The sequence below is a fragment of the Chenopodium album genome, chromosome 6, assembly GCF_948465745.1.
Source record: "Chenopodium album chromosome 6, dcCheAlbu1.1, whole genome shotgun sequence".
In the NCBI taxonomy this organism is placed as follows: domain Eukaryota; kingdom Viridiplantae; phylum Streptophyta; class Magnoliopsida; order Caryophyllales; family Amaranthaceae; genus Chenopodium; species Chenopodium album.
In genome coordinates, this window is record NC_137839.1 from 34041185 (window position 1) to 34113273 (window position 72089).

The window sequence follows — 72089 nt, forward strand, 5'->3', positions numbered from 1 at the left end:
AACGGATAACTTATATATAATTTGTTATTATTATGTTGCATGATATTTATTTATTGTTATTCCTTGATCACGTCTTTTATGCATGTTTAAAGGGAATTGGTACTTGAATTCACGCTTAATAAGATAATTAATAATTTTGTTTAGGTTAATATGATTATAATTCAAGTGATCGCCAATAATAGTTTTATTTGTGCATTAATATTCAACCAACATAGATTAAACGAGTTTAGGGTAATCCTAATGATTGCATGTTAGTCAGAGAGCGTACTTGAATACGAAATGAATAAAATAGAGGCGTATTATTAGGACAGGTTCTTTCTTTTTAGTTTGGATTTGTAACTTCATCCTCGAGCTTCCAGTCTTGGTTCCAGACCTATTGGAGTTAACGATCTCTTGGATCGTTTAGGGGTGTAACCTTCACCCTGTGAACGGTTTACAAATTCCTAAAACTTGTTGGCAACTCTTTTGTTCTAGCTTCCTTCCCTTTGAATGCCACCATACTTAAGTGTATGATCACAGTGGGGTTCAAATTTGGGGTAATGCTTGAAATATTCCCTACAGTTTTTGGCGACTCCATTGGGGAGGATTTCTATTTTAATTCCTAAAATTTATTTCTGCTATGATTTAGAATGAGTGGAAGAGACTCGAAAAGTTCTAAGTATTTCATGTGCGTAATTTTGATTAACATTATTGTCATATGCATAAAAAAGGTTCTCATTGGAAAGATCATTCGTAATGAGTGAAAAACATAGGATTTTTACACGTAGGAAATTTGAGAAATATATTTCACAACTAGAATCGAAATAATATTGCGAAAACTGAAAAATTCTAAGAACACATAAAGCTGTTGAGGCATGTAGGAACTAGCGTCGAGAAAGCGGCGTTCGTCGCCTGAAAAATGGTTGTGTCGCCTGGCGACAATTTTGTCGTCTGGCGACAGAGCTATTTCTCTGGCGACAGACTCTGTTGTCTGGCGCCGTGTTCTTCCAATATGAGCTAGAAATTTACCTTCTTGTTTTGACTACTTCTCGCATTGTTGGCTCGATTCTACTTCCTGATTGAGTTTTTCTCTCTTTTCTGAAACTCATATGTGTTTTACATATGGACATAACCCTCAGGGAATTCATGCTCCATCAACCCGATTGAACGCTCTTAGCAACAAAGGGTACATCCGAGAATGTTGAATTCACCAAACCATGGAAGCGAGTTTAACTCGCGGGGTACCATCCACACGCGCCAACCCTTCCAAAGGTAAGGCTTCCGCGCGGTGCATCCGGACTCATAACCATGGACCCTCTTTGACTGACCCATATCCTGAACTTTAGAGAACTAGATCCATGGTTAGGTTGCAAAGTCATTGCATCATGTTGTGACTACTTGTGCATTATTTGTTTGGGCATACATACATGTGATTAAACTAACCGTTTGGTTTGACTTGTAATTATGAATATGTTTAAATAAACTAACCAAGGACTAAAGGACTTTGCTTAATTAATTGATTAGTTAATTTGAGCTAATAAATATGTCTAAAATCGAGTCATAATTCCTTTAAGTCAACCCGGATTTTAATTCCCGTATATTGCACAAGTGTCAACTTGTTTTGGTCATAGCCGAAGTTCTAGAAAGAGTTAGGAGTCGTAAAACGTATGGATCAGTAGCCCCGAGTTTTATCTTTAATTTGGCGTTAGTTTCATCCCAATAAGAGTCGCAGATCAAAAGTTATGACTAAAATACCAGTCTGTCCAGTTTAATTCATATACATGAAGTCTTAACTTAGTCTAGTCACATAGTCTAGCCACATGGTCACGACACGAGTCTTAACATGTCACCTACACTCACTAGTCTTAGCACACACTTTTTATATGTCACCATGACCATGTCTTAGGTTCATGCATGAGTCGTTTTTCCGTCATTTGAGTTGAGGGTCCATTCCATTTCTATTCTCTTCCATATACTCTTTCAATCTATTGCATGTTCAATTGAGCTTGAGCCAAAAATAATAAAAAGCTTATCCCTAATTTCCCTTTCCATAATACTTGGTCAAGAAGAGAAGGGAGATTAATCAAAGACAACACCTTTATTCAAGTTCAACTTTTTGATAAACCGATTTGTCAAAAGAGAAAAGCTAAGAAGACAATGGCAAGTCAAGAAGAAGTCAATGAGCTTAAGAAGAAAATGGCAGACGTGACTGAGGTGTTGAAGGCTTTAACCCTTCAAATCAATGACCCTTTGAAGCAACAACAAATGGAGCTCATGCAAGAAATCTTGAGTAAAATATCCAATGACTATAGATTCCAGGGCATAAGCTCACAAGGGGTCTCAGTGGACAAGGAGCTTCTTCCGCAGAAGTTCAATGCCAATGACATCCCTAAGTTTAAGCCAACTGACAATCCTTACTTTCATTTAAGGTCCTTTGAAACTGTAATGAACAATAAAGGGATTGATAAGAATATTTCTCACTCTTTATTCTCGCTATCTCTTGAAACCATTTGTCAACATTGGTTCTTCTCCCTTGATAAAGAGAAGACCTCTACCTGGGATGGAATAAAAAAAAATGCTTTCATTGATAGATATAAGTGTAATATTCAAATTGAAACCGACCATAGACAACTTGAGATGCTAAAACAAAAAGAAAATGAAGGGTTCATCTCCTTCTTCAACAAGTGGAGGGAAACTTCCACTAACATGATCGAAGTCCCTACTGAAAAAGAATCCGTGAGGATGTTCATCAAAAATTTACAAGAAAAGTATCTAAGCACTAAAAATATCAACACAACTTGAATACTTTCAAGGCTGTATATGACATAGGCATCGAGATCGAAGATGACCTCGCAAAGAAAAAAGCTACTAACAATAGTAACCATAGTGCCTGGAAAGGAAAGAAGAACGACAATCCTTCTTCTTCCGAAAATGCCCACTCTAGTAACAATGTTAGTACCTTTGATCTCAGTGAAGTTTTAGCCATGGATAACCAAGGATCTAAGAAGTGACTAAGGAAATACTTCACCCCCATTGGGATGAGCTACGATGCTGCCTTCGATCAACTCCATACTAAGGGACTCATTATTCCCATTGGACCTATTCAAGATCCCGCACCTGAAAAGAGATTGCCTAGTTGGAATCCAAATGCACATTGCAAGTACCATCAAGGTAGGGGTCATACTACTGAGAGCTGTTGCAAGCTAAAAGAGTTTATCCAACATTTGATCGATAATAACAGGCTTCCCATACCTCCAGCTAGCAAGAAGAGCGAGTGATGAAAAAGCAAACAACACAAGGCGAGCTTCAACGACAAGATTTCGTGACTTCTTTTTTTCTATTTCTTTTATTTATCCCTTCCCAAATAAGTCTAGCATAGGCACCTATTTATTCCCCTTAGTTTTATTTTGTAGGATCATTCTTTCTTTTCCTTTGATAAAAATGAGCATTTATTTTCTAGCATATGATCATTTCATTACGTCGCATAAAAAAAAAATTCATGCCGAACTAAGCGCAAGGCATACCAATGATTTGAGGCACCCCTTGTAGCCACATCATATCATATTTTACCCTTCAAATATGCAATCCTTTCTTGATAAACCACTTTGAGCCTCATCTGACGATTGACTTTTCTTTCTTCAACCCACATCTACCTAGCCTTGGGGTGGGATGGTGTGTAACTTATGCAATTTCAAAAGCTTGATGATTTCAAAAAAAAATTAAAATAGCAAAAAAAAATATAATAAAATTGTACAAAAGGGCAAGTGTTCTAATGTCTTTGATATGAAAATGTCTTTGATATGAACACGTCTCAGATTGCGTTTCTTATCGAGTGCTCGGTACTGTGCCTGTGAAACATGAATGCCAAGTGAGTGATAGACCGCATGATCGGGATTGCCCACACTTATAAAAATTAAAAAAAAAATGAAAAGGGAAAAAAAAAAAAAAAAAAAAAAAAAAAAAAAAAAAAAAAAAAAAAAAACAGAGAGAGAGCTAAAAAAAAGAGTTAAAAGCCTCAAGCAAAAGATATAGAGATTCAAATGCAAGGTTGCACACCTTGGGGGCTTATCTAGGGTCTTGAGCCTTTATCCCCTTCTTCTTCAAACCTTTAGCCTAACCATGTTACAACCTTTAAAAGACTTCTTTGAGGTATACACACACTTGTGCGAGGTTTGTCTAGAGCTACGTTCGGCCTGATTCCTAACGTATACGTAGGCAACCTAACATCGAGGTGCAGCCGTAATAAAAATGCATTCATATTTACGTTCATAATTGATCATATCTAGGAATTTCCAATGATCATCCTTTTTCATTTAGAGCTAGACTTGGGGGCTTGATCCTTACATTATTTGCCTACCCAACCTAAGAGTCACCACCATCTGACTCTTTTCAATATATTTTTCCACACACTTATCCCTTGCGGCCTAACTTTAGTGTCACTATCACACACTGCACAGATACATGACCAAATAGTTTTCCCCTTAGGAACCCTTTGTCATGAAATCTTAACACAATATTGAAGCATACTTTGTCATAACAAAATCACTCATCACTCATCACTCATCATTGCATAACAAAGTATGAAGTGCTTAGCCTCCGTGCCTAAGTTACCCAAATACTTTCATCATTGAGTCAACAATTGAGATATCCTAGGATGATTTAATCCTTGCACAACATTTGACTAAGTAATTCAACATGCACCATCAAAAAACTTCTTCCTTTTTGTGTCTTTCTTTTTCGGGAGAAAGTCGGTACCCTCCACAAAAAATGACGGAAAGTTTTTGCTTTTTTGCATTTTTTTAGTCGTGCAATCGCACTATAATGCACACACGAGTCATGTACAATGAGTCATGTCGTGTCATATCATCTTGAATTTAGTCTAACACATGTGTCAAGCACTTTGAGTCGAGTCATGACAAGTTATGTGTGATAAAGATACATTAAGTCTTCAATGAGCCTTAGTTCAACCCTAAGATAATTACAAAAGATAAGCAAAGTCCTATAGTCCAAAATATAAATGCAGGTGCATCCTAGCATGCAAGAACATTCCCAGATTTTTTCGAAAAACCGCGAATATGACACATGAGATTCTTCCAAGATGAGAGGAGTTACATAGATCAGTAAATTAGAGATGAAGAGCTTTAATTTACAAAAGATTTGAGCGGATTTGGTTGAAAGGAAACGACCAAGTTCAAAGTTCGGAGCGAAATCGAGCAACGAACAGCAGCAGCAAGGGCAAAATAGGGAAGTCCTGACTCCAGCGCTAGACGACAAGGCTGTCGCCTGGCGACATAAGCAAAATGCGGCGACACATTTTCCAGCGGACGCTGGTGCAGCGACACAATGCGGGCCCCCATATTAGATTTTGCGAACCTAGTGCAGAAAATTACGGGTTCCTTGGTACGCCAATTAGCCCCTCTGAGTAATTTCACATGATTTAGTAATTGGCTCGATTACAATCACATAAAGTGATCGACCTGATAAAAGATCGTCTCACTTAGCTTAAACCGCCTAAACATTGGCTCATAACAAAGGCACTGACATAATGGTTCACAAGCAGTAAAAGCACCGACATAAAGGTTCACAAGAAGTAAAAAGCACCGACGTAATGGTTCACAAACAGCAAAAATGCGCCGACGTATTGGCACTGCGGAAATTACAGCAAAAAAAAATTGCAACAGCAAAGTTCAAGCGAGCTTTAAAGATCGACAAGCGTTGGTCTTTGGTAATTTTCTTTGGAACATTATCGTAACAGCTGAGGATGACTTCAAGCGAAGTTATATTCGACAACGTTCCCTAGGATAGGGAAGGTTGTCAGAAAGATGAGGATGGCTTCAAAAGAAGTTATCTTCGACAACGTTCACTAAGATTGTGGAGGTTGTCATTAAGATTTGAGAAGATAGCACGAGATGGGCGGTCTTCGACGATGTTTGCTAAGATTGTGGAGGTTGTCATTAAGATTTGAGAAGATAGCACGAGATGGGCGGTCTTCGACAGCGTTCGCTAAGATTGTGGAGGTTGTCATTAAGATTTGAGAAGATAGTACGAGATGGGCGGTCTTCGACGGCGTTCGCTAAGATTGTGGAGGTTATCATTAAGATTTCAGAAGATAGCACGAGATGGGCGGTCTTCGACGGCGTTCGCTAAGATTGTGGAGGTTGTCACCAAGATTTGAGAAGATAGCACGAGATGGGCAGTCTTCGACGACATTTGCTAAGATTATGGAGGTTGTCACCAAGATTTGAGAAGAGTGGTTCGCGATGAGGCGGTCTCTGACGACTTTTTCTATGATTGGGAAGGTTGTCACTACATTTCAAGAAAAAGGCTCGAGATGTAGCAACATTGATCGACGGCGTTCCCTGGCTTGTTGAGGGTTGTCACAAACAACTGGAGGTGATTTCAAGCGAAGTTATCTTCGATCATATTCCCTAGCTTGTAGAAGATGGTCACAAGGCAGTAGAAGATCGTTTCAAGCGAAGCAATCTTCGATAGTAATCTTTGGCTTGTAGAACACTATCACAGCGGAAATTGGAGGCAGTTACAAGCGTAGCAGTCTTCAAGAGGTATCCCCTAACTTGAGAAAGATCGTCACAACAAATCGGTTACCCCTAGAGACGTCTGCTCGACGGTGCAAGATACACGTTTCTTAATTCTCTTATTTGTTTTAACTAACGCTAGTTTGCAGGTATCGGCGTTTCAAGAATGATTTGGGATCGTAAAAAGTTCTGAATCATTCTCTGTCCCTTACAATACTTTGACTTTTGTTTTCGAAACTTGCGTTTCTCCAAACTCAGTCAAAGTGGGGGCTTCTATAGACACCCAAATGTGTCTCCCCAAAACCAAACCCGGTGATGAATACCTTTCATGTCATTTGATTATCGAACGAGGTGAAAGTGTGAAAAGTCTAGTGATGAGGATGTTTTTATTAAAATATCTCTTCTTTCTGTTTTTGAAAATATTTCTTTTCTTACCCTATTTATGAAAAACGTGCATTCCATTTTAGTTTTGTCCATGATAATGGTCCAATAATAGTGTAGTTGTATGGGGCTTGAAAAGATCTTTCCAACGATATATTATAAGCCCAATTCCGATGAATAATGAGGAAGTTATGGCCAAAATACTACACTGGGTCCGGTTTGGATTTTACATACGGGCCAATGGTCTAGAGGAGGGCCTATTATTAATTACCATTCCTAAAGCAATTAGGATTTATTATAATCTTCTAGAATAATCTTGAAGGTTCTCTTAAATCCTAATGGAGTTAGGATTGATAATTATGTTTCAAAGAGTTTGGAATTGAATAAAACTACTACTTTTGAGAATCCTTGTTTTATACGAAATGGAATATATTCGGATATTATTTTGTGCCTCATAATTTTTATCCAAATATTATATGGTTGGATAGATTTTGCAATTATATTTCCAATGATACATTATAATATTAATTCCGAGCTATAACGAAAAAGATATGAATGAGATACGAAACTCTATCAAAACCTGACACCCTTCCACTATTTCGGCCATATCTTTTTATCTACAAAATATTTTAATCTGATTCCAATTGAGTTGGAAATTAAACTTCAAGAGTTTTCCAACGACATATTCTATGACTTATTTGGACTTTTAGATCAAAAGATATGATGAAAACAAAATCCACAAAAACTATCTTGCAGCGCCGGACGACAGGTTTGTCGTCTGGCGACAGGTCCTGTTGCTGGCGACAAAGGCGTGTTTTATTCCTTTTCAAACTCTGATTTTTTTTTATCGATTTCGGACTATTTTATTATAAATAGGGTCTCTGGACCTCCGTTTTCAATCATCAATTCTCAACTAGAATTCTCTAATTATCTTCTCTCTCTAAGCTAAAGCTTATTCTCTCCCTCCCTCTTTCTAGCCTAGCCTTTTACAAACACAATTCCTCATACATTAGCACTAGACACACCTAGCCAAATTCGAAGTTTCCTTCGCCCTATACGTGAAAGGTTTGATAATTCTGAGGGTTTGGTCCCTAATCTCTATTTCAATTATTTAATTTAATTGTTTGTTTTTATTATTTTCCTTGAAGTTACTAACATGTGTATTTTGTTATTAGAAAGAGATACGAGGCATCCAAGTAAGTATTTTAATTGCTTTATTGATATTATGATGTAGATTCATGCTTAGATTGATATTAAGATATAGAAATCATGGTTAGGTTGTTATTTTGATTCCTAGTATCATGTTAGGATGTTTTATTTCTTCCTAGTATCATGTTTAGGGTAACAACTAAAAATTCCTAATATCAAGTATGCTTATTATGATGCTTCCTATTTTTTTTCCTAATAGCATGTTAGAATCATGTTAGGGCTAATTGATCTTTAATGTAGGGTTTGTTATTAATCTTGTTAGTATCATGTCTAGGATCTTGCGATTAATATTATGCTTTAACATGATTGTGATAATTATAATTATGATTATTGTTGTGTCGAATTATATAATTTAACGTAATTTGTTAATTAGCAAATTGTTTCACGTAATTTATTAATTTACGAATTATTTCATGTTATCTGTTAATTGACGGATGACTTATATATAACTTGTTATTATTATGTTGCTTGATATTTATTTATTGTTATTCCTTGATCACGTCTTTTATGCATGTTTAAAGGGAATTGGTTCTTGTAATCACGCTTAATAAGATAATTAATAATTTTGTTTAGGTTAATATGATTATAATTCAAGTGATCGCCAATAATAGTTTTATTTGTGCATTAATATTCAACCAACATTGATTAAACGGGTTTAGGGTAAATCTATTGATTGCATGTTAGTCAGAAAGCGCACATGTGTACGAGAAGAATAAAGTAGAGGTCTATTATTAGGGCAAGTTCTTTCTCTTTTAGATTGAATTTGTACCTTCATCCCCGAACTTCCAGTCTTGGTTCCAGACCTATTGGAGTTAACGATCTCTAGGATCGTTAAGGGGTGTAACCTTCACCCTGTGAACGGTTTACAAGTTCCTAAAACTTCTTGGCGACTCTTTTGCTCTAGCTTCCTTCCCTTTGGACGCCACCATACTTAAGTGTATTATCACTGTGGGGTTTAAGTTTGGGGTAATGCTTGAAATATTCCTTACATATACACAATTTCCAGCAACTTTATACACAATTTCCAGCAACTTAAGTTTACTTTAGACTACTTAAAATAATCTGAAAATTATTTGAAAACCCCTAATTAAACTCCTTTTTAATGGGTAATCACACCCTTTTATTAAAATCACAATTATACTACTTTAAATAAAATTCCAGCATTTTAAACTAATCAAAAACCCTGTAAAACTTCATCAAAATACATCTTTATACTTAAATTATCCATAGAAACATTAAATTATCTCTTACCCTTTAAACTCGAGGATAAAATTTAAAGCATAAAAAAAAAAACTTCGTTAAAAATCATAAACTACCTAAAAATCATATTTAGAGGCTGAATTTGGCCACGAGAGGGTGGTGCTCACTACTAATAGTAGTGAGTCTTTCTTAAAACGTTGTTTCCACATGGAAAACACTACTTTTTTTATCAAAGTCGGATGAGTTCAAAACCTGACCGGGATTAAAACGGGATTAATATTAACGAACGGAAATCTAAAAATTAAAACACGAATTTACGTGTTCAAAATAATCTGGAATTAAGTTAAACTAATCAGTAGTTATAATTACCAAAATTTCAAAGCATCATTACTATAAAACCCTAAATCAATTGTTCATAAAAACCCTAAAATCATAATTTTCAATAATTAAAAACCCCAAATCTAAAAGATTATGACATTTATAAAATCTGAAATTATAAAGTTTAATCAGCAAAATACAATTTGATACTAATTAAATTAATTTCAAACAATAAAATCAAAACCCATAAATTAATAATTATAATTACACAAATTAATAAAACAAAGGAGAAAGAAAATAAGACTAAACTTTTTGTGTGGGAAATTTTTGGGGATTCATGGGGTATTTATAGAGTAGAGAGTGTAGGGTTAAATTTGGGCTTATGAAAATGTGGGCTTAAGTTATGGGATAGGGCTTACGTTATGGGTTTTGGAATGGGTTATTCCAATAAGAGTGTGTAGGAATAATTTACATTGCCCAATAATTGATAAACGTTTGGCCCAAAATATATTTTACTTTTATAAAACCTTATATTTAAAATACTTTAACCCTTTAAAATATTTAATTAAAATACTTGAGCCCTTAACAATACATTTTATTAATACTTAAATACTTTATAAAAATACATAAAAAAAAATACGGGGTATTACTGTCGGTGACTCCACTAATACGAACTCCAATCACTCAGTTTATAAAGGCTATGGTGATGTTTCGCAATAACACGATGGCAATGTCTGCCGTTTTCGGATAATAGACCCTGGTGGTCGACAGAAGAGGGAGGGGTAAAACAAACCCTAAAAAGAGAGATTTCAGATATCCGTCGATGACTCCATGAGTACGTACTCCATGTTCTCCTTTTATAAAGGATAAGGTGATGTTCAGCACGACCATTTCTGGGAAGCAGTCGGTAGGTTAATATAAGATTCCAGTGACCATGAAGACAGTTTCAGAGGAGAGAGAAATGGTGTTAAGAAAACCCTAAGAGAGAGAATAATTTGTATTACTACCTTAATTTACTTAACTAGTATGTAACAATTTTTAATCAATCTATTTTTTTTTTTTCAGGAAATAATATAATCTGATTTTTTTAAATTATAAAATTTAATTTACAAATTTTCTAAAATGATTTAAATGATTTTAGGGAAAAAAAAGGGGTGGACCCACATTTTTTTAATGCATGACTCATATGAAGCCATGTCATATGGCTTAAGATGATAAAAAACTATTTGATTACCTTAGAATTTTCACATCTAGAGTTATGACAGATGAGTTTTAGCAACTTCGTCTCTTTCATGTGGAAGCCTTAACATGGATTGATCAGTTGACCGCTTTTCCAATTTTAGGGTTTATCAGATCTCAAGAAAATAAGCAAACCATTACATACTAGTCTAGTTTAGGCACACTAGTTGCACAATTTAATCGTTACTTACACAAGTCTTATTTTTTTAAAGTTATGTCCCCGTAGTCATTGAGTTTTTAAGGTGTGTTCATGTTTTTTTAAAAAATTTTAAGATGTTCCCTCCAACTTAAAGTTTTTATTCAGCACCCTCTAATGTTAAACAAACATTAGTAGTTGTGTTAACTGTTATTTACCATACTTAGGATAAAATTTTCACGCCCAAATTGAGTTAGAGTTATATAAAGGGATTAACATTAAACATTTTCTCATCTAATTTTCTTCATTCTTCTAAAAGCAACCACTGATATATGTCAAACTTTTTATGTATTTCTTCTACTTTTTTCTCATCTGCTTCTTATTACTTTTTTTTGTTTTTGCAATTACTAACATCGAGTTAACGCCAGAAGGCATAGTTCATCAAACACCTTAAGTTGGAGGGACAACTTGTAATTTTGAAAAAAACATGGACACACTTTAGAAATTCAATAACATTAAGGGCATAGCTTAGAAAAACTCTTCTTTGGAAAAATTTTAAATTACCGCCAAAAAATGTAACCATTTTCGAACTAACTAGCTGTTTAATTTTTAATTTTAAATTACCACCCCTTAAATTAAATAAATGCTCAGATTACCACCCATTTCAAAAAACCAGTGGATTTTCCGTCTGTGGATACCACCTAACGCTCAATTTGACCCTTTTGACTAATTTTTTCCCCGATTTTTCTCTTTAAAAACGCTTTCCTAACTTCAATTCACATTTCCATCACCAAATTCTACCAAATTTCACTATAATTTGGGTAAATAGGTAGATTTGGGAGTTATGGTTCATGGAATCTTGGGATTTCAGAGCGCTATAAACATTCTTCCTCTTAGATTAAATTGGATGAAAATTGGAGCGATCGCATATTAATTAGGGAGCGCTCGCTTTGAATTCAAATTGAATTGGAGCTGAAATTGAAAGTTACGACGACTGCGATTATTCACTCTTGCTGGCGCTTATTACTGTTGCAATTAGCTCCTTTTTGTGGGCTGCTATTACGTTTGGATAAGGGGATGTGAGTCGTTGCACGGTTGTTTGCAGCTGCAGATGAAGTGGGGTCGGAGGTGGGAATTAGAGAGGTTCGATGTTGTAGAGTTGTTGGTGTGTTAGGTTGTTGTAATGGGTTTAGAGGTTCGATGCTGCAAAAGAAGAAGGTTTTTGGTAGTGATGGGAGGAAAGAGAAAATGAATGAAAAGGGTGACACTGTAATGGTGGTGATATATTGGTTTTTTTTTTTCTGAAATTGTAAAATTTGGAGGTTTAGAAATGAAATTAAATTGCCTGTGTTGAATTCAATGAAGGAAATGATGATAGGTTGAGTGAAATATATCAGTAAGAGGATTAAATCGAGAGGAAAAAAAAATAGGAGGGAAGTTAGTTAGGTTGGGCCCACGGACGAAAACTCCACCGTATTTTTAAAATGGTTGGTAATCTATGCATTTTTTTAATTGAAGGGGTGATAACTTAAAATAAAAAATTAAACGGGTGGTTAGTTCAAAATTTTACAATTTTGGATGGTAATTTTAATTTTTTTTTTTTTTTTTTTTTTTTTTAAAAAAAAAAAATTTCTGTTAAAGGACTCGGTCTATATATATTTTCAATTGGTTTAGCAAGAGTCTACTTTATAAAATTTGTACTAATTTGTACCGCTTCCAATTTTCATCAATTTAGTCAATAATCTCAGTCTTTATAAGTTCACCTTTTTCTTATCAATCTACCCCATTTTACCTGCAATCGAAATGTACCGACATTTAAAAGGGAAATTTAAGATCATAGAACAACTTAGATTTTCCATGTCAATAATTTGACTTTCACCTTTTCTTAAGCCTTGGTCAAACAACCCTAACAAGACCATTATGTGTACTTTTTCTTTCAAAAGAAATTCTTCATAAAAAAATGGAAAAATATTGATTCCGTGATGAACAAAATTATTTAAATTAAGGATAATTATAGTTTGAATTAGCAACAAGCTAAATTATCGTTTACTGATTGCTAATCAAGGAGGTTAATATTCTTAATTTTCAACATATAGAAATTCCCCCGATTGCAATAGAGGATCTATGCTTTGGAGCTACAAAAATGCAGTATTACAGTATCATTGTCAAACCTGTCTATTTCGTAGTTAGTAGACTCGATAAAAAGCAAAAGGTCACAAATTTTATAAATAATTATACATACAATCAACTCATGAATTTTCTCAATTTTCGACATGATCCCAGTCAATAGACTTGTCTTCAAAATTGTAATGAGGGTGATGAAGCCTACTTCGACCCAATCTACTCATCACTGCAAGACCTGCAAAGAAGAAAAAATTGCTAAATTCAGTTTATAAAGAATTCGATAGTAGAAATAGAATTATATTCACATAGCATAAAATTTATTAATTATTTTTTATTTAGTAAGTTTGACACTCTTAATGATAAATAAGTGTGTCAATAACAGTACAGACATAAAAACTACCGAGCAAATATATTTCCTCCATCCAAACTTGTTATTCGTAATACATTATCTTATTTAGTCATGCATAGCCACACTAACAAGTTCACATACAACTGAGATGTAGTGATGTCATGGACTGGTTCACGCACCGAGGTCAAGCTGGTCAAACACCTCTTTTGGTGTACTCAAGGAGTAGTAAGAAAGGGAAAGGGGAAGAAGAAGTCAACAACATTCAAGGTCAAGTCAGCAGCAAAGGAGCATAGGGAAGCATTACTTTACTAGTTGACAAAGTTAATTAAGAGGAATGAAGGGAAAGCAGGCAATTAGCTTTAGCTCTGTTATTTTAATGTGTTTCCATATTAGTGTAATATTTTCACATGTTCTTCCTAAGGTCAATTGAGATCACTAGTGATTCTTAGTATAAGAATTGTATTAGGAGTAGAGAGGAGGCATCCAGAAAAATTGCTTAGGAACCTTTGAGATTAGCAGCCTCAAGTTGCTAGAGAGATTGGCAACCTCAAGTGGCCATTGTATCCCCTGCTGTGTTAATTAATCAAATCCCCAAATTCCCTTCTATTATTGCCTTGCAAGTTACAGTAGATTATTAGTCTATTACATGTTATTATTATGAATCTTGATGTGTGAGACCAAGATATACTTTGTAAGTTCATATACTAATTGATCTTAACGCTTTTTGAATGTAAGAGTCTCTAAATAATTGAAAGAAAAAAAAAATACTTAGTTTTATTCATGCATTGCATGGGATTTGAGCTAGTTAAGAGAAGGAAGAAAAATTACACGTGTTGAATATGAAAACTACACAATGTAAATCAGTTCAATGAACTTGCTCTATTAATACTATGGTTAACAGAAGACAGTGCAAACGGGCAACTAATCCCATCTTTGGCTATGACCCTCAAAAAAAAAAAAAAAAAAAAAAAAGTAATCAAATTAAATGACATGATCAGAGCAAGTTAGACATATCTCTCAAGTTCCTAAAATCTCGACATCTATGTTAACCTAGTTACCTTGTCAAGGTCGGTATAGATTGATAAAGGGAGGTCAAAAGAGGATCGCATTATATTGGGCCAATGCGAATCACAGGTCAATAGCAAGTCAATAATGGGTAGGCCAATAATTGAGCAAGAAATAATAATGGAGAGAGATAAAGTTAAGTATATGTGAAAACAAGACTATACATAAATTTTTTTGTAAAGAATTTACATTTTTCTATTTAATTTTTCAATTTAATTGGACTAACATTTTGGCCCAATCCATTAAAAGTCAAGTTCGATTAAAACCCTTAACCTTGATCAAAATCATATATTCATTGGAATAGCCAGAGTTACATCTGCATAAGCGATTTCATAGATAATGTTATAAGGCAAAATTATTCAACTCATTTAGTATTAATTACATTCCCTCAGTACCATAACTCCGCTAATTTAATTAGTGGTTTACCCAATATACAACTGCTTTGAGTTTGTGGTTTTACAAAGCATGAAAATAGTTTCATATTTTTCCACCAAATAGGGGAATTTGTATTCACCCACAATTGCTAACTCAGTTAGCTGTGAGTCACCAGTCTGTTTATTACACCTGAATTAGTGGTTTATTATTTAGCATTTATCATAAACATGTTAAAAAAATATATATATATAAAGTTAAGTATATTAAAAAATAAAAATAAAAAAAAAGGTCAGTTAACCAAGAGTTTCATAAAAAAAAAAGACAATACGTAGAGAGTTTTTCTGTAAAACAAGTGAATTTAAGGAATTTAGTAATGTTTTAGGCTTTTAGCACATTCTTGTGAAGTCATTAATTCTACGTAGAAATTAACTATATTATATTGGAAAATGAAATACAAAAAAAATTACCTTCAACAACTTTATATAGAGACGACCACCATCTATCTCTAGGAACTTGGTATTGCTCGAGAGTCTCCTCAATAGCTCTGTCATGCTTTCCTTCCAAGACACCCTGTAGCGTAATGACTGCATCCTTTGTCCTCCTCAGAATGTTATCCTCATCTTCAATCTCCAACTGTTGAAGGTCATTCTGCGATGATGTTAAGCTAACACCAAGGGCAAACTGAGCTGCTGCTGCCCATCTTGAAGATGCCAACCACCTCCTTTGCCCATCTAGCCCATAATCATCTCTAGTTGTTGACCTATTTTCAACTACATCTTTGCGTACAAGGCTGCGCAAATATTGAGCATTTGCAGCTCCAGTACTTTGAACCATCTTGGAGAAGGCACTTTCTTCACTTAAGAGAAGCTTCTCTGGGGTATCATATTCAAGAACCTGAAAAAAGATTATGATATAAACCAACTAGTGAGAAGAGAACAAAATTTAAAAACTGAAATAAACAGGGTTTCATATTAGGATATCAGAGAGAAAATATAAGTTAATTGCTTAAGGAGAAAAAAGAGAGAGAGAGAGATTTGTATTTAACATCATAAAAAGAATTTACAATTTCCATAGCATTATGACTGCATCGTTAATTCGTTACCAATTCTTCACACTTTACTCTGCTCGCCTAAGAAATTCTAAGTAGTTTGTCCATAGTATCCTTTCCCACTGCAATGAATATACACTAGCCTAAGGAGGGGTCTAGGGGTATTCATTACAAAAAATTTAGTAATTGACCCCAAATAAGAATAGGCACTAAAGTATTTTTGACATTATATCCTCATTCTTCATCATTACATGGTATGAAGACAACAAATAATATTCTTCGCAAAACAGAGCACACTCAATAACCAAACAACATGACTGCAGATTTCATAGTTACCTACAACTGCCGAACATATGTTTTGTTTTTGTCAGAGAGTTTGATTTTTAATACTCCCTCTACTTTAGATTAATTAGTAGGGTACTCATAAAGTTTACGAGAAATTATAGGGTGGGGACCAAAATGTGGAAATTTTACATTATAAAATATAGCTAATAGGGTATATTTAATTGTAAGTGAAAAAGAGAGAAAAAATAGTGCAAGTGGAGTCAAAATGAGAAGAACATTTAGGTTAGGAGTGAACCCTTACCAAGTATTGAAGTGTGTTTCGAGTAATAAGAAACTGATGAAAAAGGCAAGTGTTGCTTTCAATCAGAAACAGAGATAATAACAACTAAGACGAATTCATAAAAAAGGAAAGAAAATATGAAAATTGAAGTGCTCTAAGCTTGTTCAACAGCTATAAGGGCCCATCACAGAATATCCCACAAGGACATCTCCTAATAAATAAATTGAAAGCAACTCTATGACACAAATAGACATGGTTAGAGGCTCAATTATTGGCGAATAAATTGCACACCTAAAAATCTTTGGCCCAGTTGCATTAGAAATCTTCAATTCTCCAGAGAGTAGGAATGAAAATCTGAACAAATAATACTCTGTACATAGCAAATACTTGTGTATGTTGGAATGGTGTGGGTTTGCCATGCAACCATTTTTAAGTTAAAGCAGATTGTGGTTAGTGGCTTAGTGCTCCTCTTTGCCAGTTACTGGAAATCTAGATATTTATATCTTCTTAATTGAAGGAAGTTTTTTTTTCCTTCTCTGAGCTCTTATTTTTTAAAACGGAAAATTTGTCTAAGACAACCTTTTAAAAGACATTTTTTGTTTAACACAACCTTTTAAATGTTTTTTGACAAAGTCAGACCTTATTAGAAATTTTTTTTGTTAAGGACGACCAAGCTCATGTTCAGGCATTGACTCATCGTTTTCCGGCGTTGACTCCCACATGACACGCACATGACCTTTATTTCTCCTAATTACACCCCTTTTCCCTCCAACTTTTTCACTTAAACCCCACCCTTCCTTCAATTGAATCAAAAACAAAACTTTGTTCTCAATTTAGAACTTCGAAAGGGGTATTCTACAATTCAAAGGTGGTGGGATTCATCTTCTTGGCATTGAGGGGAGTAAGTTCATACTTATTGTTCCAATTTTGGTTGAACTTTGTCAATTTATAGAACTAGGGTTTTGGTTTGGGTTTCATTTGGTAGAAATTGCTTCCCCTCTTCTTTTTTCTTCCCAATGCAGCAGCTCATTTTTTCTGTTTAGCCATGGCAGAAGAAGCATTAAAAAAAATGGAGAGAGAGAGAGATTAGGGTACCAAAAAAGGGAAAGCTTTCCTCTTTCATTCAAACAATAAAAAGGAAAAGGTTTTAAGTGAAAAAATTGGAGAAGGGGAGCAAATAGGAGAAATAAGGGTCATGCGCGTGTCACGTGGAAGTCAACACCGGAAAACGGTGAGTCAATGCCTGAAAGTGGAGCTTGGTTGTCCTTAACAATTTTTTTTTTTTATTAAGGTCTGACTTTGCCCAAAAAAAATTTAAAAGGTTGTTTTAAACAAAAAATGTCTTTTAAAAGGTTGTCTTATACAAATTTTCCTTTAAAATATCGACCATTCTTTTGTTATTGTTGCTTTCATTGAATATAAAAAATAAATATATATATCTAGTTTCATTACCCCCCTTAACAGTCTCATATTATATTCAAAATAGTTGAAGCCAAGTGCATCAAATGCCTGTACTAGATAAACAGAGACTTCTGTTAAGGAGATCTCTGGATGATAGAGACTAGCAGTCCACCAGAGACTTAGGAGATGCTAAGACAACATAAAAATCTATCTAACATCTAAACAAGTAATTGTGCGGAGATCTCCATAAGCATGTGTCCAAATGCACTTGTTCTTTCACCCATATATACATAAATAGCTCATCAAACTCACTCTCTCCACATACCTACTGTGAAGTCTGTTTAGGCTAGCACTCTCCTGATTTGACATAGAAGGAGTGAACTCCTGACCTCTTGAATAAAAAAAAATTCCCCATACCACATAAAGTAAGATTATGTAATTCAATCTAAGATATAACACTTACATGTGATCCGCCAGAAAGAAACTTTGTTCCTAAGCAGAGCAACCCACGAAGAGATATAATGTAACCTAGAGCTTCACCTTGAACTAGAGAACAGCCATAGCTAGAATGGTATTCTAACAGTGCAAGGCCAGCCTGGCTGCAACTAGGGCGGGCTTTGATTAGTATCAAGCATTATCTAATCTTGTATTTTGAGTAATTCACATATTATGAACAAGGAGTACCAATCCTCCCAAGGAATGTGTTGTTATGCATGTGACATTATAAAAGTGGCAAATGGTCATCATCTTAGCTCAGTTCAAATACTTACCTATTCAGGTTCATTGTAATTAGGAAAATTCCGATCCAAGTAAGAAAATTGTTCCAACCAAACCTTTCCTTTTCAGGATCACCCAAAGAGTTAGGGGCTCTTCTTCACTAGCTTAAAATGAAATACTCCTTATATTCCAAATTTAATACTAACACCAACTTTTGGATAGGGTTTTGTGTGATAAGTTGTTGGCTTAGCAATTATACTTTAAAATAAAAGTAGATGAGGTGGGAGATGGTTTGGAAATTCTATAATTGAATGAGAGAGGGATCGAGAATTAAGAGTTTGTAGTTGGAAGGTCCAAGAAAAGGACAACATATGCTCATAAAGTAACCCAAAATACCACTACAAAAAAAAGGTGACATTATTCCACAGTACATTGCAGACAGCAGCATACTAGCCCCAATATTACATCCAGGATACTTAATACAGTGTACTACTAACAAAGAGCAAGCTGTCTAGAGTTTTGTAGAAACCAAAACTAGGAACAGTAATAAAACAAAATAGTGAAGCTCTCTGATTAGTTTTATACTGTATAATTATTGAATTTTAATAAGTCAGACATGCAGTATTTTTATATTTTTAATTCTTGAATACAAATTCTGATTAATCACTTGCTAGGTTGGCAAGTGATGCATGATAAAAAAAAATGTATAAATGTATAGCTACAACTTCTTCATTTTGCCTCTCTGAATGTCATTGTCCACTATGTCACTTGGACTCAAGTACCCATGTCTGACACAGGCACGTGTCTAAGCACTTGACTCAGCTACTTTTTGGAAAAATTCCATGATTTTGAACTAAAAGTGAAGTGTCCAAGTGTCGAGAATCCGGCAGGGATATTTGAGGTGAAATGAAGAGTTTGAGTAACATACAAAGATCAAATTTTATTCCATCACCACCCACATCGAATTATATTCCATCACCACCCATATCATTGGTGCTATGTTTAATATGTATAACAGTCCAAAGATGTTATTAATACAAAATAAGGTAAACTAACTAAATGTTAAGTGAAAAATACCTTTCCAGCCTCAAGAAGAAGGATGCGGTCACAGTCAATAATAGTGTTAAGTCGATGTGCAATTATGAGCATTGTACATGATTTAAATTCTTCTCGTATTGTTTTCTGGATTAGAGCATCAGTTCTCACATCAACAGCAGCAGTTGCTTCGTCAAGAACCAAAATCTTGGATCGTCGGAGCAGAGCCCGAGCAAGACTTAGAAGTTGACGTTGACCAACACTGAAGTTTTCCCCAGCTTCAGAGACCTTCAAACAAAATTAAGAATTATAAGATGAAAATATTTTTTTCAAATGTATGAAACCAGGAAATATTAAAGGTATACTAAGCGTGTAAGAGATGCAACAACAAAGAAAAGGTAAGATTTTGGATAAATATAGAATCCAATATATAAAGATTCTATCACGTCTTTTGCGTTGTCATACACTCTAGAATCCTCTACCTAAGCTCAAAAGCTCTTTATCATGCGATACACAATGAATGGGTCACCGAAACGGCGAAACATACAACTATTACTTTCAACTAGCATATTGAAGTTTGCACTATCTTAAATCCTTTTTCAACCCTCCTCTGTCAAATCTTACCTACATGGCTTCTGATATTGGAAAAAATTAGTTTATGCAAGTACAAATGAGGTATTTTCATTCAAACAAGTTTATATCATACAGAATAAGTTTCAAAGAAAACAAATTCAAATAAATAATTTCAAGTTTAGAAAAAATAAGCAGAATAGAAGAGAGCCCAAGTGAGGTAATGGAGAGACACAAAAATGTACACTACAAAATACAAGCATAGTTGTTTCTCAAGAGTCAAGGTATAAACTATTGTACAAAAAGTCATAACAAGTACTAATACTTGTGAAAATTTTGGTTATAGACACTAACAGTAAAATAAAAATACTTGTAACTTGAAAGTTTGTTCAGTGTAACTCTGTAACACCAACCAAAAGCCTCTTGAAAAACATACCTCAGCATCCAGACCTAAAGGATTCCTCCTAATGACTTCCTTCAAATGGGCCCTCTCCAAAGCTTCCCAAAGATCAGCATCATTATGTTCATTGAAAGGATCCAGATTAAACCTCACAGATCCTAATTATACAAGAATAATTATGATCATTATAGTTACTAAGAATACTCTTAAAAAGGTGCAGAAAATTGGCTTTATATAAAAAGTATGATGATAAAATGATCTTAAGTTATATTAATGATTTTATTGATGAGTTAACATTGTAAGAAAAGTAATGATCAATATTTAGAATATATTTTATAAGAAATGCTATGCTTTTGGAAATTATTGCATTTGTGGAAGAACTTGGGACATAAATTTTATATATATCTTGGATCCAGAATAGATTTTAAAAAACCAATAACAAAAATAAATAAAGTCCTCTCTTGACTTCCGAGTATTTCTATGGTATTGAACGATCAGGTCAAACCCAAAGTTAGCAGTAAAAAGATGTACACATGTTAGAAGATAAACGACAATATAATTAAAGACCAACGAAAAGGAAGAAGGGCAATAGTAGAACATATATCTAAAGACAAATCAATGAAAAAGACATTGGTGATCCAGAAACAACCTTAGATATGTGAAAGAGAAATTCCAAAGCAATCATGTAAAGGTGGTCAACCCAATTAAGCACAAATAAACATCATTAATGATGATCAAAACAAATTAACACAGATTATCAGATTCATTGTTACTTTCTATGTAGCTCAATATTCAATCATAATCAGAAATAAATAATGAAGTTCCAAGGCAAATTAACAATTCTTCCAAAAAAAAGAAAAAAAAAAGAGTTTAGGAGGGAAAATTCCCTCCAAAAAAGAACACTGATTCAGCATAGGTAATATAGATTTCAAAAACTATTATAATATATATACATATAATTTTTATTAACAAGCAAGAATGACTTTCACGTCAATGAAGTAGTTTGCAGCACAAGTACAGTGTACCCATTCACCACTCAAAACTAGGGTCAGAGACAGCAAAGTTAACCATAGTGAGAAAATTAACTGAGACCATAACTAAGCAAAACATACCTGAGAATAAAACAGGTGCTTGAGGTATGATTCCTAATACTTTACGTAAATCAGTGAGTCCAAATTTGGCAATATCGTAGTCATCAATTAATATTTTTCCCCTTTCGAGCTCTACAATACGAAATAATGCATTGAGCATGCTAGATTTCCCAGCTCCAGTTCGTCCAACTATTCCAACCTTGTCACTAGGGTTTACTGTGAAGGAGACACCATGTAATACAGGAGGAAGTTCGGGTCGGTAACGTAACACCACATCCTCAAACTTGATAGAACCTGATGAAGGCCAACCAGGAGGAGGTCGGTTACTTTCAATAACAGGAGGGGCTTCAGAAGGCAAATCAATATATGTCCCAACTCGTTCAACTGCATTGAAATTATTTTCTGCAAGACTTGCAAGTCTTAGCACTCCAGTCAACAGCCCTGTGATATTCAAGGCATAACTAAGAAGCAACCCCATAGTAGAGGCAAATGCCTCTTGGTTCTCTGCTCTACCATTCTGCATGACAGCAAAAGTTGCTGTAAGCCATATCATAAGACCCCCAAGTGTTTCCAAACGTATAGCAAGCCAGCGATTTCCACTCATGTTCACTAGAGTGAATCTGATATTGTTGTCCATGGACTTCCCATTGATATTGGCCATTCGGTCATAGGCTTGGTAGGCTCTGATAGTTGCTAGCCCATTTAATGCTTCTCCAAACTGTGCATAAACAGGTGATCTGGAGACTGAATCTAACCTTTTCACCTCTCGTGCTGTGCTCTGCAAAACAAGAATGCAAGCTATTCAGACGTGCAATTGCAAATTCATCAAGTGGCTGAGCATCTCAGTTTATGCTTATGGTCTGATTGTGATATGGACCGCAAAGAATGACGAGAAATTTCCAGCATCAATGAACTTTAAATAATTCTCATGCGACACGATATAGAGAAACTTACTCAGTTACTCAGATATCAATAGATTAGAACAGTATCAAAATTTGCAGCAAAAAAAGAGTAACATGATTGAAAATCACTAAGGACAATAACCTTATATTATCAAAGCATGAGTCCTCCATTACACGATATGATTATCCTATTTCATTGTAAGGTAATGATTGTGACCATTTCATAACAAGAGTTTAAATAAGCAAGAAATTCATGTGATTCAAGAATATAAAATAAACAATCAGGACCAGATTTTGTGTCACATAGGATAGTGCCAGTACTCTATCATCTCAAGTTTATAGATTAAAGATATAGGTAAACAAACATGAGACAACTGACTTGATGATGACTTTTGGAAGCTATAATTAAGGTGAAAAAACAAATTCCTAATCAAACATTTAAAAAGCAAGAGGGACTTTATGCTTCAGGTTCATCGAAGAGAGATTTCCAACTCTTTAAGTTGTAGTTTAGGTATCATTAAGCAATGAAAAGAATCCCAGTAAACCACATGATATGAAAGGGTATCTCTTTAAAATTTGAAGACAAATTTCGGAGCTTTTTCAAGATAATAGACAAACCAGAATGCTAGATATACCTGGAAGTATAGATAGGCACCATAGAACAAGACCAAAAGAGGCATTATGGCCCATAGGGACATGGTGCTCACAATTCCAATTAAAACAAATGTTGATATAAGCTGCGACATCATGTTCAAAAACATATTTCCAAATACAGCAACGTTTCGATCAATATCACCAAGGTCCTTTGCAAATCTATTAATGACACGTCCAAGCGGGTTGGTTTGGAAAAAAACCATTGGAGCTCTAAGAATGGATTTAAGCATAGCATCATGGAGTCTCTTAGCCGCATAAAGACTTGAAGTAATCAACCAGTAAGAATTTAGCAATGTAATCAGGACCTGGACCAAGAAACATTTACAGATGTATTATAAATTGTACCCTTCATATACCGAATTATGGCCAACCAACAGGAAAAAAATTTACTCATCGAGAAACCAAATCTAACCAATAGTCACCTGACCAAATGATAAAAGAGCATAGACCAGATTGTAAAATCCTGGTCCATATCTGTGGGGGCTGCTCTGATCTGTCCAAACACTCAACCACGTGCTACTTGAAACTCGCAGAACTTCTGTGAAGACATAGCACATAAGAAGTATCATAACAACCCATGTCCCTCCAAGTGCGTTTTTGTACCTGCAGCATTTAAAAGAGGCAAATTTCTACATATGATGAACCCATTATTCCACAAAGATGAAGAACATAATAAGTAGCAATAGAGCAAAAAGATCCAACTTAAGTTTTATAAGTGTCTACTTGATCAGCTGGTTTAAAAATATTATTGCCACATGCAAAGGAGTGGTGCATTGTGTGGAAGATAGGCCATGTAATACCCTAAATTTTTTAGCATATTTAGTCAACAAATTTTCTAGTAGAAACTTTTGAATTTATAAATATTTTCAAATTTATATGTTGTAGTACTCCATCCGTTTTTTGTTTAATACGTCACTTTCCTATTATGGGTGTTTTTTTTTTTTAAATGCATCACTTCGTTATTTGGTAATATTATACTATATTTTATCATATCTCTCTCTTACTTTAAACCCCACTTAAATTATTTTGTCATTTCTCTATCCTCCATGGTCCCCACTTATATAATAAAGATATTTACTCTCCCTCACATTCTTTCTCTTTCATGGTCCACATCTAACTTTTACTGTAATAAATTATTCACCCACTCACAATATTATATTACTCTCCTAAAAATCCGCGCACCACCAAGTGATGCAAATAAAAAAACGGAGGGAGTAATAAATTTTATAATTATTATTTTCTATTTTCGGTTTTTTTATTTTTTTTTAAAAAAAGCTGATCTCGGACAATTTCCTGAACTGGTTTGAAAAATGATAAAAATATAATAATAATAATAATAATAATAATAATAATAATAATAATAATAATAATAATAATAATAATAATAATAATAATAATAATAATAATAATAATAATAATAATAATAATAATAATAATAATAATAATAATAATAATAATAATAATAATAATAATAATAATAATAATAATAATAATAATAATAATAATAATAATAATAATAATAATAATAATAATAATAATAATAATAATAATAATAATAATAATAATAATAATAATAATAATAATAATAATAATAATAATAATAATAATAATAATAATAATAATAATAATAATAATAATAATAATAATAATAATAATAATAATAATAATAATAATAATAATAATAATAATAATAATAATAATAATAATAATAATAATAATAATAATAATAATAATAATAATAATAATAATAATAATAATAATAATAATAATAATAATAATAATAATAATAATAATAATAATAATAATAATAATAATAATAATAATAATAATAATAATAATAATAATAATAATAATAATAATAATAATAATAATAATAATAATAATAATAATAATAATAATAATAATAATAATAATAATAATAATAATAATAATAATAATAATAATAATAATAATAATAATAATAATAATAATAATAATAATAATAATAATAATAATAATAATAATAATAATAATAATAATAATAATAATAATAATAATAATAATAATAATAATAATAATAATAATAATAATAATAATAATAATAATAATAATAATAATAATAATAATAATAATAATAATAATAATAATAATAATAATAATAATAATAATAATAATAATAATAATAATAATAATAATAATAATAATAATAATAATAATAATAATAATAATAATAATAATAATAATAATAATAATAATAATAATAATAATAATAATAATAATAATAATAATAATAATAATAATAATAATAATAATAATAATAATAATAATAATAATAATAATAATAATAATAATAATAATAATAATAATAATAATAATAATAATAATAATAATAATAATAATAATAATAATAATAATAATAATAATAATAATAATAATAATAATAATAATAATAATAATAATAATAATAATAATAATAATAATAATAATAATAATAATAATAATAATAATAATAATAATAATAATAATAATAATAATAATAATAATAATAATAATAATAATAATAATAATAATAATAATAATAATAATAATAATAATAATAATAATAATAATAATAATAATAATAATAATAATAATAATAATAATAATAATAATAATAATAATAATAATAATAATAATAATAATAATAATAATAATAATAATAATAATAATAATAATAATAATAATAATAATAATAATAATAATAATAATAATAATAATAATAATAATAATAATAATAATAATAATAATAATAATAATAATAATAATAATAATAATAAGAAATTTTGAAATTGGCCTTATCAGTTGGAGCTTGCAACACACTCAATTTGAATTGAGTCTTATCTTCTGAATATTCTAGAGCAATTCAATTTAAGCTTTCTAAGTTATATATACACCTAAATCCTAAAGCTGATACAATATCTAACTCTTTAAATTTCACCCAAATCGTCATCCCCGACCGATCTTTCATCGACGAAGGCTACTAGGTGAATGTTTCAGAGGTTACTTACCTTGAGATTACGCATGATCAAGGTTTACTCAATTACGTGTGAGGAGAAATTAGAAAAATCACGTAGCTATGAAAATTTAGTTTACTTCCAAACTTATTTATTGTCCTTCTAATTATTGTTTTTAAAATGTTTTACAGTTTAGATGTAATGACTATTATTTTTGTCACCACTTAGACCACTTACTTTATTAAATTATTTTCTGTTTTGCTTTGCATTTATTTTCTACGGAAAATAAGAGTAGCAATAACACTCCCAAGGTTTGATGGTTGGGTATTGAAAGTTTAAAAGGTTACTCTTATTGTTTTTAAAAGACTCGAATTTTGGAGGTGTTACAGGTCAAGCTTTTTTCTTTATCATAGCAGCAAAACTCGGCCACATAAAGGTCTTCAATGCATGTTTCTTCAAACATGATCATGCATATCACTGGGTAATCAGTCATTTCATATTTTGACCAAAAAACTTTATTGTAATTTATTTCCTTTAAAAATCCTTCTGGAAACCTAAGACAAAAGGTACTTAATTATATTACATAGAGCATACAGTATACAAAAGTAAATCTAAAAAGGCCAGGATACCAGGTTCCACTGCTTAGGAGGAAAAAAAAAATAGCCTACATCTTTTAACTCCCTCAACATTTGTTTGGTAAGAATTCCCATCCACACACCTAAACCAATCTAAAACTAGAAGCCAGTGATAGCATGCAAGTGCCGTATCAAAAGACTAGTACCGGAAAATACAGCCACACTCCAGCTACAACAGCTATGCATAACGAGCTTCTACAGGAATAGCACTGCTCATATCCTAATTATCCAATAACAAAAGAGACTTGGTCTAGGCATCATTTATACCAGTGAGTACATCCAGGCTTTTCCTCAAGGGAGGGGCTATTTGCAATTTTTCATCAGAAAGGAACTTCAACTAAGGGTAATAGGAAGTGAACCCTAACTCAACTGAAAGAAAAGGATAAGATGAGAATCATAGAAGCCAGAGGAAATGCTATGAAGGAGGAGGGGAAGGATAAATTATTGTTTTTTTTTTTTTTTTTTTTTTTTGAAAACGGATAAATTATTGGTCAAAGTCATTAGTATAATGGAAGCTCAATAACAAAAGTATCCAACATCTTGATCTAGTTAACTCTTCCCTGTCATCAAAAATAAAGGGGGAAATGTACTAGCTTAAGTCCTCCATATCCTTTAGGCAACAATATGGAAAATAGCTCTCCCACAAGATAAACAAACAATGAGACGTGAAACCCATACACCAGCCCTCTTTACGTTCAGATTAGGACATTAGAGATGGTGAATAAAGATGCCATCTAAATTTATGCACGTGAGGCAACAGACAGACTACCTGCCCTCCTGCACATATTAAAAACCTGCATGTTCATTTGCAAAGCAGAGGAATGTGAAAGGGTAAACCTACACTAGTATGCATAATGGACTTGCTCCCCAACCTCATTCACAACAACATCCAAAAAAGGAGGGGAGAATTTTTTGTGGTTATTGGAGCGTTGGCCAATTAGGAGTATTCACAATACAACAATTATAATTTAAGAAAAAGAAAACAACTGATTAGATGGATGACATGATACCACTTTTTTGGCTAATAAGCACTAATTATGAAAATCATGGTTCAGACATAATAGATAAGATAACTGGTAAGCAACTGTGTTAAGCCAGAAAAGACATTAAGCAATTGCGTCAAGAATATAAAGCTATAAAAGTCAAATACCTTATTAATACATCCAAACTCACAACACCTGTTTCTCGCTCTTCCTGCTTGATCAGAACAGATTTTGATTCTTTAGGTTTTTGTGGATCAGTTGTAACACTTGTTTTGTCATTTAAATTTCCATTTGCTACAACTTTTGGAGCCTTTTTATCACTGCTCTCAACATCGAGCTTCTCTTCTGAGTATTCTTCCATTTTTCCAGCATTTTCCATCAATTTTTGGAACATTACTCCATTCTCAGACAATTCCTCATAAGTACCTTCTTCTTTAATTAGACCATCATGAACCAAGATGATTCTGTCAACTTGTGACAAAAAATGCAGCTGGTTTGTGACGAGTACCCTAGTTCTTCCACTAAGCTCCTCCTTGATACACTTCTCGAAAACCTACAGATCATAATAATTTTTTTGAAAAATTACAAAATAATCAAACCATAACTCAACAGATGAAGCACCGATCATCTACTACGAAAAGGTAGTCATTACTAGTTTATGAGATTACAGAAAACAGCAACTCTACTATAATTCTACAAGGAAACACATCTTTCCTAATGCCCCATTCTTAGAAAAAACCTACCTCGCCCACTTCCCCACGAGCATAAACCTACTAGGCCTGGCACCTCCTGCTTTCTTCATCATTTATCTAAAAAACTTTCAGCACTGTGATACCCTCTCTCCCACAAATAGCTCCAGGTTGAGAGAATTGATTAAAGTGACAGGCATTCTTCTCAAAAACAAATAGTGACTATAGAGATAATTCAGGACGATATTCTATATCTAACAAGAAAAGAAAATATCAGTCAGGCAGACACTAGAGATCAGCATTAGTGTTTAAAATTGTGTTCATTATCAATGGGTTAGTGCCTTGGAGTTGGAGGTGTGGCTATTGTAGAGGATGGGATGTTATAGCTTATATATAATGGCTTGTAAGAGGAGCAGGGATATATTCGCTATGATTTAAATTGGTGGAGGCGAAGGGTGAACTTCAGTTATAGAAGTCTTGAATGTTTTTTGCCTATTAATCTCATCAATTTCAGGCAGGAGTCGCAGGACTAATAATGCTACTTCCTAGAGTGACTTTAATCCCAAAAAAGCCCATACATAATGCTTAAACAAAGATATCACCCTTTATTACTTAAAGCCATGTTAAACTGAGCAGATGAGTAAGAATATAAGTACTACAGCCAACGAAGTATACCAGTTTGCACGTTATCTCTAGAAAAAGTCCAAAAAGGAGAAAGAAAGAAAGAATAAGGGAAATTTTGTAAAATATCCTAGACAAAGAAAAAAAAAAAGTCACACAAAATTCTACTTCTTAGTTCCTCTCTGAATTTAATATACTGTTTTCCTGAGCAAGTTGAATAGATAAAGCAACCCAAATTAAACCTGAAACAAGCTAATGAGAAATAACTCATGGAAATTCCAGAAAAGTAAACTTGAAAATCTTAAAAACGATTTTATTGAATTTTGTACATGGCCTAGTGTTGTATGGTGAAGAAAATGTAGGAAAAAATATAATCTTGCAAATTATAAGGTCGATTTCCTAATTGCAATCAGAAAGATTAACACAAAATGCAACAAGTGTTATTTAGGACTTTTAGGTTAAACAAACCTACAAGCATACGCTCAAAATAATTCCAAAACAAATACCAATTTTATCAAACGATATACATGCCTTTAATTTGGCTTGCAAACAAAGAAACTAAATTAATACAAAAAACATTAATCATAATAAAAAGTAAGAATCTAAAATTGACCAGGTCAAACTTTAACCATACTAGGAATACAAATCCTAACCCAAGTAGGATTGGAAACTAATTGCAATCTAACTAGAAATTGAAAACAAATCTTAACTCAAATAAGGAAAAAAAAAATACCCTAAAACCAACTAGGAGACGAAAGCAAATCCTAATCTAACAAGTGATAAAAGGGAAAATGTGAATCATTAAAGATATAAGTTTAAAAAAAAAACCCCTACTCAAGTGAATCATAAAAATGTGTTTCAGATACTCTAAGCTATTTATATAAGTAATAAAACATAGCAGGCCACCAGTCAACATACATACGCAAGTCGCCAAGACAGCAACCAGGTAGTGAGAAGGGAAATATGGGTGACAAGGAAACTGACAAGACAGAGGAAGGCAGCAGAAAGTAAGAGCAGGAGTAGCATCCTAGGGATTGGTGTAATAAATAAGAGAGGGAGGGAATAAGTTCAAAATGCAGAAGTGTAATCTGGTTTTGTAGGGGGAAAGATTGTATGCCTCTTGAACAGCTCACTGATTGTTAACCCTTTTTATCTTTCATTATTAATCGAAGAGCCCGTCTTTCTTTATAGATCTTGCCTTCTCTCAATTTTGTGTAGTGTTTTGACTGAATTGCGCCTCAGATTTGTTACAATTTAAAATAAGTATAGAAGAATTATGAATGCTCGCACATCACCAACAATGATTTGCTGTGTCAACTCATGCTGGTGACAGGACAAAATAACAAATCTGTATATATTTACATGAACAGAAGCCAGTAAATTCCAAAGTTCTTCGTTAAATGCAGCTGCAGTAATAGAAGACTGACGAGAAAAGCAGGGATAATTATATATTATACACAAGTTTATTACGAAAATACTGGATATTTAGGTTTTGCTTAAATGCCCAGTCAACAAATGAATATTAGCAATCAAAGTTTAGTAAGCTAGTCCAAAAAACTTGTCATATATTAACAAATATCAAAGAGTGTCTTGAGTCTTAACTAATAGATTAATAAAAGCACAACAAACCTCCAAGAAAAAATGGAACCCAAAAAATAGAAACAAGTAGGCACCCAATAATTACCTGGCGACCCACATGTGCATCAAGAGCACTCAAAGGATCATCAAAGATATAAACATCTGATTTGGAATACACAGCCCGAGCCATTGATACCCTTTGCTTCTGGCCACCGCTAATATTCACTCCTCTTTCGCCAATCTCAGTAAGATCACCACCCTGATCAAGAACCAAAAAAATTACATGTATAAATCACAAAATATATATACATACATACATACATATAGGGGGAGGCTCTCGTGAGAATTTTTCTTATGTGAGAATTTTTCTTATGTGAGAACACTCTTTATGTTCAAAAGTTTTACTCATATGTTCTAAATTTTAAATATGATGTTCTAAACTTTTCCTTAGGTGTTCTAAATTAAATCAAATGTCCTTAGGTGTTCTAAATACTCACATGTTCTAAACCATAAATTAGTTAAGTTTAATATCATAAATTTTAAATAACTTGTTCCAAAATTTTAACTTATATGTTCTAAATTTTAAAATGTGTGTTCTAAGATTTTTAATTATATGTTCCAGATTTTAAAGCGCATGTTCTATTTTTTAACTCATATGTTCTAAATTTTTTGGGAAAAATTGAAAAGAATAATCTCACCTTTCGCCCATCTGCTCAAAATAATCTCACCTTTTCGAATTCCAGAAATAATCCCACCTTGTAACCCCATCTTCCCAAAATGAACCTTTTTACATACAACCGTTCCAACAATTTTTTTTTTTTTTTTTTGTTCAAATAATAAACAAAGGCAGAAGAAAAAAAAAAGAAAAAAGAAAAAATCCCCTAACACCATAACCCAGCCCCACCCCACCATTGGCACCGCCAATCCAGCTTAACCCTAGCCGTCGGCACCCCTGCCCCACCAATACCGGCGAAACCCTCCTTCCCCCTTTCTCTCTCTCCCCGAAAACCATCTCAACCCTGCCTAACCACCGCAAATACAACCCGAAACCCCACCTCAATCGCTGAATTGGAGCTTGTGGCTGCGTTATGGGTTGAATTGGAGCTTGTGGCTGCGATTTATGGGGCTGCGACATCACGGTGGCTGGGTTGGGGTAATTGCGGAGTTAGTGCAGTGGTGGACTGGTGGTTATTATGGGGTATGTTGGGCGAATTTGGAGGTGGTGCGGTGGTTGATTAATGCGGCAGCAAATGATTTGAAGGTGGTGCTGTGGGGTTGTTGGTGTGGCTGGCGAATCCCGGGAGTTAAGAGGGGTTGTGATTGGTGGCGATTTGGAGGGTGTGGGTTCAGTGGTGGTTGGCGTGGAGGGACCGTACAGGAGAAATGATTTGGTGGTGATTGGTGAATTTGGTGGGAGGGAATCAAGGAGGGCGGCTGGCCGGCTAGGTCTGGTCGTTCTCGCGGACAACTGGGTCTGGCTGGTCGGCGGTGGCGGGTCCGGCGAGGGAGAGGAGCTCTGGTAGAGTGGTAGGGGAAGGAAGAAGAAGAGGGTTTTTTTTTTTTTTTAATTCTTTAATTTTTAAAATAATTCTTTAATTTTTTAAAAACCCAATTAAAAGGTGACATGTGTCAAATTACCTTTTAAAACAGGTTACCAATTCAAACAACCGGTCATTAAATGAAAAAGGTTCATTTTGGGAAGATGGGGTTACAAGGTGGGATTATTTCTGGAATTCGAAAAGGTAGGATTATTTTGAGCAGATGGGCGAAAGGTGGGATTATTCTTTTCAATTTTTCCAATTTTTTACTCACACTTTCTTTATTCTATATCAGTTTGTTCTAAATTTTTATTTACATGTTCATAATCTTAAATCAGATGTTAAAAATTTTACTCATATGTTTAAAATTTTATAAAGCAGATTTTATAAATTTTTAATCACTTGTTCTAATTCTTAAATCAAATGTTTTAAACATATTACTCACATAGATGTTCTAAATATATGTATACATATATATATATATATATATATATATATAGGGGAAGGCTCTCGTGAGAAATTTTCTTATGTGAGAATTTTTCTTATGTGAGAACACTCTTTATGTTCTAAATTTTTACTCGTATGTTCTAAATTTTAAATATGATGTTCTAAACTTTTCTTTAAGTGTTCTAAATTAAATCAAATATTCTAATTTAGTACTCACATGTTCTAAACCATAAATAATTAAGTTTGATGTCATAAATTTTAAATAACTTGTTCCAAAATTTTAACTTATATGTTCTAAATTTTAAAACGTGTGTTTTAAGATTTTCAATTATATCTTCCAGATTTTAAAGCGTATGTTCTATTTTTTTACTCGTATGTTCTAAATTCTTTACTCACACTTTCTATATTCTATATCAATTTGTTCTAAATTTTTATTCACATGTTCATAATCTTAAATCAGATGTCTAAATTTTACTCATATGTTTAAAATTTCATAAAGTAAATTTTATAAATTTTTAATCACTTGTTCTAATTCTTAACTCCGCCAGTGGGTTTCCCGCTGCCAGTCCCAAGCCTGGATAAAGGAGGAGGGTTACGGTAGGCCAGTGACAGCCAGTATAAAACTTCGTCACATCCCATGACATGAGCCAAACAGATATTTTCGTGGGGGCGTTCCCTACTCAGCGACGCGCTGCACTTCCTAGACCCGGGTGTAGTGATAAGTATGCAAGGGTTGCTAGGTCGTCGCCCAGAAGCGACGCGCCACATTGCCCGAGTGTGGTGTCAAATGAGCAAGGGCGTGCCATTGGGGCGTTCCCTACTGAGCGACGCGCTGCACTTCCCAGACCCGGGTGCAGTGATAAGTATGTAAGGGTTGCTAGGTCGTCGCCCAGAAGCGACGCGCCATATTGCCCAATTGTGGTGTCAAATAATCAAGGGCTTGGAGTTGGGATCAGGAGGGAGCGTGGGAGAAAAGAATTTAGTTTGCGGATTGGTTCTTGGAATGTGGGGTCTCTTACGGGAAAATCAGCAGAATTGGTAGAAGTAATGAAAAGACGACGCGTGAACATCATGTGCCTCCAAGAGACAAGATGGACAGGAGAAGGAGCTCGAGGCTTGGTTTTGGGGTATAAGGTATGGTATGTTGGGCAAGAAACGAGCCACAGAACAAGGAATGGTGGAGCTAGGAACGGAGTTGGTGTGGTTCTCGATGAGAGGTTGGCAAAAGAGGTGATCGAGGTCTATCGGAAGAACGATAGGTTGATAAGGCTGAAGTTGCTATGTGGCAAGGAGATTGTGAATGTTATCAGTGCTTATGCTCCCCAAGTGGGTTTAGATGCAGAAGAGAAACGACAATTTTGGGAGGACCTAGACGAGGTGGTGCAGGGTGTCCACCACTCAGAGAAGTTATATATTGGAGGGGATCTAAATGGGCACGTTGGGGCGAGCCGAGATGGCTATGAGAGTGTCCATGGAGGCTTTGGGTATGGGCAGAGGGACGCCGGTGGTGAAGCTATTATGGATTTTGCCCAATCATATGATTTAATTTTGGCTAATACTTGGTTTAAGAAGAGGGATTCACACTTGATAACTTTTCGGAATGGAGCAAATGCAACTCAAATAGACTTCCTGCTCACAAGGAGCATAGATAGACAAAGTTGCATAAACTGTAAGGTTATCCCAGGGGAGAGTGTGGTCACCCAACACCGGCTATTGGTAATGACTATTCGTCTGAAAGAGAAGGCGAAGAAAAAAGTTAGACAAGAAGAACCAAGGATAAGATGGTGGACCCTAAGGGATGCAAAAGCTAAGGTTTTTACAGAAAAGGTAATTGAAGAAGCGGATTGGGATGGAGAGGTGGATCCGGACATGACTTGGTTACGAATGAAGAACTGTTTCCTAAGAGTGGCCAAAGAGGTCTTAGGGGAAGTAAGGGGAAGAACTTCGGTACAGAGAGATACTTCGTGGTGGAATGAAGAGGTGAAAGCAGTAATTAAGCAAAAAAGGGAATGCTATCAAGCCTTAGGAAAATGTAGGAGTGATGAAACCTTTGCAGCGTATAAGGAGGCTAAGAGTAAGGCAAAGGCAGCTGTTCGCCAAGCAAAAGAAAAGGCATATCAGGAGGTTTATGAAAAGCTTGATTCCAAGGAGGGAGAAAGGATCATTTATAAGATGGCAAAGAGAAGACAAGAGGCAAGGAAGGATATTGGCATGGTGAAGTGTGTCAAAGATAAGAACCAAATGGTCCTAGTGCAAGAGGAGGGCATCAAGGACAGGTGGAAGGGGTACTTCGATGAATTATTTAATGGAAGTAATGGAGTTGTGATAGGAGATACCTCTATGAGTGATGAAGAAATCAACATGGAGTATGTGCGAAGGATTAGGAGAGTAGAGGTGGAGATTGCACTGAGGAAGATGAAACCTAAGAAGGCGGTTGGCCCTGATGGGGTACCGATAGAGGTGTGGAGGTGTTTGGGTAAGATTGGTATTGATTGGTTAACAAACCTTTTCAACAAGATATGGACGGCTACAAGGATCCCACAAGATTGGAGGAAGAGCACCTTGGTCCCGGTTTATAAAAACAAAGGAGACGCTCAAGATTGTTCTAACTATCGAGGAATTAAGCTTATGAGCCATACTATGAAGTTGTGGGAAAGGGTGATTGAACAAAGGTTGAGGGCATGCACAAGCATTTCAGATAACCAATTTGGTTTTATGCCTGGGAGATCTACTATGGAGGCAATCCATTTGATAAGACAAATGATGGAGTTTTATAGGGTAAAGAAGAAAGATCTTCATATGGTCTTTATTGATTTAGAGAAGGCATATGACAAGGTGCCAAGAGAGATACTTTGGTGGGCAATGTTGAAGAAAGGTATCCCACGAAGGTATGTAGACCTAGTTAAGGATATGTATCGGGATGTGTCAACAAATGTGAGGACATGCGGAGGGTTGACAAAAGATTTCCCTATTACAATCGGATTGCATCAAGGGTCTGCATTAAGCCCTTTTCTTTTTGCAACGGTTCTAGATGAATTAACTAGACCAATTCAAGATGAGGTTCCATGGTGTATGCTGTTCGCAGATGATATCGTTTTGGTGGATGAGACTAAGGATGGGGTTAATGTCAAGTTGGAGCAATGGAGGCAAAGGTTGGAATCTAGAGGGTTTAAGCTAAGTCGGAGTAAGACTGAATATTTGGTATGTCGTTTTGGCACTCAGAGGGGGACAAGCAATGAAGTGGTGAGTTTGGATGGAAAGGATTTGACCATGAGTGAATGTTTTAAGTACCTAGGGTCGATCATCCAGAAGAATGGTGACATTGATCAAGACGTGACCCACAGGATTAAGTCAGGGTGGCTTAAATGGAGAGCGGCCACGGGAGTGTTATGCGACCGCAGCATTCCCTTAAAGTTGAAGGGAAAATTCTACAGGACTGCCATAAGACCAGTGTTGCTCTATGGTACAGAATGTTGGGCTTCTAAGAAAGAGCATATTAAAAAGATGGAGGTTACGGAAATGCGCATGTTAAGGTGGATGTGTGGAAACACTTTAAGAGATAGAATCAGAAATGAGGTTATTCGCAAGAAAGTAGGTGTGGCGGGCATTGTAGATAAATTAAGGGAAAATCGTCTGCGTTGGTTTGGACATGTAAGACGGAGACCCGAGGGTGCACCGGTGCGAAGAGTGGAAGGGTGGGACCATGGAGGGATTAAACGAGGAAGAGGGAGACCAAAGATGACTTGGTTGGAAGGAGTGAGGAAGGATATGAAGTGCATGGATTTACGTGAGGATGAAGTTTTGGATCGTAAGGGATGGAGGAGAAAGATTTATGTTGATGACTACACGGAATAATCAAATTTGGTTCATGTTAGCCGACCCCACTTTTGGGATTAAGGCTTTGATTGATTGATTGATTGATTGATTGATTGTTCTAATTCTTAAATTAGATGTTCTAAACATATTACTCACATAAATGTTCTAAATTATTACTCATATGTTCAAAATTTTAATTTAAGTCACATGTTCTAAATTTTAGCTCGCATGTTCTAAAATTTTACTCACATGTTCTAAATTTTAAATCAGTTCTCATATAAGTATGAATTCTCACATATGGACATATTCTCACCGGATCCCTCCCCTATATATATATATATGTCAATATATATATATATATATATATATATATATATATATATATATATAATAATAATAATAATAATAATAATAATAAATGAAACAACGAATTAATACAAACTGCATGGACAAAATGAAATATAAAAAATATCCAGAAGCATTGATCAAGTGATGAACATAAACTTACTGGAAGCAATTCCAGGTCTTGCTTCAAGGCTGTAACATTGAGTGATGTCTCATATTTTGCAGGTTCAAATACTGATCCAAATAGAATGTTATCGCGTACCTACAAGAGCCCATATTTAGGAGTGACAGAAATTCTTCATAAATTATATTTTAACTGATAAAGTAAAGACGACCAGTCCACTTTAGTAATTGAAAACAAGCCCAGCTTCTGAATAGTATCTCTACTGCCAATAAGACAAAAGATAACATAATTAAACAACTCACAGTTGCATTAAATATCCAAGAAACTTGTGGCACATAAGCAACTGTCCCTCTGATGACAGCACTTGTATCAGAAGACAAAGCAGGAACCTCCCCAAGCATTGCAGATATTAATGATGTCTTTCCTTCTCCAGTACCACCTACTATTGCTACTAAGCTTCCAACAGGTATATCCAAATTTATATTGGCTAGTGTGGGCTTCTCTGCCTGAAAAAAATAAATAAATAAATAAATTCAAACATTTGATATCATTAGAAATGTGACCCACCAGAGCCCAAATATGTTCACAGGACTGTTAGAATATATGTAAGTAATAGATGGTAATTATCAAGCATAAGAACCTTAAACACACCAAAACAAAACGAAATTCAATGTAGAGTCGTAGAAGAATTGATGATAGCATTTTTGAGATATTAAAACTTTTTAACTAATTAGTTAAAATCTAATTACACACATTATCACTGAAAGCTATCGTTAACATAATTATGGTAAGATCTACAACTGCAAGTTTATTGATTATTTATTACCTTTATTAAGCATTTGTTCTCAAAATATGATGTGAGATTAACCTCATTTCTTGTCAATATTTAAACATATTGCATTGTCCCCACTACTATAGGCCCCATCAAACCCCTAAACCAAGACTATAATAAATGAAAGAGATCCAAAGAGATGAGACAATCTAAAATCGTACACCATACCATCAGCTCACGACCTCTAACAAGACAACAGCAAATTGGAGAATAAAAGGAATCTAAAGTACACTTGCCTCTTTTATCCATTTTTTAAATACTTGCAAATTTTGGCATGGAATAAGTATCATATTATTGTTTCTTTCACTATATCTACTTGCACTAATCCTAAATTGTTAATCTCTCCTAGAAACAATTAAGTACACCCATCAGCTCCACTTGCACATTAATTTATTCATTTCCATGTACTACCCAGTATCCATAGTTCTTCCTATAACTACATGTAATATCAAGTATTAGAAACAGGGAGTATATACATTACACCTACCCACCTTTTTACACTATTGCTCTCTCTCTCTCTCTCTTACTTTATCTTACACCCAACCACTTTTTTACATACTTTCATTTTTTTTTTCAAAGTTTTCTTAAACTACTACCTCCGTAACAGGTTATGTGCAACGATTTGACATAAAGCAGAGAGGAAAAATGTATAATCGTTGCACATAACCTGTAACGGAGGTAGTAAGTATCTGCAGTGACTTGTACAAAATGAATGTAGTATATATTTTTAGCAAGGATACGTGAGTAAACCTTTAAATCCCAAGAGAAATTTCCATTTTTAATCGAGACAGCCGGCAATGCTGGATCAAGAGGCGGATTTGGCAGAAGGACCCTCTCCTCAGCAAGCAATAATTCTTCCAAGCGTTTTAGGGATACATTTGCATTTACAACCTGTCACCACAAAAAAAAAAAAAAAAAAAAAAAAAAAAAAAGGACCAGGAATACATGATCAAACTAATATTTCAAAATAGCTGAGCAGCAACATATAAATCAGATTAGAGAGCAAATTGAGCATATAAAGAGGAAGCTATTTTATGTATTCAAATCTTGGTAGATCAGGAAAGGACAATTGACACCCTATATTTTCATTGACATTGCACAGCTACTCACAAACATCAATAGATAAATTACACTTTTAAGGAATCCTGCAGGGTGAGGAAGGCAGTGAGAGCACACCCTTAAGGGGACAACATTCACTACAGAGAATATTGCTATAAGGAATATGGCAATACTACAACATCACTGGGGATAGGGCCATATTGAAAGATCTATATAATAGATTGAAATATAAAACCATTCAGAAATATTTCTATCATACAACTTGACAGAATCAGTCCACGAAGCCATGTATGAAATAGCTAGAAGATTTGCCAGATTACCTGTGTTATGATGTTTGGGAGCATAAACAGAGGAAACCGTAGCACTGCAAATAATGAAAGAGATGTAAATGCCCTCGCTGGTGTCAACTCCCCTCCAAGCAGTGAGAACATCCCAAAGGAGACCACAGTTACCATAACAGGTATACTATTCAGTATAAAACTGTTTAACTGAAAATGCAAGAAAGGAAAAGACATCAACAGGCCACATATTGGACAAGCTCAGGAATGTGAACACATCCAACAATGGGCAAGGAGACAATAAACCATGTGCAATAAGATCACAAATAAAGTAGACACATGATTCAAATTCAAACTAGCTACATTAAATCAACAATAGCTAACAATTATCCACTAAAGAAACTACTAAAACATCATAATGAAGTGTTCCAAATTCATATACAGATAATATAGACCACACAAGACAGCAGTAAATTTACCAAAGTGACCAGACACAACAAAATTCATTAGCAAAAACCATCAGAATTCAGGAATCGATATTACAATGAATGAATATGATTTAAAAATTTATATTAATATTCAATCATCCATACATACATCAGTGTTGTGGCAAGACCCATGTAGCCATGTGGTGACCTGCATCTAATCTATATAGCCAAAAGTAACTCTAGGACTGATACACTTGTTGCACATGGCTGCATAGCTAACACAGGAGATTCCCCAAAGAAAATAAAAAAATATAAAAAATAAACTTCCCAATCCATTAAGTTATACTTAAGAAAGCAGCATTGATATAGAGTCACTGGGACTTACTACTACTTGCAGGTTAGTTAACTGGTTAAGTCATCACTTCCATTCTCTACAGGATAAGGGTCCAAATCCATAAGCTCACCAAATCATTTGTAAGAAGAAATCATCACTAAGCCTCCTTTCAAAAGAGTCCAAAATTATCCTCTCAGCCACAATCGACCCATGACACATATGCTCATGCTATCATTTTTAGTAGACTTCCTCTAGACCTTCTATTCCTCTCTCTTCCTTAATTTACCTCTATTTTCTCTAACTCAAGCACTTTATGGTGGATACTCCACCAAAAAAAAAAAAAAAACAGGGCGAAATCTTATTTGTTTATAGTGCTATTGGAACAGGCTGGTACCGTTTCAGTTCATAATATCAGTTATGCAAGTAATACATTAGAATAGACACTAATTAATGGAAATCTTAGCAGATTGCTCTCTACATAAATCAGTACACCCGATTGTTGACATAAGTACCATCATCCATAGCCACCAAGAAGTTACACCATCAGAACTAGGACAGCACCCTTTTGAAAGTTAAATTTAAATTAAATAATAAATAATAAATTAAATCCTTTGACCAGGAACAATATGCAAGGATTTGAAAATTTTTCAATTCTGAAATCACAGAATTCGGAATTCCTCATTTTCTCCCAAACAAGGTTCTCATACCGCTGCTAGTAGCTGCGCTTTGCGAAACCATGATAGCTCATCCGCTCGTAGGGTTTGGACCTTTCCTTGGAAACTAGTCTCCCATGCATAGCACCTGGTCAAAATTAGCAGGACTTAATATAAATTCTCATTTGTCTTACAAAAATCCAAGGCATAAGCCAATGTTACAAGATTTACATACTTTACAGTATCCATAGCAGCCAATATTTCATTCATAAGGCCGATTCTCTTGTCAGTGCGCTGTAAGCCTTCTTTGGTCAACTTCTGCATCTTGCTGATGATATATGTCTAGCATAAAAATGTAATAAGTCATTTTAAGTTTGAATAAGTGATAGATAAATAATTTCCAAAGGAGTGAAACAAGCTTTAACTGAATGAACATACATTTCCAAACTCACAAACCTGCACCTCACCAACAGGGTAGTCAATCCCTCCCACAACAATTCTTCTTATATGACAGAAAATAAAAACTTCATACCACCCCCATTTCTGAAGTTCACATGTATTATTAGCACAGTGCTGAAGTGGTGAGTGGGTGTAAGAAAAAGGTGGATAAAGTAAGAGAGAGTGCAAAAAGATGATTGGGTGTATGAAAAAAGAGGATTAAGTAAGAGATAGTGCGTGTAAAGGTGAGTGGGTGTAAGATAAAAGTGGATATACTACGAGAGAGTGTGTTAAAAAGGTAAATGGGTGCAAGAAAGGTGGATAAAGTAAGAGAGTGAGTAAAAAGGTGAGTGGGTGTAAGAGGGGCAAAGCAGTAAAAAGGGTTTGACAAATATGGAATCACTGAAAGTGTTAAGAACTTTTAGACACGGAGAAAGTACTTGTTTCTTAGGGACTGTTGCGTCAAAGTCCAGAGCCAAGAAACGACCTAATGCATTTGAACGATTTCTACTTATTATAGACAGTTTTAAGACTTTCCAAAAATGCCTACACTTTTCATACATTATATACTACATCCTCCCTACTCCTTGTTATCTGATAAATAAACTTTTTGTAGTCCATATGGAAAGAACATTGTAATCATGTCAATATTCATCAACATGAAATCCATATAAGTCCACAAACCAGGCAAAATACAACTCTTTGATCTCCAAATCTCAATTAATAGTAAATTATTGAAATTCAGATCAGCCACAGTTGCAAATAGTTGGCAGGACCCCACTTGAGCAAACCTTCTCTTACGGAGGATAGTAATTAATTTGCAACAGAAAAATTAGACGCCCTAGTAATCCAGTAAACTTTCAACAGTGTGTAATTTCTCAGGTTCAACCAGCCAACTGACCTAGGTCATGAGCCCCTAAAGTGAGAATGGTACTTAGAGAAACAAATTTGATGTGTTACATCAAATCCTAATAGGGGTACCCTAAGACAGAGAGAGAGAGAGAGAGAGAGATCATATACAAATTTAAATAAACAAAATGGATGGTGCTTGATATGCAAGTTAATGAGGAATCTCATACTGTAGTCTTCACTCTCCACTTGTAGTAATTACTGTGGTCATGACACAACAATACTAATAGTGAAAAATAAATAAGCAAACACAGGAACACCCAACAATGTTTTCTTTCCTTTAAGATTACATTTGCAATTTAACAAAGAGTAAAATGGCATTTGTTTTCTTATTACCTGTATGGGGAACAAAAGAACTAGCATCAAAGCACCAACAATTGAAGCCACTCCTAGCTCCTTGTAAAGAAGAACCATAGCAATAACAATACGAAATGGAGCAGACCACACTGTATGAAGGGACTGGCAAACTTGCTGCAGTAATAAGAACAACACATGAGATGCAATACACATTTAAATTTAACACAAAGGGCCTTCAAACAAACATTAAAATTTGGTCTACGTCACAGAGATCCAGCACTCTAGCAACTATTGCATATACCAGTTTCCCAATCTACTTGGAAAACAGAGACATCACAGGGCAAAGGCCAATTAGCCAGATTAAAGGAGCAGGCAAGAAACTAATATACAGTATACTAATTAGGTTCTAGATAATTCTCTCAAGAAATGAACAACCAAACTATAATTCCTTTTCAAGAGATTTAAAAGGGATATTATCAAGAAATTTTCTCTAGGTTAGGTTTATATACATGGTGAAGGTCTGCTTCAATAGGTCATGACAGAGTTGCCACATTTTATGAATGCATTCCTCAACAAGAATATCATTGACGACACAGATTCTAGGATAAGACGGCCATTGGTATTCAAACTCCTCATTCCACCTGAAGTACCCGAATTATATCCTTGCTACTCTGATATAGATATGGACACTTGAAACTTCATTTTAGACCCAAATGATGGAATTCTTTTCATACAAAAGCCAAAGTCAGACACTTAGACAGAATTCCATGTCTCAGTAACATAGGATAGATGAATACACTCAAATCTTAGCATTAAGGTCAATCATATTTTTCATGTCTTGAATACTTACACATATATTGGTTCCTTCAATGTTTAAATTATATGTGCCAATTCAACAAAAGATTGATCAACATCAAAACATATAAATTACTTGCAGCTAATATCATGATATTTATTCGCTAGCAAGTAGCAGCTACTGAAACTGTGCTAGCCAACAACAGATAAGATGTAATCTCTTAAAACAAGATTTTAAATGCTGCTTCATACACTCAACAGCAATTTGGATTTTTCAACAATGATCAATTTAATATACTAGATTAATAATACATGCCTGGAGAGATTCAGCATCAGTAGTCATCATATTGGTTATTTTCCCAGTTGCAATTTTTTTGCGACTCTCGTGAGTTAGCCTTAAGGATTTGCGAAATACTGCAGCTACCTGCAGGACAAACACAAAGATAGATATGAATAATGGGAAGACAACATATCACATGTCAATAATGAAATTCAACTATGAAAAAAATAAAAATCATATATATAAAGGTAATGTAGAAAATAATCTTAAATTACCAACAACTATTCCAAGCACAATAAGCCACATACCACAACTAAGCTATTCCTTCAATATAAAAATGATATGGAAGTGATTGAACTTCTTTTCTTAAGATATATAGGTGTTGGACAAAGATACAAGGAAAGCCAAAATAAATTTACCAACGTTGATCGGAGCCGGTACCCAACACGCATAACATTTTGAAAATATTGTGCTTCACATAACACCCCTAACACCTGGATTGTACATTAAACAAAAATGCAAAAATGTCAGGATCATTCAATGAAATAATATGATAATATTTAAGATTATCATGTGAAATGAAACTTATGCAACTTCCTTAAGGAAAACAATGGAAAAATAGCTACTTTTTAGTGTTAAGAATAAACAGGGGGAATTATTTAGAGATAAAAACAGAAAGTAAACTGTACTTCGTAGCATGGTACACTTGGGACAATGGTTAATCAGGTTAAGTTATGGGACTTTAAAACCGAATACTCCCAAGAAGACCTTCATCCGATCGTGTAGTTATTTATCGTACTAGATAGTTTACATTCATCCAAATTTTTATCCTACTCCTGGATGAATTATGGGACATCATATTAGTTATTCATGATTGAACTGAATAGGTTGCTGTACAGGAAACACGTCATCACTAGCTTTCCTTGTGAAGTAACCTTAAACTATAAAACACACCAACATGCAACAAGGAGATATAAGTGACAGACAACCATTTTGTTTTTGCTGTCAATGTAAGATAATTTATATAGTATTGCAGCTAACAATTGCCACTTTCTCCCATTTTCCCTTTTTTTCCAGAAATTTATCGCTTCTTGTGGAAAAATCAAAATTTTTCCTCCCAGCCCTTCACTTTTGCTAATTTCAGAAGATTTGTTATCAGTTACTAGAAATATAGAATACTAGATGAGAATATTCAACATCTTGAAATAGCTTGAGCAAAAACACACATTCCAAAGTGAAAGTCCAGACAGACCCTGGATGGTTATTATCCACCAGGAATCATTGACAACTTTTTCATTATTTAGCTTACTCAGTGAATGTATACCACATATTGGCAAAGGCAAAGTATTTATCCAATCATAAAAGGAGAGCATGTCCAGTTTACTAGCTTGTTATAATTTGATACAACTCCTATAAGAGAAAAAGTTTCATTCTGAACTAATTTGTAATCACCAAAAAGAACTGTGAAGAGCACATATATGCGCAGATATCCTCAGACAAAGGATTTTAGAACTATGCGTTGAAAGATCATCTGGAAAGAAGCCATCACTCAATAACATTTTACACATGGACATATATTCGAACATCGTGTCTATTTTCTCGTGTCTTTGTTATAAGATTTCTAGGTCTAGCACTCTAGTGTGATACTATATTTTTTATTTTGAGTTATTTTTCTTTATTTTTTAACATAAGATGGTTTCTATGAGAGCAGGATCTAGCACAATTTGGGTACAAGAATTGGCGCCAAAAACATCGAAGACACAGAGATGACAAATTACCTACTAAATGATATAGATCATATTTAAAGATAAGATTTTTTTTATAAATTTTCTATTAAAACTCAAATAAGATGAAAAGACGAATTAAAACATTAATATTTGTAAGCAGTAAGGCAATACATAAAAATGATGGAGTACTAGTGTAAAGTTTTATACAGAAAAAACAATAATAATAAGAATAAAGAGCTCCCTTGCACATGTTCTCATTTCAGCTACTCCTGTTTTTTTTTTTTTCTTTCTTTCTCCACTCATCTTTTTCTGCAATGAATTTTTTAAATCGGTCTCGCAAATGCATACCCAGTGCCCTTTTCATAATCACCAACCTCGAATCCTTAATCCCACAAAACCCAAATCCAAAGAACAAACATCTACACCCACATGGGGTTTGGTTGGCATCAAAACTTTGGCAACAAAATTCAAATTTATCATTAAAACCTACTAGCAAGTTATGCAAGAAGTCAACTCTAGCTTAGATGGAGCCCGGGATTTCAAAGTAATCACTGTGTCTAATATTTAGTTGGAGATGGTGGTGGATTAGGAAACAAAAGAACAAATACAGTAGGGAAATTGGGGGAAAAGGGGGAAAAAAATTGAAAGACTAATACGAGGTTACATAATAAACGGCACGTGTCCAATAAAAACGCATGAACCCATATAAATAAAATTAAAAATAAAATAAAGACACTCCAAAAACCGTGTTATGTATCGAAATCACCTTGTCTCACGACTCCCACCCCACAACCATACCTAACACAAGATCCAATAGGCATACTCGTGCTTCATAATTAATTATCCAACTGAAATAAGTCTAGTGGTTCCTATGTTTGTTAATATATATGAAGTTGTTTTTGTAACAATCATTCATGGTTCAGTGGATTTATCATCTCTGGTTTTATGCACTCACAAACATGACAGCACAATTTGAGTGGAAATTTTAAAATCCTATTTATGCAGCATTGCAGCAATATTAGAAGTCAACTACAAAAGAGCAAAATACAAAATGAAATTGATCACTGAATTCATAACGAAATTTTAATGACCCAATGGATAAATAGAGGTAATACCACTCCCACAAAGATTGAAAAGGCATAAATGTAACCTATCCAAGCTGGATCTCCTTCTTGCATTGACTGCAAAATTTACACATCACAAAAGAACTGTATTCAGCTGATACAAATGATTAGAAATCTTATTGAACAAAAGATTATAAAAAAAATACACAGCTAGGTGCAATGTTGATGATGAACTTCCACAAATTTATCTTTCGTACCTGCGATATTTGTACGGATGCACGCTGGTGAATGCACATTTACACGTGTGCTACTGAGTATGACTATGTGAGCCAATAAGTGGGTTTATTACAGATTATAGCCACTAAGTTAAAGCTTATTTAAAACCATCATTATCCTAAATTCCTGCAAAACTATACAAAAGCATGACCCTACTACCACTTTTCCCAACAAAATAAGTTGTGAACCTAAAGTACCTATTAGATGGAATCACAAGAAAAAATAAGCAATTACAAGGAAAATTATGGGAAATTGTGAAAACGATATAAAGCAATATACATAATATAAAGCTCAAAACCCTCTTATAACTAGATTACACAGAGATCATTCACATGAATAAACTAGCCTTCTAAGAAAAAAAATATATTAAAAATTATAATCATGTGTGATATAACTTATATCCTTAATCTTCCTAATTTCAATAATTTATATGGTTTACAGAAGGGAAAAAGAAAGTAGAGATGAAATTTGTTTTACCAAATTGAAGAAACCAACAATAAACCCTAATCCAATTATCTATTTCTTCATAGAGTTTCCACCAATAATCAGCTCATATCACCACATAACATCAGCGTAACCACCCCTGTTGCCTATTGCCACCTTCTTCCATACTAGTTCTACATTAACACATTTTTAATGCTACATGAAGAACATGCCTAGGCCAAACTTTATAATGAGCAAAAGCCAAGGGCGGTCACTGGTCAAATTATAAAGTAGGGACCTTGAAGACCCAAGTCAAACCACCAGGGAAGCTGAATCTTCACCATGACAAAGTATATTGTTTGAAATTGTGTGTGTGTGCGAGAGGGGGGGGGACCCCTTATTTTGTCTAAAACTTATACTATCTCAACTTATCCAAACTAATTTTGTTCAAACTTTATCTAAAATAAGTTAAAATAATACGAGTACAAAATAAAAACAAGCCCTTAATTCTAAATTCAACATTATGCAACTATTCCACTTTTCTTGTTGGTCATATGATGGAATGGGAGAACTGACCGTTAGTAGGCTGTTGAGCAAAAGTGGACCAACAAATTGCGAAAGATCATTACCAATCTGCAAGTCAGAAATATTTGGGCATTACATGCATGATAAAGTTGATAACAGCTAATGGAACAAACTGTTCAAGAGCCCTTATTTTAATAGTTTTTAGACCATTACATATATTAACCCTCTTATGGTATAGGCTAACACACATTTATACCAATGGAAAACTCATATCAACTAAATAAATCTTGATAAAAATTAACTTGTATACGATACATAAATCAATTTATGTATAATTTTGAATTAGAATATCTCCATGAGTATCTTATACAATCTATAAACCATGGTTACCTATTTATATACACATTGAAACAAATTTAACAAAAACCCACATGATATATTTTTTTTTCCTTATATACAAATCACAAATTGGTTATATATACCTGAATTTTATATAATCAATTAACATCAATGACGTGTCATTATTATATATATACTTTTTAAATTTATCTTCGTATTTAGTTTTATAATTTTATCCCACTAATGTTTTATGAACTGTCTTATTTTTTTTTTAAGCATTGTAGGAACTGTATTGATTTCCTTCGCTAAAGTTTTCTCAAAACTTTATGATTTTTACTCCAACAATTTAACCACTCCTTTAAAACTTTCTTGAATTTTATTCTTTGTTCTCTTTTAAAACTCCCTTAATTTTCCTTGGATGCTCTTTCTTTTGTTTACTTTACTCACCTTTTTCAAATTCTTTCAAATGATTATCTTTTTATGTTCCTTTCTTTATATCGTATTGTTCCTTATGACGATCCATGTTAGCTGACCCCAAAGTATTTTTGGGCTAAGGCTTAGTTGTTGTTGTTGATAAAAATCACAATTATGGTAAAATTCATTTTTTCTAATATTGAACAAATGAATAGTAAATGAGTACCTACAACAATACACATTGTGTGTGTTCCATTTCTTTTTAGTTGACACATTTTCACTACACGCAATAGGCACTATTAAGTTACTTTGATTCCCTTTTGCAATTTATATTCAAGGACAAACATAGTCATGTAGGGACTTGTTAGATTCATCACAATGTATATTCTCTAAAAATAAACCGAATATAATTTTTTTTCTTATTGATAATTAAAAAACGTTATTTCTGAAATCATGCATAGGCAAATGTGTTAAAAGAAATGTGTCTACTAAAATGAAAAGGAGGAAGTATAAGTATATTATATTTTTATGTGTTGCATTATTATACAAGCCAACTAATCAAATGTTAAATATATAAATAGAGTAGAAATAGCTCAAAATAGCTTCCGGTAATGTCAGATTTTTGTTTCTAGATAATGTGAGTTTTTACAGGTAATGTGAGTTTAATATCAGATATTGTAATTTTTTCATAGCAATATATATATTCTATAAATGATCTTGCATATTTTGAAGACAAAAGTACCTTCCAGAATCCTCCCCACCAAAACCTACAGACAAAAATGAATGGGTCAGTAATTAAAAAAGTATACATATAAGATATATTACAGCAAAACAAATATTCATAATCAAATCTTGAGGATATACAAAAGTAGCCCAAACATGTTAAAGTCAAAATGGTTCACTGAAATGAAAATATAAAATCTAATTTTTTGGAATAAATTGGACAATTTGAGAAAATAGGGAGCAAAATGTTTTTGCACAAGGCAATAAGACAAAAACAAAAGCTTGAAAAGTCAAAAAAAAAAAAAAAAACAAACAAACAAACAAACCACCACCAATTAGCATAGGTTTACAGATGAAAGATATTCACCAACATACCTTCCACCAAGACTACGATTTAACGGTCTTAAAAGCCAAGGTTTTGGTTTTCGAGATTCCACAACCCAGCAACTCTGGAACCTAGAATATCAGACAAAAACCCAGGGAAACCATTCATACACTATAAAAATAAGAGATATATGTAAGAAATTGTACATACTTGCTTATCAATGTTTCAGTTTGATCCCATGTGTCTAGCTTCCATACGTCCTTCTCTGTTAATGGTCTTTTATAACCAAGCTCCATGAGGGGATTCATCCACGAAAATAAAATTTCTATCATCAAGGTAGACAAAATAATAAGGCAACTTGTTAAAGAACAGAACACTTCAGAAATTGAGACTACATGTTCTGATGTATATCTTGTTAGGATAACATAAGCAAGCAACCAGTCCTTCCTTCAATCACAAAAGTTTATAAAATCATCTAATTAGCCATCTTAAACATGTTTAAAAGTTTCCAATTGAAATTGCTTTTACGCATATGACAAGGAAAATGCGATTATGATGTCTCTTTAATTACTATCTTGAAAAGGAAAATGTAATTATGATGTCTAATCATTAACTAGAAGTGATTCAAACATTTTAGAATTCAGGGAATCATCAAACATAAAATTAACAAGGATGGAAGATCAGCTCCCAAAGGTAAGAGAGGAAAAAAAACATACTAGAGAATATGTTAACATGCCTCTCCGGACAGATTAGTTCTCCACCAGGAAGTTCCTCGTACTCACTGTCATCAATTTGTTCATGCCTTATGGGAGTATACCCCGGGTAAGGATCCAAACTAGGAACGTAGACAAACAAAAGTACTCCAAACAGGCCCTAAACCAAAGAAAATGAGCAACTCTAAATACATCTTTAAGAATAGAGAGCACATTAGTCACAGATAAGACAAGCATAAAAATACCACTTTTATCAGAACTGAGTTGCATGAGCTTTCAATGATACGTAGTTTGCAACATGAACTAAGAAAACTTATAAGGTTGAATATTCATTGATTATATTCAGCAATAAAAGCTATTTTTATATGAGGTATAGATACTGCTTCTATCAATTAAATTAAAGATATTTTCTAAACGAACGATCTTTATTCAAACAGCAGAATACAAGATACAACAATTTAGATAGGGATCAATTACAAGTAGTTGGAGCCATTAAATAAGCACATCAGGAAAACAAAAAACATTCTACTTAAGAGAGGGATTATATACAACTCTATAAAAAGCGGCCTTATTGCTTAAAATAACTCTTAAGAGGATTGGTCAACTTACAACTCTATTCAAAGGAATGAAGCATTTTTCAAAGCCTAATTACATGATAAAGTAAATTAAAATGAACAAAGTAAAAGACAACTAACCTGGACGACAACCTCACTGATGTAGAGATACAGCACCGATCTGCAACAAGACAACCCCAGTCACAAATGATAAAACTAGTGACGGTGCTAAAATTCAAATAATTTTGAGGAACAAGCTTCCTTCACAGAAAAATATACAGATACAAGAAATCATCCAGTAAATTAGACAACAAGATAAAATATTTTTTGAAAAAAAAAATTTATTAACTTCTTGTTATACATGCAAGCTTGAAGTCAACCACAAATTTTCTTTATTTAGGGAAAGCATGCAACAGGAGCTGCAGAGCAGAAACAATCATTAGAGATGATGAACAGATGTATACAAAGTAAACAAGAGGATGAACAAAGCAACACAAAAAAGAGGTGCACAAGAGAAGAAGATGAAGAAATCAGCCACCACAAATGTGCCACAGCCCACTGGAAACTAAAAGTATGAAATTTGCATTTACTATACAATCCATTATTTTCTATTTCTTGTATTTTACTCATTTTTATCATTTCACTTACTTTACTTTTGCTTGTAGGTGGAGGGGGAAGGGGTAATAGCATAATCAGGAATTTCGAATAGGCTAGAAAACTAATTAAAACAAGATTCGTACATATCCTTTAAGACAACATTTCCAATCAGTATTATTTGTTATGCTGATACCTACATTCTTGAGTAAAAATATAACGGCTTATCATCAAAGAATTGTAGAATTGCTTAAAAAAGGCAAAAGGGAAAAGGAAATAGAGTGTGACTTTGTCAGTTGTCATAAATATGTTTTTTAAGAAATTTTTAACAATTGAATGATGGTTTGAATAACGTACAAGCACATAAGAAGAAAGCATTTCAATCAGATGTAAGAGTTAGTCAAAGAAGCACTGAAGATGTCAGAGTTAGTCAAAGAAGAACTGAAGATGTCAGAGTTAGTCAAAGAAGCACTAAAGATGTAAGAACCAACCTATCATAGTGCTCCTTCAAAGTAAGCATGAGATTGAGCATCACAGCATCTCCAACCAAAGCATACATGACACCAAATCTGACAAACCATCGGAATTCCCGAACATACACTTTAATTTCTATGCCAGTCATGACTAACACTGAGAGCCAAGCCAGAGCTTCAATGATCAATGAGATCACCTGAAGTAGAAGAAGGAAATATGTGTTACTGATTCTGCAAAATGGAAGTGTTGAACTTGAATAATGCAAGTAGGGAAATATTGCAAGTCCTAAATCAATGGGAAAATTTTGTATATAGGTCATGAACACCTCTAAAGAAAAGGGAAAAGATGCTGAACTCATGTTCTAAAATTTTAGACAATATGAAGAGAACTGACCCTAAAAGCTGCAGACAGCAGAATTTTACGCTTGCATATATCACAGTAACAATGACTATAAATATCACAGTGACAAAGAGACTCATTGATGTTATCATATCAGCTGTTGCTAGTGTCCGAGATATATACAGACCTTTAACTCTCAGCAGTACAGAAACCATAAATAGAGGTTTTAGGCAACTTTTTGGCAGCAATGAGAAAGAAAATATGATACCCTAAACATAAAAGTAAACAATATTCTGACCAGCTTATACATATTTAATCAAAGAGATTAAAAATAAGATTTGATCTTTTAAATCCATTTTCTACAAAGACTTAAGGTTTTAGTAGAGATTCCCTGTCTTCTTTTTAAATAAAGAAAATTGTACAAAGGAAGACCTCGAAGAAGAAAAATACAGAAAGGGAGGACTGATCTTTAATTATGAGGTAACGAAGGAAAGTTATGCACATATACACTTGACACAGACATTCAAGAGAGATCATGAAGTACATCTTCCAACTGAGAGTCAAAGATATCTACTTTTATCTCACATAAAGAGTTTTGTCTCTAATAACGATACTGATGACATACAGAGAATACAGAGACTGAAAAAGCTATTTTTCGTGATGCATCTCAGTATACAAGGCTTGACTTTTCTATATTTTAATTATGTCAACAATTTCTTTTTTTCTCATTAACTGTTCCTATTAAGATATGAGATACTGAGTATCAAATCTTAGATATTTTTGGTCATCTTGGTTCGTTGTGAAAATAGAACAAACAAAGAATAAAGCTCTGCGTGCGACTCTTTTTTTTATTTTATTTTTAGTATAAAATGGATGACTAATAAAAGAACACACAGAAGTATAAACTAGGAAACAAAGAAAGCAAAAAATGTTAAAATTCAATGACACAGCACATAAGATAAGAACCCCATTGCAGTTCAATAAAAATCACTCTGTATGTTACATGCATCAGCTGAATAACAAACTTTAAGCATCAAATAGAAGGACATACTTCATACGGCGCAAGACCAGCCTGCCCATCCAAATTAAGCACCGAAACGCCCATAATTAACCTAAACAAAGGCTCAGCAGCAGAGTAACCAGCCAACAAAGCCAGGAAGTAATTGTAAAACTTGGACCTCAAACAAAACTTCTGAGCTTTCACATTATTCTGGATTACCCATATTCGATATAGACAAAGCCCCATCATAACTAAATGCGACACGCAAATCACAAGACTGTTTGTACCACAAGGTGTATAAGCTCCCAGTGCATTTTGCACTGCTGTTCCCCAGACACCATTCGCCACCGGTTGGCAATACCAATCCAATGGCTTGAAAGCCATCGCTAATCGCCTTTTTACCCTCAAATCAATCAGTATAAATTCCTGCTTACTTTTGCATCAACCTCAAATAAATCAATGATGAAATATAGAACGCATTTATTCCACTAAAACACCTGCCACAAAACCAAACCCCAATATAAATTCAGCTTGCTTTTACAACTCAACTAAAAAATTCTTCAACAATTCGAGCTAAAAACAACATAAAATCATCCTGCTAAAAACAATTATAGAATTATCATTTAGTCAATTCGAAATCAAACCCTTATATATTTTAGCACAATTAAGAATCCCACAATAGTAATTAACTTGTTAAACAAACATATTAGATTAATTTCTACAGAACATTATTCCTTTCGACTTTCTCATAATCCAAACCCCCCAAAAACCCAATAAAAATAGGGATTAAAATTAAAATCATATCAAAAATGAGCATAATTACAATCAAATTAACAAGTACAAATTTTTTAAAAATTTGGTAAATGATTAACAGCTTAAAGTCTTACTAAGTTGACCGTAAAATTGGTGACAGAAGATAGAGATTGATTGGCAATAAACACACCATTAATATCCCAAATTAGTCAGATAAAATACGCGGAATAATCGTAAAACGAAGCACATTTTTAAGAGAGAAAGAGAGAGTGACCTTTTTTTTTTTTTCCTTGAGAACTCTTCTCATTGAGAAGCAAAACTCAAAAGATCGTGTGAAGGACCAAAATGTATGGAGAATAGTTAATAAATAAAAGTACAAAAAAGAGAGTAAAGGTGTAGAATCAAACATTTATTAGATAGTGTAATATCCTACTACTAGAGTGGGCTTGGAATGAATTGGTCAATCATTTGTTTGAGTTGTTGGTGTTAGAGAGGCCTGCGTCACCGCTTACGAATCTTTTACTTTGTGTTTAGATAGACGAACGCTTTATAGGGATGTCAATTCGGGTTAATGGTTCGGTCTTAGATTGGGTTTATCAGTTTTTTTGGATTATGATGGATTGGATTGGGTCATTATCGCATCAGATTGGACAAATAATGGGGAGGAATGGGTTGAGTCAATCGTGTAAAGTCCCACAAATTTGTGGTTGAGGTCGTGCTCAGCCAGCGATGGTTGAGGCCATGCCCACCAATGAACATTTACTAGAAAACAAAGGATAATTTAGAAAATAACACCTAAAAAAAAAACAACTTTTATTATAACACAACGAAAAAAACTTACAAATTTGATTTCACCACCACTTAACGGATTCATGGATGGAATCCGTTAGTGGGGCCATATGTGACACATGTCAATAGCTTATTGGCCTAAAAATTAAGTTAATTAAAATAAAAATAAAATAAAATAAATTAAAATAACCCTAAACCAGCCAGCCCCACCATCGGTGCAACCTACCCAGCCACCGACAACATAGCTCGAGTCGCCGGCACACCCTGCCCCCACCAAAACCAGCGACTCCAACCCTTCCCCCTTTTAACCCCTTCAAACCACCACGAAAACTAGGGTTGTACACAGTTTGGTCTGGACCGTAACCAAACCTGACCAAACCGCATTTTAGCGGTTTGATTTGGTTTACGGTTTAGAAAAATACGGTTTGGTTTCGATTTTTTGGGAAGTACGGTTTGCGGTTTGGTTTGGTTTTTCAAAAATTATAAACCAAACCAAACCGTAAACCAGTAAACCGCATTTTAATATTTATATCATTTCTAAATAAATTAAAATAGTTATTATATATTATTAAAAAAAATAAATAAATAAAATGAAAAATTATTAGAAGACTATACAGTCAGTATACTACTATACTCTATACTCATTCTCAAATAGTTATTATATATTATGTATAATTTTTAATATGTGTTAGCACTTAGCACTTGATTAGTTGGTTGTTATTTTGATTAAAACTTTGTAGTATAATTTAATCCCTTTGGCCTAATTATTTGAACTTATTATAAATTTATTAATATTAGACAATTTTTAGGAAAAAATGTCGTCTCATCATAAACCGCAAACCAAACCGCACCAAACCGTAATTTCAATACTAATATGGTTTGGTTTGGTTTGGAAAATTGACCAAACCGTATTTTGCGGTTTGGTTTGGTTTAGACTCAAACCGCACCAAACCCGACCATGTTCACCCCTAACAAAAACCACCCAATTGATTTGAAATTAGGATAACTTGGTGCAACGCCGGAGTTAGCATGAAAACAATGGAAATCAAATCCGATTTGCTTTCAGGTACGACGGTTTCGTTCGAATTGCTTGGCATTGGCGTTGTTTGGAACACCCTAGTTTGGAACTCAAAATAGGTAAATGAAAGTCAAACACACTCGGGGTTTGACTTTTCTTAACTTTCTCTCCTCCTTGGCGGTTTCTATGGCGGTTTGCTGAAGTCGGTATTCTTACTCAACTTGGTTGTTATGGCTCGCCAAAAAAAGTAAGCAACGCCTCTTCCTTAAACCCCATCATTTGGATCTTTAGCTCCTTTAGATCTTGACATATTGAAGAACTTGAATGTGACTGTGAACCCTAATTCGATTCCTGAAGTTGAGGATGAACTCGAGTCGGTTACTCCACCTGTTCATCTTGTTCATCCCTCAGCTGGGAAGATTACTCGAGCTGATTTGAAGGCTCTTGAACATCATCATCAACTTTCCCAGAACCAATTGCAACAAAAATCAATGAAACAGTAACTAGGGTTTCCCTGGTTACTGTTCCATTGGTTAATTCGATAGTTAGTCAGTCTAATGGTGTTGTTCTTATTGTTCCTAGGTCTGAGGACCCCCTTGAACAACCTGAATCACCCAAACTAGCTAGCAATTCAGATAATTGGGCTAATCTGTTTCGAGGCAAGCTGACTACAAAAGGGGTTGCTCTGTCTTTTGTTGCTTCAGTGCTTAAGAGTGGTAAACCTATAGCTCAACTTCAAGCTTCATAAATTGAGGCATGTAATTCTAAATGGTGTAATGTAGTTTTATTTTATGTGGTGGGTTCTATCCCACAATTGTTGTTGTTCACAGATTTATTGCCCAAAAATTAGGTAATTTTGTTAAGCCTTAGATTTTATGGCATGATGATGGTTATTTCATTATCAATTTGTTCTAGTGATGATAAAAATGATGTGCTTAGTTCTGGCCCTCATACGTTTAATAACAAACCTGCTATAGTTAAGCCATGGAGTGATAAGTTCAATTTTTAAGCTGAAATACTTAGAACTGTGCCTCTATGGGTTAAACTCCCTAATCTACCTCTTAATTACTGGGGGGGCTGATACCTTGAGTGGAATTGGGAGTACTCTTAGTGTGCCTTTGTATGCTGATGAGTGCACCTCTAGACAACTCAGGGTTCTTTTGCTAGGATGCTGATAGAGGTTGATATTACTAAGCCTTTACCTAGCTATGTGATTATTGAGAGCCGTATAGGTGAAGTTCTTGATTTGACAGTCCATTTTGAATGGTCTCCTCTTGTAGACACCCATTTGTGTCTCCCCAAAACCAAACCCGGTGATGAGTACCTTTCACGTCGAACCATAATCAAATGAAGTGAAAGTGTGGAAAGTCTAGCGTTGCGGATAGTTTTAATTTCTTTTCTTTTCTCTCTGTTTTTGAAAACTTATTTTAAGAAAACAGCCAATCCAGTTTGGTTGGTCCATGATATGGGTCCAATAGTAGTGTAGTTAGATGGGGCTTGCAAAGACCTTTCCAACGATATATTATAAGCCCAATTCCGATGAATATTGAGGAAGTTATGGCCAATTTACCAAACTGGGCACGATTTGGTTTTTATATGCGGCCCAATGATCTAGAGGAGGGCCTATTATTAATTATCATTCCTAAAGCTATTAGGATTGATTATAGTCTTTTAGAATACTCTAGAAGGTTCTTTTAAATCCTAATGGAGTTAGGATTAATAATTATGTTTTAAAGAGTTTGAAATTGAATAAAACTACTCCTTTTAAGAATCCTTGTTTTGTACAAAGTGGAATATATTCAGATTTTATTTTCGTGCCTCATAATATTTATCCAAATTTTATATGGTTGGATAGATCTTGAAATTATCTTTCCAATGATATATTATATTATTAAATCCGAGTTATAACGAAAAAGATATGAATGAGACATGAAACTTTATCCAAAACTGACACCCTCCCACTATTTTGGCTATATCTTTTTATCTACAAAATATTTTAATCTTATTCTAATTGGGTTGGAAATTAAACTTTAAGAGCTTTCCAACGACATATTATATGCCTTATTTGGACTTCTGGATAAAAAGATATGATAAAAACAAAAACGCGTTAAAAACAGGCTTGGCGCCAGACTCCAGGCATTGGCGCCTGGAACCAGGCCTGGCGCCTGACGCCAGCCATTGGCGCCTGGTGCTAGCCATTGGCGCCTGGCGCCAATGGCCAATGTCTGTCGCCAACCTCTTTTTGCGTGCGCCAGACTCTGTTTTGTTTATTTTATCTTTTTGGCTGATTTTCTCTATAAATAACGTATTAAAAAGTCCGTTTTCATTCACCTACAATCAGTTTTCATTCGCAATCATTAATTCTCTAATTCTCTCTTAATCATTCACCAATCCTCATAAAGTTTTCTTGATTATTCTCTCTCTTTCTTTTCTAAACTTTGTTTTCTCATACAAAATTCCGCATTCATTAGATCTAGAAACACCTAGCCATATTCGAAGTTGCCTTCGCCCTAGACGTGAAAGGTTTAATTTCTGAGGGTTTGGTCCCAAATCTCTCTTTCAATTATTAAATTTAATTGTTTTGATTATTATTTTCCTTGAAGTTACTAACGTGTGTATTTTGTTATTAGAAAGAGGTACGAGGCATCAAAGTAAGTTCTTTAATGGTTTTAATTGATATTATGATGTAGAAATCATGTTTATATTGTTATTATGATATTCCTAGTATCATGTTTAGGGAAAAGGTTATAATATCAAATATGCTTATTATGATTCCTGCGATGCTTCCTATATTCTTCCTAATATTTATGATTGTTAGTATCATGTTAGGGTTAAAGATTTGATTTTTATTGCTTAGTGACATGCTAGGATTTGTTATTAATCTTGTTAGTATCATCCCTAGGATCTTGCTATTATTATTATGCTTTAATGTTAACATGAACATGATTATTATTATTATAATTGTTATAATTTATGATGATTATGAATATTATTATTATAATTATTATTCATGTTTATTCTAATGATTGATTATTATTTATGTTGCTTGATATTTATTCTTTATCGCTTGATCACGCCTTTATGCATGTTTAAAGGAAATTGGTACTTGTCATCACGCTTAATAAGATAATTAATAATCTTGTTTAGGGTTAATTGTGATTATAATTCAAGTGATCGCCAATAATAGTTTATTTGTGCATTAATATTCAACCAACATAGATAAACAGGTTTAGGGTTAATCCTATTGATTGTATGTTAGTCAGAAAGCGCACATGAATACGATCAGAATAAAGTAGAGGCCTATTATTAGGGCAGGTTCAATCTCTTTTAGGTTGGATTTGTACCATCATCCCCGAACCCTTATTTGGTTCTAGACCGTATGGAGTTGATGATCTCTTGGATCGTTAAGGGGTGTAACCTTCATCCTATGAACGGTTTACAAGTTCCTAAAACTTGTTAGCGACTCTTTTGCTCTATCTTCTTCCCTTTTGGACGCCACCGTACTTAAGTGTATGATCACAGTGGGGTTCAAGCTAGTGGGATTAAAAGCTTGAAATTATTCCCTACACCTCCCTTTTGTAAAAAATGTGATAAAGTTAGGCTTGATTGTAATGCTCCTAAGCTAAAGGTTGTTTCTAAACCTAAGGCAAAACAGGATGATCAAAAAGTTTAGCCTAAACAAAAGAAAGTTTGGGTTCAAAAGCAGTATGTTCCCGTGACTACAGCTGCTACCTCTTATGCTCCAGTTCCTGCAACTATTACTGATCAAGGACATGGTAAGTAGCAGGATCCTACCACTGAGCCCCTGATTACTTTTGCTCATACATCTTTTGCTGCCTACTCTGATGTTGATTAGAGAGTGGTAAGTAAAAGATCTAAGCCTCTTTTGGCTGGTGGACAGCTGGATATCCCTAGCACTATTAATACTTACTATGCTCTTCTAGAGAACGAGATTGCTAAAATAGTTCATATTGGGGGTGATGGTAATCCCCCTCAGGGGGGATGATTATTCTTTCATGGAATATTAGGGGTCTCAATGACCCTCGTAAGGTAACTTCAGTTAAGAAGTTACTTTATGACCAATCTATGGATGTGATTGGTCTCTTGGAAACTAAAGTGAAATGAGAAGTAGTGTTAAATTGCAGAAAAATTTGGTCCTTCCTGGTCTTGGTATTGTAATTACTCTAATTCTCATAGAGGTAGAATTTAGGTTGGCTAGCTGCAGGACAAAGTGACTCTGAATATTCTCTCTTCTTATGAACAGTTTGTTCATGCTGGAATATGTATTAAAGAATTGCAACATTATATTTTGTGTTCTTTTGTGTATGGCTTGCACTCTATTCATGATAGAGTCCCTCTCTGGACTGATATTGATAATCTGAATGTGGCTTCTTCTCCTTGGCTTCTTATTGGTGATTTTAATTCTATTCTTAATGATGGGGATAGGATTAATGGTAACCCTATTACTGATTATGAAATTAGACATTTCAAGGAGTTTGTTGTGACTCTTAATCTTTGTAAAATCAAGAGTAAGGGTTGTTTTACTCTTGGTTCAATAAAGGCCATGGTGATTATAGAACTGTTAATAGAATAGACAGGGGTTTAGTGAATCCAGCTTGGCTAAATGCTTATAGCTCTACTGAAGCTGTATACCTTCCTCCTCCTTTATCTAATCATTGTCCTATTCTTGTTGAAGTTTGCAAGCATTCTCCTGGGAGAAGTATGCAGGAGTTTATAGGTACGAATGCGGAAAACAAGAATCATATTCATATAGCACCTAATCCCAAGATCATGCATAACACATAAATAATTAGAATTAATACCTTTGTAGCGTGATTCCACGTGTGATTGAACAAGAACAAGGGTGTAGACACCCATTTGTGTCTCCCCAAAACCAAACCCAGTGATGAGTACCTTTCACGTCGAATCATAATCGAATGAAGTGAAAGTGTGGAAAGTTTAGTGTTGCGGATAGTTTTAATTTCTTTTCTCTTCTCTCTGTTTTTGAAAACCTATTTTAAGAAAACAGCCAATCCAGTTTGGTTGGTCCATGATGTGGGTCCAATAATAGTGTATTTGGATGGGGCTTGAAAAGAGTTTTCCAACGATATATTATAAGCCCAATTCCGATGAATATTAAGGAAGTTATGGCCAAAATAACAAACTGGGCCCGGTTTGACCCTTATAAGCGGCCCAATGATCTAGGGGAGGGCCTAATATGGATTTATCATTCCTAATGCGATTAGGAATGGTTTTAGTCTTCTAGATTCTTCTAGAAGGTTCTTTTCATTCCTAATTCAATTAGCATTGATAAATTGACTTTGGTTGACTTTTTAGAGTTTTAATCAGAATCAAAGAACGTTTTCGAGGAAAATACGATTTTATCCTCCTGTACGACAATTTTTATCTGATTTTAAGAAAACGCATGAATTTCCGAGTCAGCGCCAAACGCCAGCTGTAGCGCCTGACGCTACGCTTGGCGCCTGGCGCTAGCCTTAGCGTCTGGCGCCAACTTGTTTTTTTTGCGTTAGAACTCTGTTTTTGATTTTCTATCTTTTTGGCTGATTTTCTCTATAAATAATGTGTTAAAAACTCCGTTTTGATTCACCAAATCTCATCAAGTTTTCTTGATTACTCTCTCTCTCTCTCTTTTCTAAACTAGCCTTCTCTCAAATATAAAAATTCCGCACTCATTAGATTTAGAAACACCTAGCCATATTCGAAGTTGCTTTCGCCCTAGACGTGAAAAATTCTTCGTTTATTATTTTCATTGAAGTTACTAGCGTGTGTATTTTGTTATTAGAAAGAGGTACGAGGCATCAAAGTAAGTACTTTAATGGTTTTTATTGATGTTATGATGTAGAGTTCATGCTTAGATTGTTATTATGATATTCCTAGTATCATGTCTAGGGTAACTTTAATATTAAGTATGATTAAAAGTATGATGCCTTTTATGTTCTTCCTAATATTTATTCATGTTAGTATCATGTTAGGGCTAAATATATGATTTTTATTGTTGTTTAGTGACATGCTAGAGTTTGTTATTAATCTTGTTAGTATCATGCCTAGGATCTTATTGTTATTATGCTTTAACATGATTCATGATTATTTTTATAATTGTTTTGATTATTATTAATATTTATAATTATATATTATTATATTGATTATTTATAATGTTGCTTGATTATATTTATTGTTATTGCTTGATCACACCTTTTATGCATGTTTAAAGGGAATTTGTACTTGTAATCACGCTTAATAAGATAATTAATAATCTTGTTTAGGGTTAATTTGATTATAATTCAAGTGATCGCCAATAATAGATTTATTTGTGCATTAATATTCAACCAACATAGATTAAACAGGTTTAGGGTTAATCCTATTGATTGCATGTTAGTTAGAAAGCGCACATGAATACGATCAGAATAAAGTAGAGGCCTATTATTAGGGCAGGTTCAATCTCTTTTAGGTTGGATTTGTACCTTCATCCCCGAACCCTATTTGGTTCAAGACCTTATGGAGTTGACGATCTCTTAAATCGTTAAGGGGTGTAACCTTCACCTCGTGAACGGTTTACAAGTTCCCAAAAAACTTGTTGGCGACTCTTTTGCTCTATCTTCTTTCCCTTTGGACGCCACCGTACTTTAGTGTATGATCACAGTGGGGTTCAAGCTAGGGGATTAACGCTTGAAATATTTCCTACAGTTTTTGGCGACTCCACTGGGGAGGATTTCTATTTTAATTCCTGAATTTATTTTGACAATGATTTAGAATGAGTGGATGAGACTGGAAATGTTCTAAGTATTTCATGTGCGTAATTTTGATTAACATTATTGTCATATGCATAACAAAAAAGATCTCATTGGAAAGACCATCCGTAATGAGTTAAAACATAGGATTTTACACGTAGGAAATTTGAGAAATATCTTTCACAACTAGAACCGAAACGACACTACACGAAACTGGAAAATTTTATCGAGCACAGAAAGCTGCTGAGGCATGTAGGAATTAGCGTCAGCGACCAGAGTATTAGCGCCAGAATTTTAATTGTAGCGCTAGACGACAGTTCTGTCGCCAGGCGCTACAGCTAAAACCTGGCGCCAATCTCTGTTTGCTGGCGCCAAATTCTTCCAATACCAAGCCAGAAATATGCGTTCTAATTTCGACCAGTTTTTCGCATTGTTTGCTCGATCCTACTTCCTGATTGAGTTTTTCTCACTATTCTGAAACCCATATGTGTTCTACATATGAACATAACCCTCTGGGAATTCATGCTCCATCTACCTGATTGAACGCTCTGAGCAACAAAGGGTACATCCAAGATTGTTGAATTCACCAAACCATGGACGCGAGTTTTTTCTAAAGCTCGCGGTGTCCCATCCACTCGCGCCAACCCTTCACGGTTAGGCTTCCGCGCGGTGCATCCGGACAATTAACCATGGACCCTCTATTGACTAAACCATATCCCGAACTTTAGAGAACTAGAGCCATGGTTAGGTTGCAAACTCATTGCATCATATTGTGCCTACTTGACTAATTGTGCATTATTTGTTGTGCATATACTTTGTTTTTCTTAACCGTTTGTTTGACTTGTGTTGAGATTAAATAAATTAATGACTTAAAAGAACTTTGCCTAATTAATTAATTAATTAATTAATTTGAGTAAATAAAGTCTAATATTTTAATCAGAATTGACCTAGTACGACTTTAGGCATATCCCTGTTGATTAATAACACCAATAGTCTCGGATTGAAGCTCTAGTAATGGCGCTAAAGTGTAAACTGTAGCGCCACTCTGTGGAGTGTGGCGCCTGGCGACAGTTCTGTCGTCTGGCGCTACACTACAAAGAGAGGCGCCAGTCCTGTCGTTTTGACGACAGTTCGGATTATTGATCGAGTCATCACCTAGTGTCTAATTAACCAGTTTTCTAATTAATTCGGTTAAATTTACTGTCAATAATACTTTGTTGAGTCATTAAGTGAGTCTAGGAACTAAGTCCCATGGTCTTACACAAGAGTCCAAACATGTCACTTACACTCAACGCACACACCAATACACACACTTTGACCATGTCTAAGAGGGTCTTGTATGTGCGTTTTTTCCGTCATTTTTTTTAGGGGGGTAAGTCGGATATTAATCCTCCAATTTAAAAGCTATACTTAGTTCCCTAATTATATATACATTATTTTTGCCTAAAATTATGCACCCATTTTTTTTTTCATTTTACCTTTTTAAAAAAAAAAAGGTTTTTTTAGATTTTAACACCTGCTAAAAACACGAAAATTGTTTTTAACACCTCCAAAAAAAAAAAAAAAATGGGTATTAACACCATACAAATTTTCAAAAAATTGGTAACACCACCACTTAACGGTTTCCGCTAAAAAATTCCGTTAAATGTGGTCCACAGTGACACGTGTCACTATTTTATTTGTTTAAAAAAAATTAAAAAAAAAATTGAAAACCTAAAACTACCCCAGCCCCACCCACCGCGCCACCACCGGCGTCCCCAAACCCACCCCCTTCCGGCGTCCGGCGTCCCAGTGAATCGCCCGGCGCCGGTGACCCCACCCCCACCACCCTTTCCTCCACCTACGCACCCCACCCCTTCCCTTTCCCCATTTTCGTTCCCGACCCACAACCCCGAAACCACCCTAAACGGGTTTTAGGGTTTCGTTTTGGGTGGTAGGGAATCGATTAAGGGAGGGGGAAATGAGAGGGAGGGCGTTTCCGGGGGAGGAGGAAGGGGAGGAGGGGCGTTTTCCGGGGGAGGGGGCGTTTAGGGTGGTTTCGGGGTGGTGGTCGGGAAATGAAAATGGGGAAAGGGAAAGGGAAGGGGTGGGTTGCGTAGGTGGAGGAAAGGGTGGTGGGGGTGGGGTCGCCGGCGCCGGGCGATTCTCTAGGACGCCGGACGCCGGCAGGGGGTGGGTTTGGGGACGCTGGTGGTGGCGCGGTGGGTGGGGCTGGGGTGGCTGGGGTAGTTTTAGGTTTTTTTATTTTTAAAAATTTTTATTTTTAAATTTTTATTTTGTTTTTTAATTTTTTATTATTTTTTTATTTTTTTGGCCAATAACAAAGCGACACGTGTCTATATGGCCCTACTTAACGGATTTGTAAACGGAATCAGTTACGTGGTGGTAATACCCAATTTTTTGAAATTTGGGTGGTGTTAAAATCAATTTTTTTTTTGGAGGTGTTAAAAACCATTTTCGGGTTTTTAGCAGGTGTTAAAATCTAAAATAACCTAAAAAAAACTGTAAAGTCAAGTCGATTTGAGTCAAGTAATTAAAACGCAAAATGGTTTAAATTACAGCGCGTGGTCAAGAAAGGAAGGACGGTTAATCAAAGACAACCTTTTCGTACAAGTCCAACTCTTCGACAAACCCATAGCTCGTAAGAGGAAAGCTAGGACAGTAATGGCAACATAAGAAGAGGTCAATGAGCTTAGGAACCAACTGGTTACCGTGACTGAGGCACTGAAACTTCTAACGCTCAAGATCGATGATCCCGTGAAGCAACAATAGATGGACCTCATGCAAGAGATTCTAAGCAAGCTATCTAGCGACTACAAGTTTCAAGGGATTAGTTCACAAGGGGTCTTGGTGGACAAAGATCTTCTTCCGCAGAAGTTCAATGCCAACGACATCCCGAAATTCAAAGCAACCGACAACCCTTATTTTCATTTAAGAGCCTTCGAGACAATAATGAGTATGAAGGGTATCGACAAGAAGGTGTTCCCCTCTCTGTTCTCACTATCTCTCGAGACCGTTTGCCAACAATGGTTCTTTTCTCTCGAGAAAGAAAAGACCTCTACCTGGGAGTCCATAGCAAACGCTTTCGTTGATAGATACAAATGCAACATTCAAGTTGAGACTGACCATAGGGAGCTTGAAATTCTCAAGTAGAAAGAGAACAAAGGCTTCACCTCCTTCTTTAACAAATGGAGAGAAACCTCAGCTAAGATGATCGAGGTGCCAAGTGAAAAAGAGTCTGTAAGGTTGTTCATAAAAAACCTTCAAGAAAAGTATTCCAAGCATCTCAAGTATCAAAACAATCTCCATACCTTTAAGGCCGTCTACGACATTGGAATCAATATTGAAAATGACCTGGCTAAGTTAAAAGCTTCCAACAATAACTCCAACAGTGGCTGGAAAGGCAAGAAGAACGACAATCCTTCTTCTTCCAAAACCACCCACACAAACAACGTTAGCACTTTTAACTTCGGTGAAGTCCTTGCTATGAATAATCAAGGACAAAAGAAACCATTTAGGAGGAACTTTACTCCTATTGGCATGAGTTATGACACCGCATTTGATTGATTAAATGCAAAAGGTCTTATAACTCCTATTGGACCATTTGGGGACCCACCAGTCGAAAAGAGGTCGGTTAATTGGAACCCCAATGCACACTGCAAGTATCACCAAGGTAGGGGCCATCTCACCGAAAACTGTTGGAAGCTTAAGGAAGCTATCCAAGACTTAATCGACAATAACAAGCTACCATTGCCCCCTGCCAGTAAGAAGCCAAGTATTGACAATGCACCTCTCGCTCATGCCTTGGCTATCTCTGATGAAGAAAACGAGGTCGACCCCTCGTCTCTCATTAAACCTGTCAAAGAAACCCATGCCATTGAAGAAGACAAGGAGATCTTTTTCGACGCCATGGATAGCCTTCTAGAACCAGCAAGTAAAGAAGACATACAATCACTCACATTGTCTATGATGGAAGGATCGCATTTGCTACGTGAAACTCTCAAATCTATAAAGGAACTTCAGAAGAAATATGACGAGGTTCCACTCCCGAAAGATGAACCCAAGAGAGAATTCACACCCATGGGAATGACTTATGAGGCGAAGTGTTTCCCTCTACAACTCACCGAAAAACCCAAGAAGAGTAATAGAATTTACACTCCAATTGGGATCCTATATGTACAAATGTTCGAAATTCTCTCCGAGAGTGACGAGATCAAACCTCTCGAACCGAGACCATTCGAATCATTGAAAAGGACAGATAGATACTACTGTCATTATCATCAATCAGGGGGTCACACCATCGAAAACTGTTTTAAATTTAAGGATTTAATTCAGAAAATGATTGATGAAAAGAAACTAGTCCAAGTTCCACAAGAAGAGGATGCAAGTATTAATGGAGTTTGGGACAGTGATGAAGAAGACGTCTACTTAAAAGACATAGTAGGATCTCCACCTTCTGTATCATACACCATGGATGACTTTTGGGCTGAAGAAGACTCATTAATAGACGTCCTCACAAGATCCGGGAGAATGCAACCTCTCGTTTCAACACAACCCATGCCAACCACACAACAAGTTCCCATACCTATCATTGAAGACAATGATATCGTCAAGCAGTTTAAGAAAACAAAAGTCGAAATGAACGTATGGAAACTTTTGGCGACATCCCGAGAACATAGGTTGGCTGTAATGAATGACTTGGACAAAATAGGGATAGATTCTGACACCACTCCTGAGGGGTTGGCTAACTTCCTCACGAGTGATCTTCCTAGTCCAATCAATTTGATCACCTTTTCTGACAAGGATTTACCTCCAGAAGGTGACAAACACTACAAGGCATTAAACCTCACGGTAGTTTGCAAGAGAATGAATGTCCCTATGACTCTTGTAGACAATGGATCGGCCATCAACGTCTGTCCACTTAGAACTGCGAGGATGCTAGGCATAAGGGATGAAGATTTAACTCCGTCAACACAAGGAATAAGGGCCTACGACAACACTCGTCGTCAAGCTCTTGGTAAAATTACCATGAATGTAACGGCGGGAGCAATAGAACATGCTACTACCTTCCAAGTAGTAGACATTAAAGCTTCATTCAATTTGCTGTTGGGACGCCCTTGGCTTCATGACCTAAAAGTCGTCCCCTCATCTCTCCACCAACAAGTAAAAGCCATAGTTGGGGGAAAACCTATCACCATCAATGCTTCACCTATGAGAATCAAGTCCATAGAAAACCCAATAATTAATGTGGAGCACGACGAGGATGATGAAGACTTATGGGGCTTTAACGAAGAGGTCTCCTTAATCCAGGAGGATGAAAGGACCCCTCTTTTCCATGACCCCCATTCCAACATGATTGTAAATGCTATTCTAAAGAAACAAGGACATTTTCTTGGGATGACCTTAGGAAAGAAGAAGGGAATAGCAAAACCGCTGGAGTCACCTGGCCTCCCTAAGTTAGACACTTTCGGACTTGGTTTCGAACCAACTCGGAAAGATCTTAAGCAAGCCCAGGAAAAATCAAAGGCACGTAGGGACGCTCGCACTCAAAAGAAAGCAATCCCAATGGATCAATACCCTCTTACACTTAATGGTCAATTTATAAAAGAAGGAGAGGACTATCCATGCCATGAATTTCCCGAGCCATTTGTTGTAAACGGCATAAGGCAACCGGGATTTGAAATTTTCATGGATTGTTATTTTACAGATGAAATCCCAACTCCTGTCCATAAGGAGAAAGCACCCCCATGCTTTGACTTTAACGTCATGGGATAATTATTTGGGCGATAAAAGAATGAGCCAACTTACAAAGAGGATAACTCCTCGCTCATTCAAACAGTCCTACAAAGCGAAAGCTTCGATCCCTCGAAGCTAATCACTCCAGCTGAAGACTTGACGCCAATACAAGACAATGAATTTCCAGATGAAGACTTGATGGTTACTGAAGATGATACTTGGACCTTGTACTTCGACGGAGCCTCAAACCAAAAGGGATGTGGCGTTGGAGTATTACTAGTATCACCTAAAGAAGAGCATGTTCCAATCTCCATAAAGCTTGACTTCGACGTTACCAACAACGCTGCTGAATACGAAGCATGCGTGGTAGGCCTTGAAACAGCTTTAGCATTGGGAGTAAAAAAGTTAAGGATATTCGGAGACTCTTCATTAATCATCAATCAAACATCTAAAAGGTGGAAAGTAAGGAGCAAAAGTCTAGCCCCTTACCAAACCTATCTGGAAACTCTTACTGATCAGTTAGAGAAGGTAGAATACACATATCTACCTAGAGAAGAAAATCAATTTGCTGATGCCTTGGCAAGACTAGCATCGATGGTTAGGATTCCCACGGAAATCGAGCAAATGCCTCTAACTATAGAGAAAAGGCAAAAACCAGCATACATCAAGGCTATAGAAGATGACGAAGTAGTCCAAGACGAAGAAGAAGAAGAACCGTGGTACACGGATATACTCAATTATGTCACCAAAGGAGAATACCCTCCCTATGCTGACAAAAGAGCAAAACGATCATTAAGACTCTTGGCTTCCCAATATGTACTCATAGACAACGAGCTACATAAAAGGGTACCTAAGGGTCGAGCTCTCTTATGTGTAGGAAAAAAGGATGCACAAAGAGCAATGAGGATAGTCCACGAAGGAACCTGTGGCACTCACATAAATGGCAAAATGTTAGTCCAAAAGATAATGCGAGAAGGATATTATTGGACTACAATGAATAGGGATTGCCATCAATACGTAAAAAGATGCCCTAAATGCCAAATCTATGCCAGTTTACAACATGTTCCTCCGTCCTTGCTCTACACCTACACGTCACCATGACCATTCTCTACATGGGGAATTGACATCATCGGCAAAATCACTCCCCCAGGAACAAGAGGCCACGAATATATACTAGTAGCAATTGATTACTTCACAAAGTGGGTCAAAGCGCAATTATACGCTAAACTCACTGCAAAACATGTAGCACTCTTTATCGAGAGAAATATTATTTGTCGATACGGAGTCCCACATGAAATGATAAGTGACAATGGAACTCACTTTCAAGCTGAATGTGAAGAATTGTTACAAAGATATGGCATTCAACACCATCATTCTTCCCCTTATAGGCCTCAAGCAAATGGAGCTGTCGAGACAACTAATAAAAATTTAAAGACTATCATCGAGAAAATGACGGAAAATTATAAGGATTGGCATGACAAGCTTCACTTCGCATTGTGGGGTTACCGCACGTCAATTCGCACATCAATAGGAAATACGCCATTTTCCTTGGTATATGGAATAGATGCCGTGCAGCCTGTCGAATTAGAGATTCCATCTCTACGCATCTCGTTAGAGAGTAAACTCGATGAAGTTGAATGGACTAGGGCAAGATATGAAGAGCTAATTCTACTTGATGAAAAACGACTAGAAGCTCTGCATCACACTCAGTGTTATCAAACTCGTATGGCTAGACATTTTAATAAGAAGGTTAAGACAAGAAACATCAAAGTAGGAGACTTGGTGTTAAAAGCACTAAGGAAAAATGTTTTAGATCCAAGGGGAAAATTTATACCTAATTGGTCTGGACCCTACATTGTCAAAACAATCCTGTTAGGAGGTGCAGCAAAACTAACTGATATGGATGGCAATGAGTTCTCGAACATGACAAATCTTGACCAACTTAAGAAATACTACCCATAATTACTTGAGTAGGACACTCAAGAGAGCTACGTTTGTCCTGATTCCTTAAGAAAGGATACGTAGGCAACCCTTTACGGGTGCGGCCACTTTAATTTTTTTTTTTTAAGAAAATCTTACATCCCATAATTAATTAAAAATTCAACAGAAGATCGACGGAATATCGGCGTCGCTGAAAAACTTTTGGCGCCAGCCGATGACCATCAGCGCCAGACGGCGGAGTCCGTCGCCCGACGCCAGACTGCCGAGGCCGGCGGCAGTCGCAGATAAGTGGCGCCAATTTAGGAATGTTTCGGTGTTTTTCGGAAAATTTTCGACTTCCGTACTCGAAAAATTTCTGGAAAATTAATTTATTTTCGGTTTTCATTGCTTTAATAAAATAAATTTAAAGTACATAATTTAATTGAAAGCTGAAATTTCATTAATAAAATAAATTACATTATTGATGGAATTTAAATAAAGCTTAAATAAATTAACTTTAAATAAAAAAATAAACTAAGTCTAATAATTGAAAATTAAGCAATGCTCTTAATCTTCTTTTTCTTTCTTAGCCCTTTTCCAATTTATGTCTGCTTCTTCCTCCTCAGCCATAACCTTAGCTAGTAGGCATCCTTTAGAGGACCTACATTCAATCTTGGAGTAGATAGTTTCCCCTTCAGCTAGGACTCCATGCTTCTTTTCTACCCAAGCTTTTTTCTCTGTGGTGTCAGCTTTCCTTTTTCCCTTATCTTTTGTAGTACTTTTCTTCATAGACATTGCAGGTGTTTTGAATCACCTAAGCGTTCCCTAACAAGAACCACCTTGTCACCTAGACGACTCTTCACATCAGTTCTACTCTGATTTTTCTTCGAGTCATTTGAAGGTTTCTTCAGCAGCCACTTCTTCACATCATTGGGCAAGGAAGGAGGAAACTTTTGGGTAATTACTTCCCATAGAGGTCTGGCACTCCAATAAGCATCAAATTTGTCTACTTCCTCGGAGACAGGGAACTCGTAGGGAGGACGAAGATCTCTAAAAGGAATAGTCTGAAGTAGGCTGTATTGTCTTTTTTCCCTGCAGGGATAGTAATAAGTCATACGGGACAAGCTTGGAAGGCGGCAGAAAGGTTGCTTGTTGACACCATCCTTTCTATTTTCAACCACAGGATGACCCACTTGATGGCAAAGTTGCAGGATTCGAAGACTCTCTTCCATTCGTGGCGCCCCATCTTAGAGAAGCGTTTCTTCCTCCTTACGAAACAATTCAGAGTGTACTTCTCAATATTGTCTGGAGGGCTAATTAATTCCAGTCTTTCCATTAGCCACATATGTAAAAAAATTACAATGCAAATAAATTATTACTACTATACAAAAATATATTTTTGATTTCTGTAATTAAAAATATCATTTTTCTAGCTGTAATAAAATTGGAGAGCCCCGAAATGGTGCTTTTGGGTTCCTCATTAATTCATCGAGACTAATCATAGTCTCTCCAACTATCAATGGCATTGGATTTCTCCTTGATTCAATTTGTTCTAATACGGTGGTTATAATTGATTGACCTTCATTATTTTTACCACTAGTAAGAAAAAATTGATTGAGCATACAAAATAAGAAAGCCCTTCTTCTATAAATATGAAAAGATTCGGAGTAAGGTTTATCAAAATAATGGCGAGCAAATTCTTTCAAATTAACTATGTTGCCATCTACTATTTTTGATAGATCCCTTTCTTTTAAATTGAAGAAGCGTTCAAAATCTTTATAATAATATGCATCTATTCTAGGGATTACTACAAGATCTATTGCAGGGAAACCTAAAATAGCACCAAATTCTTCTGGCAAAGGGCTAATTTCATCATACCCTATTCTAAAGCAATGAGTATCAACATCCCAATATTCTAGAGCGGTATGAATAAAATCTAAGTCCAGATCTACCCCTTTGATACCATAAATACTCCCCAAGTGAAACACATCTAATTCTTTTCTTTCTTTGGCATTAAGAGACCGACACCATTCATGAGTGTAGTTGGTGAAAGTCTTGGTGACTAGAGACATGATATTATTTTTTTTTCTAAAACTAAGAAATATTTTAGTTGCTGGAATTATGAAAAGAATCGGCTGGGCAGGGGGTTATTTATGCACGAAATCGGAGCAGTTTTAATTTGGGAAGGATACGGAGTCAGCGCTATTTGGCGCCAGACGCCACTATTGGCGCCTGACGCTAGAGCTTGGCGCCAAACGCTAAGTGTAGCGCCTGGCGCTACACCAAAAC

The 72089-nt window shown here is 34.9% G+C and overlaps 1 protein-coding gene across 3 annotated transcripts; it reads right to left on the reverse strand.

Moving 5' to 3' along the window:
• Window positions 1-13055: 13055 nt before the first annotated feature.
• Window positions 13056-54012, reverse strand: LOC145636012 (ABC transporter C family member 2-like). Of its 3 annotated transcripts, none has more exons than XM_081687449.1 (28): window positions 53863-54012; window positions 52887-53332; window positions 51514-51692; window positions 50570-50609; window positions 49878-50034; window positions 49372-49486; window positions 49212-49292; window positions 48856-48880; window positions 47412-47468; window positions 46188-46253; window positions 43765-43839; window positions 43382-43489; window positions 42310-42444; window positions 40862-40968; window positions 40681-40774; window positions 39254-39421; window positions 38625-38765; window positions 37345-37548; window positions 37082-37180; window positions 30879-31031; window positions 28052-28437; window positions 23717-23897; window positions 23276-23599; window positions 21760-22516; window positions 20684-20805; window positions 19720-19965; window positions 15379-15805; window positions 13056-13357 (listed from the first exon to the last, which is right to left on the reverse strand). In XM_081687449.1, exons 2-28 carry the CDS (start codon window positions 53217-53219, stop codon window positions 13260-13262), a joined length of 4878 nt encoding a protein of 1625 aa, XP_081543575.1. In that variant the 5' UTR covers window positions 53220-53332; window positions 53863-54012; the 3' UTR covers window positions 13056-13259. The 3 variants fall into 3 exon arrangements, with proteins under 3 accessions (XP_081543575.1, XP_081543576.1, XP_081543577.1); XM_081687450.1 differs by lacking the exon at window positions 53863-54012 and adding an exon at window positions 53723-53856; XM_081687451.1 differs by lacking the exon at window positions 53863-54012 and adding an exon at window positions 53779-53797.
• Between the last annotated feature and the right edge of the window lie 18077 nt (window positions 54013-72089).

What these genes read in the sequence shown, in the direction of transcription:
- LOC145636012 (XM_081687449.1), bottom strand. Translation starts at nt 53,219, where the DNA reads ATGGCTTTCAAGCCATTGGATTGGTATTGCCAACCGGTGGCGAATGGT. An exon ending in AAGACCTGGAATTGCTTCCA is followed by an intron (nt 31,032 to 37,081) that starts GTAAGTTTATGT and finishes GTTCTTGATCAG; the next exon opens with GGTGGTGATCTTACTGAGAT. An exon ending in AGTTTGGATGTATTAATAAG is followed by an intron (nt 23,898 to 28,051) that starts GTATTTGACTTT and finishes TAAATGCTGCAG; the next exon opens with GTACAAAAACGCACTTGGAG.